At 34.6% G+C, this 72089-nt stretch overlaps 5 protein-coding genes and 2 long non-coding RNA genes across 10 annotated transcripts; 3 read left to right on the top strand and 4 right to left on the bottom strand.

Moving 5' to 3' along the window:
* Positions 1–2943: 2943 nt before the first annotated feature.
* Positions 2944–5310, bottom strand: LOC142524753 (WRKY transcription factor 72A-like). Of its 2 annotated transcripts, none has more exons than XM_075628843.1 (4): positions 5170–5310; positions 4536–5078; positions 4309–4422; positions 2944–3928 (listed from the first exon to the last, which is right to left on the bottom strand). In XM_075628843.1, exons 1-4 carry the CDS (start codon positions 5251–5253, stop codon positions 3134–3136), a joined length of 1536 nt encoding a protein of 511 aa, XP_075484958.1. In that variant the 5' UTR covers positions 5254–5310; the 3' UTR covers positions 2944–3133. The 2 variants fall into 2 exon arrangements, with proteins under 2 accessions (XP_075484958.1, XP_075484959.1); XM_075628844.1 differs by having other exon boundaries at positions 4536–5081; positions 5176–5310.
* A 14551-nt stretch (positions 5311–19861) lies between these two features.
* Positions 19862–23861, bottom strand: LOC142524263 (uncharacterized). Of its 2 annotated transcripts, XR_012814861.1 has the most exons (3): positions 23722–23861; positions 21329–23351; positions 19862–20957 (listed from the first exon to the last, which is right to left on the bottom strand). It is a non-coding gene; the product is annotated as an uncharacterized LOC142524263 (long non-coding RNA). The 2 variants fall into 2 exon arrangements; XR_012814860.1 differs by lacking the exon at positions 19862–20957 and having other exon boundaries at positions 21127–23351.
* Positions 23862–24111: 250 nt separating this feature from the next.
* Positions 24112–27883, top strand: LOC142524262 (uncharacterized). Its single transcript, XM_075628157.1, has 8 exons — positions 24112–24323; positions 24467–24522; positions 25186–25348; positions 25447–25535; positions 25844–25976; positions 26578–26670; positions 27044–27146; positions 27259–27883. The coding sequence occupies exons 1-8, from the start codon at positions 24153–24155 to the stop codon at positions 27591–27593; spliced, it is 1143 nt and encodes a 380-aa protein (XP_075484272.1). The 5' UTR covers positions 24112–24152; the 3' UTR covers positions 27594–27883.
* Positions 27884–31684: 3801 nt separating this feature from the next.
* LOC142525623 (ATP-dependent DNA helicase pfh1-like) lies at positions 31685–34309 on the bottom strand. The gene is made up of 2 exons (XM_075629953.1): positions 33755–34309; positions 31685–33653 (listed from the first exon to the last, which is right to left on the bottom strand). Exons 1-2 carry the CDS (start codon positions 33773–33775, stop codon positions 32757–32759), a joined length of 918 nt encoding a protein of 305 aa, XP_075486068.1. The 5' UTR covers positions 33776–34309; the 3' UTR covers positions 31685–32756.
* Positions 34310–34426: 117 nt separating this feature from the next.
* On the bottom strand, positions 34427–37225 carry LOC142525622 (uncharacterized). Of its 2 annotated transcripts, XM_075629952.1 has the most exons (5): positions 37143–37224; positions 36985–37040; positions 36322–36369; positions 35278–36156; positions 34427–35173 (listed from the first exon to the last, which is right to left on the bottom strand). In XM_075629952.1, exons 1-5 carry the CDS (start codon positions 37184–37186, stop codon positions 34800–34802), a joined length of 1401 nt encoding a protein of 466 aa, XP_075486067.1. In that variant the 5' UTR covers positions 37187–37224; the 3' UTR covers positions 34427–34799. The 2 variants fall into 2 exon arrangements, with proteins under 2 accessions (XP_075486067.1, XP_075486066.1); XM_075629951.1 differs by having other exon boundaries at positions 36985–37225.
* Positions 37226–38091: 866 nt separating this feature from the next.
* On the top strand, positions 38092–40961 carry LOC142524844 (uncharacterized). Its single transcript, XR_012814974.1, has 2 exons — positions 38092–39809; positions 39903–40961. It is a non-coding gene; the product is annotated as an uncharacterized LOC142524844 (long non-coding RNA).
* A 3100-nt stretch (positions 40962–44061) lies between these two features.
* LOC142524914 (subtilisin-like protease SBT4.3) lies at positions 44062–47028 on the top strand. The gene is made up of 9 exons (XM_075629071.1): positions 44062–44286; positions 44388–44479; positions 44600–44846; positions 44918–45419; positions 45500–45594; positions 45679–45897; positions 45976–46087; positions 46170–46383; positions 46476–47028. Exons 1-9 carry the CDS (start codon positions 44096–44098, stop codon positions 47012–47014), a joined length of 2211 nt encoding a protein of 736 aa, XP_075485186.1. The 5' UTR covers positions 44062–44095; the 3' UTR covers positions 47015–47028.
* The last annotated feature ends 25061 nt before the right edge of the window (positions 47029–72089 follow it).

Genomic DNA, 72089 nt, shown 5'->3' with positions numbered 1-72089 from the left:
TCTATGAAAATATTGGATACATATAAATTTTTATATATTTCTTAAAAGTAAGTTTGAATACCACTAGAATTTTTAAGACTCCAAAAAAAATCTAATTTGGATACCATTAAATTTTTATAGAGTTTATAAAAGTCTATGTTCAGTACCTCTAGACTTTTAAACTCTACAAAAGTCAATAAAAGTAATTAAATTTTCAAGATTGAATACACACCCCTTAAAAACCGTTATCTTTGATAAGAAAAAAAGATAAGAAAAAAATACGCAAAGACAATTATTTTCATTGAAATCGTTGTTTAAAAAAGACAACAATTTCTTGTAAAAACGTTGTCTTTGGAGTGTAGTTGAATGTAAATTTTCTTGTAGTGAATAACGAAATAGAATTACGGAAGCATTACCACCTAATTAAAAACTGGAATAACATAACTAGTTTAAGTTCTTAAATTGGCATTGTTGTTGAAAGTGCGTTCAACGACAACGGTTTAATGCGACGGTTTTTGAAATCATAAATCGTTGCTAAAATTAGCGACGATTTTTGACGAAGTTGTCATTAATTGTCAAAAACCGTCGCTTTAAGTTATACAGTCGCTAAAATTAGCGATATTTTAGCGACGGTTTTTGACTAAGCCGTCGCTAATTTTTGACTAAACTGTCGCTAATTAGACCGTTGTCGTTGAACGCACTAAACTGCCGCTAATTAGCGATGGTTTTTGACTAAACTGCCGCTCACCAAAGACCGCCGCTAATTTTTTAAGTAAAATAAAAAAATTACTTTTATAATTTAATAAATCTAACAAAAAAACTTACAATCTTTATAAGCTAATAATATTCATGATCTTAACTAACACTTAGAAATTTACTAAGAATTGAAACTGAAAAAACTTACCCTAAATCGAAACTAAAATCGTACAATAGATAAAAATTTATCGTGGATGTGGAAGGTGTGGAGGAAAATAGACCGAAAATGCGAGTATTTAGAGACAATTTGCGGCGGTCATTGGTGAGCGACGATTGTTTATTCATAGCGACGGTTAAGCAAAAACTGTCGATATTAGCGACGGTTGTTTATTAAATTGTCGCTATTAGAGACGGTTAAGCAAAAACCGTCGCTATTGAAGACGGTTTTTGTTTAAATCGTCGCTATTTTAAAATTGCGACGTTTTTAATAAAACCGTCGTAAATTTTAAAATAGCGACGGTTTTTGTTTAAATCATCACTACTTTAAAAATTGCGACAGATTAATAAAATCGTCGCAGTTTTAAATTAGAGACGGTTTTTTTAAACCGTCGATATTTTAACAACGGTTCACTAAAATCATTGTTGTTTCTCTAAAAACATGCTAATCCACAATGATTCACTAATACCGTTGTCGTTTCTCAAAAAAAAAAAAACACGCTAATCCACAACGGTTTTTAAAATTTTTGTCGTTTCTCCAAAAAACACACTAATCCACAACGGTTTTAAAAAAAACCGTTGTGGTTAGTCCAAAAAACACGCTAATCCACAACGATTTTTGTTAAAACCATTGTTAAAAGTAAAAACACAACGGTTTTCTAATAAAACCGTTGTCTTTTGAGTGTTTGTTAAGGCATATTTTCTTGTAATGAATGGGTGAATGTTTGGAGAAACACTCAGAAAATGAGGACCAATCGAGCACATATAACAAATGCATAGATATTTTTTAAATTATGTGCATATATTGACAAAAACATAGCATAACATATCATAAACGTGAAGCACTGAAATTCAAGGTTAGAATCTCACCGTATAAGGGAGTCCTACGATGTTACAATACCATTGTATAATAATCATATCTTATCATAGTTCTGAAATCTTTTTTCATATCAAGTCGATCATAACAGTACTTGAAACACATTATTTTTAAACATGGCATGAATGAAGGAATCATGCAGGAACGAAATTTTTTGAAAACAGAATCGTAGGACGAAGATCTCATACGTGAATATATTTATTTTGAAACATAATCTCACTTACCTTATTTCTTTAGCTTAATAACGTGAAGGGCAAGGGTATTACTCCAAAATCTTCTTCCTTTTGCTCCAAAATCTTCTTCCTTTTGAGAGTGTTTCTATAGCGCTTCGCCTCGTATCCTCCTCTAGCATTGCTCTAGAGTATATTTTTTTGTGTGGCTTTGTCTGATGGTCTATCTATAGGTGTCGAGAAGGATGTCGAGATAAACTTGATAACTTTAAAATCTCGAATTTTAAAGGAATCTAAGCTGAAGATTTGATTCCTGATAAGTTGCCTATGACTATCCCAAGATCACCTATCTTGATAATCTAGGGTATTTATCTCGAAGATTCATTGTCACTTGATATCTTTATCTCCAAAATCCTTTATCTTGATATATCAATATTGTTTTATCTTGCCAAAATTCAAAAGAAATCTTGATCCTCAAATCAGGATTTTTCAAAATTAAAGTTAGTCACTTGTCGAAAATTCTAGTATAAATTTTCGAGTTTTCACATGTCACTCATACTCTTCTGTATAGCAAAAATTAAGCCAAAATTACAAATATTAAAATTCATTTACGAAAAAATGATGTGGAAAAATAAAGCGCAACGACACTTGGTATTTCAAAATGGGTAGAAAAAACTTGTCGTTTTCTTTTATTTGCTCATATGATATTACTATGTGTAACATAAACTTTATTTTTGTCATATAAGCTATATAGAAGATTATTAAGCTATATAAAAGATTATCATGACCAAATAAGCAATATTTGATGTGTTTACCACTTTCAAGAAAAATGGCCCAAACAAAAAAAATCAAGCTACTCATAAAAACCAAACTTTAACTGTATACATGATTAAATTCCAAAATATGTATCTTACAATATCAAAATTGTAATTTCCAAAAGTCCCCTACCAAAAGTTAGTACAAATTAAGTTGTAGCAGGACATAAGAGAGTCAGTTAATCACATTTCTGTTGCTGTTCGCCGGTCTCACATACATCAAATACATCATTTACACAACCAAGCACCTAACATTACTAAAAAACATTGTGAAACATGAGAATAATTTGATCTTAGAACCATGATTAAATGCACAAAATAACAATTTTCTTGTCCTTATTCATGATCCCAATCTTGAAGATAAAGGAAAAGATGCCAATTTATTTCTGCTGTGGATTCAGTGATTCGAGATATTTGCTCAAGTAACTAGTGGCACACGCAGTAACACCATTTCTTGACGATGGCTGTGAAAAACTCAGACCAAAATTCTCACCCAATCTCAGGTTCTGTCCTGAATTTGATTCTTGAACATTATTGACACCACCTCCATTTCCAAGAAGCGATGCGACTGCAGTAGCTAATGCTGTTTGGAACTTGGGATCACGAGCCATAGCCTTAGCCGCGGCACCGATTCCATCAACGCTCAAAACGTCTTCTTGGATATTCTTGTTATAAACACTAGGCTGAGAATAAGACGATGCATGGATTTCGGTATGAAACAAGGTCTTATAAATGCCTAAAGAGCCAGAATCCGAATGGGGTACTGATGAAAAGTTGAGACAAGTTGAAGAAGATCCTGGCGTGGAAGAAAACAAGCTTGAAGAATGACTGTATTTGTTGTATGGAATCGAGGTGTGACTTTGTGGGGTGAGGTCTAGGATAACAGTAGGGTGTGATTGGGAAGTGGCGATGGATGCTCTTGGGAAAGTGTAGGGTGATGTGAGGGTATTATTTGATGAAGAAAAGTTAAACGCGTTGAAATTGGAGGCGGTGGCAGAGGAGGTGGAGAAGACTCCTATGCTTGGCGGAGATGACGTGGAGGAGCCACAGTTCAGCATGGTGGCGGCTGAGGTGGTGGCAGATGCCATGGTGGTGGCAGATGGCGGAAGAGGGTGGTTGTGTGTTCCTTCATAGGTAGTGATTAGAATGGCCATGTTATCTGCACATCTTTGCACCTGGAAATGGGCAGTATAATGGTAATGTAGCAAATTAAATTTATAAAACCGATTTTAATTTAAATAATACAACAATTTTCCAAAGTAACATTTAACTGAAACTAGATTACACTATCTAAAGATTATCTATAATTACTCAAGATATATATGTATCTAATTAAATTATAAACTCAGATCCTTAATTCCCTCTATGAAAGTCAAAACAAATTGTTTTGCACAGAGTACATAAATATTGCTATCAATATTCCTCTATGTGACCTGTGCATGTAATAGAACAAATTAGGGTTTCTTCTATGATTATAACTAATTTCACTATTATGTTGCCAGATACATGAAATAACAACTCACTTTATTGATAAGTGTTTGAAGAATTCACATACCTGTTTTCTTACAGGGCATGATGGCGAGGCTGTGCAGCGATAGTAAGCTCGAGGGCATGGGTTTCCTTTCGCTACCTTCTGTCCATATTTTCGCCATTGACATCCATCATTCATCTGAACAAATAGAAATTCAATCTTTTCAGGATTAAACGCAGCTACCCTTTTGACTCGAATATCATAAAATCAACAAAGATCAACAATCCGAAGCACATGAATCGATAACTAACCGTTTGAGTGTCACACACAGCTCTCACAGAAACCCTAGTCTTCTTGATCACATGATTAGGCTCCAAGATTTCATCACTTGTAGCACTTCTTGCACTTTTCAAACTTTTAATAGATCCTTTAGCCTCGATTTCTTCTTCCTGTGATTCATCTAAGCTGTTATTCTCCGAGCTCAGATTCTTTGTTGCATCACCAGAATCACATAAATGGAATCTGTGGTCCAATCCCAGTTCAAGTCCATCAGATTTAACAAGCTCCTTCAGGTGCTTGTTATCTTGATTAATTTTCTTCTCTTGTTTCTTGCCATCTTCACCTGAAATACTCCCCAGGCTTAGACGACAAACGAGCTCGGACTTTTCTTCTGATTCATCAGGCCTGGGAAATGAACCTTTAAATATAATGGGATGATCATCTTGTGTGAATATGCCATCAAAACTCATTTTCAAAGATTGGTAATTTTTCATCATCTGCGACAAAGTCAACTTCAGTTTCTTATTTTCTTCTGCAACTTCATCCATCTTCGCTTTAGCCGATTTCAGATGATCCTCCTGCAACATCACCAAATTACATTAAACATATGTCAACCTTCAAATCAGTAAAAATATTTCTTATATTGAATATTTTCAAAAAAATAACAATTACCTCCTGAATTCCTTCTGTGAATGTTTCTTGAACAGCCTGCCCCGAAAAGATTACCGTATCTTCTTCCTTAACAATCATTTTTCAGACTATATGACGACGTAAACTTAGCTTCTGTTCTTGTTCTGCTTTGGTGTTGATTTTGCATGTTATGTATGAAAAATGCATGCCATTTTATAATATACAAGTCCAGATTTTTTACTTTAATAACCCATTAAATAAATGGATAAAGTTTTTGTGAAAAGTCAGACCCGAAAGCTTACCTTCGCATGTTACGTACACACAAAAAACGAAAATGTCAACTTTCAAGAGTGTCAACTCTTTTAATGTTTGTTTTTTTATTAGATTACAATGGCCAACTCTTCTATATATATTTACAATAAATAACTAATTGTCGAGTTGAAATATATAATATTATTATATTTCATAATTAATGAAGTTTTCGTAGACCGACTCATCAAAATCCCACCATAAAATTAAATAAATCATCTCAATTTGCATATAAAAAAATTTAACTTCCTATCATTCTAAGTCGTTAATTTTTGCTTGTATCAGTCAGCGATTTAAATTACGCCTTCTCTTCGTCGAGATTTCAAATCGATAATTGCATTTCATAGTTAATTTTACATTTCAAAAACGGAAAATTTCAACTCAAAAATTTAAATCGAGACGGAAGAAAGTCCATATGTCGAGCTTGACAATTAAGCTTGTAGTGTTTTACGTACAAATTCAACAGGTCATAGTTGACGATTCGTACACAAAAAATGGCTCAATCAATTTGTACTACAAGAACCGGCGTTTGGCCAGGAACATTTATTTGACTATTGAAGTCATGTAAATTTATATTGTCCGAAAATATTAATTAAATGGAGTTTACATGCATGCTGGACAAGAATTCAATGTTCAAAAACTTGAAGCGCCAATTAATAAATAAATAATCTGCAATAAACACTATTTTTGTGTCCACGTACAAAAGAACCGCTCAAATCAACTGTAATGTAGGACCGATGCTTATCGCTTTACCAAAAGCTATAGCTGGTGGTAACGGTGCAACTCAAATCTTTTAAACCACACATCAGCTCAAGCACCACCGTTCGATCGCTCCACCAAGCAGGGACAATTATTGCACTCCTTGCAGTCAATAAGAATCGAACCTGTGACCTTGACTCTGATACCAATTGTAGGACCGAGTGCTTACCGCTTTACCAAAAGCTATAGCTGGTGGTAATGGTGCAACTCAAATATTTTAAACCGCACAGCAGCTCAAGCACCACCGTTCGATCGCTCCACCAAGCAGGGACAATTATTGCACCCAACATGTAACGATCATACGTCTATAATACATTGTATGTCTCATGATAGATCTCATTCTTCTACCCTTTCCTGGAAGTCAATGATTATTCAAAGCTATTACCTTGACACCAAAGAATACTTCCATCCAACGCTTTAGTTCTATTCTAGTTGATCTTGATTCGACATTAGAAATATTGATTTTTCCCCAATACTAGTCGCATTTTTTCTGCAGTGTGCCTTATTTAACGTGAGAGTTGTCAAAAAGGAGTTGTTGCACCGTATCAGAACGTGGTACTTATAAGATCATGAATCCATTTCACCTCGCATTGGTCATTTTCGTTTTAAAATATAATAGTTTGTTCATGGATCAAATAATTCACACTTAAAAAAGAAGGAAAAAAATAAAATAATTCACAACCATTCAAGTAATTATGTCCTAATTTCCTAAGACTTAAGATGAGAAGTGACGTTCAAATCCAACCAAAAGTTTGAAATATAATTAATAATAGGGGATCTTTCTAATGCTTTGGATCAACCATAATTTATTCATCTATATTACATATTAGAGTAGGTCTCTTGTGAGACGGTCTCACGAATCTTTATTTGTGAGACGTGTCAACCCTACCGATATTCACAATAAAAAGTAATACTCCTAACATAAAAATTAATACTTTTTTCATGGATGACACAAATAGAGACATGTCTCACAAAATACGACCCGTAAGACCGTCTCACACAAGTTTTTGTCTACATATTAAGATTAATAAGCCATATTTATGTAGTGATTAATTGCTTAGGCCATGCATGATCATCAATTATACTGACTTCTGATTGAAAGACCATATCCAACAACTAAACAGAGTAATAATTTCATTTGAAAAGAACAAAATTTAAGTTTTTCTCTTAATATATATGCAATATCTACTCATCTCTAATATTATTGGAGCATAAATCAACTTTTTTACATTAATTCAAAATCTGTCTATTAGTTCAAATAGGAAAAAATCGTCTCGTGTTATGTCAGCATTTTAATAAAAAGATTAAAAAGTGCGAAAGAAACCAAATTATTACATCAAATTATATTTGTGACTAATTAGACAAACAAAATCCAATTTAGACCAACTTATTCTACAAAAATTACATTTACTTTCTCGTTTTCAAATTTCTATATATCCATTTTACAAATAATTTTTTTCTTGTCCTAGATTTTTCTATGCTTCAACACATGACGCAAGTCCAAGATTTAATACAAAGAAAGAGAACACATGAATGAAGCCTTTGGTTCGATGCCCTTTTTTATTGGGACTATGTAATATAAAAATTGAAGGTAAATTGTCTTTACAAAGCGTCAAGTACTGGACAAAAAATTTTTCCTGAATCTAATCATTTCAACCAACGTGGTTGGACTTTGGAAACTTTATTTTTTAATAATTAATAATGCTTTTTTAATGATGTCTTTTAATGGCATTGCAATAAAAGTTGTCACGTCCCGAGAGCGGCGTTAGTCGATATCGACGTTGTTCAACAATAACATAATCGCCAAACAACAAGCCTCGTAGTTCAGTATAAACCAAAACCAGTCCGTTTCATAATTAACTCAAAATAATCTTGTCTTACAGCAATAAATTCAAAAATGAAATAAAATATGCGGAAGCGTTGTACAACTTGAATCAAAACTTAGGAAGAACATAAGCGAGAAATCTTCATATCCCGAAACTTCATCACCAACCAAAGCATGTCTTATTCATCATCGTCTACTTGTTCTTCGTTCTTATCTAGGGAGAGATGTAAGGGGTGAGTGTTTTGGGAAACACTCAGCAAGTGGGGGTCGATCGATTACCACAAGTACATATAAATATAATTTTAAACCCATATTGCAAACTGATTTTCAAAACGTAGTATATCTTATCACATCAGAATCAGAATCGAAATGTGAAACAGAGATTATCAGACAATTCAGAACAGAACAAATCAGAACAAACGAAAACATTGTTATTCATCTCTTTTTTCCATGGTCAAATTGTCTCCCATATGTTAGTCCTCTAAGGGATGAGGCCAAAACACAGTTTTATACCCACTGATAGGGCCAGAACACAGTTTTATACCCACTGATGGGGGCCATAGTAGAATTTACAATCGTCGTTCCATATCCCACTCGAATCATAACAGTGCAACACAGAATCAGATGTATCAAGCAGCACTTATCGGAATTTTTGAATGAATTCAGCGGAATCCAAGAACATCGGAAATAGAAGGAACATGTCGTTCATCGATCGAGATTTTATGAAATATATAATAGCATTTTCGAAAATTTTGTGACACACATACAAGCATGTCATGAAATACTTATACAAAGTTTAAGTTACAAAGAAATACATAGCAAAATCACACTTACACTTGGTTCAAATGTACGATTCGAACATTAACCGATACTTGTGTAAAACTTGGGTCGAACACGGGCAGCACCTCGGTAACGATTTGGGCATCACATTGACAGCAATACAATGGCCAATGTAGCCTCTTCTCTTTGCTTGAAGTAGTCGAGACTTATGAGCGATTTGGGAGGATTTTTGGTGTAATTTTACACTAAACCAGAGCATCTATATAGAGGCCTCCAAGGATAAGGTGAAGGTTCACTCCATTCAATGTCATTTATCTCACCTTAAATGTCATTATTCATGGTCATTAACCTCCTCTTAATAACACCTATTCATTACCATTAACCTCATATTTAAAACACCTATTCATGGTCATTAACCTTCTATTAATTATCATTATTTTGCTCTTAATATAGATGGTTTAATGGTTGATTTATTGTGGTTTAAATTAGTAATTAAAATGGTGATAAATGGTCAATAATGAGAGAAAATGATTATTCAACTTTCCAAGATTATGGTTGCATGGAACTCGAAAACGTTGTGCCAATATGATCTGAAATTTTCTATGATATATACCGGTCTTCCCGTTGCAAGATTTCGGGTCTTTACATCCCTACCTTCTTATTAGAAATTTCGTCCTCGATACTTGAGTTAACTCGGTGTAGATATGAAATGATTGTTGATAAATTCAAAACTTAAATCCATGTTGAATGATCCATGGCTCGAGTTCAATGGATTCAAGAAAAACTTAAACTTGAATCCTATAATACGAATACGGTAGATTTCCAAACAAAAGTATTGAGATGTAAAAAAAAATTATGGACGAGAGTGTCCTTATTCCAAAAGACATATGAGAGCTTAATCTACTCAGTAACGTTTCTGTCTCCTATCTCCTCGTTAGCCTCTTCTCCTTGTGTATTTAGTGGTTGTTGCATATGCTCGAGTGCAATTTGTTGGTTGGCGATTTCTGCACTCAAGTTTTGGTTGCTGAGCTCAAGTTGTTGCACATAGTTTCCCATTTCATGACAACATGCATTGAACTCCAGTTCAAGTTGGTCACAAAACCATTTCTTAGCGTGATAGTGGTTGTACCAAGCTTCGGAGGTGGCAACCATTTGTTGACCATACTTTCGTGACTCTTGCAACTCTTCTTCGTAATCTTTGAGTTGCTTTTAATTTCCGCAAATTTCTTGTCGAAAGTGAGTTGCCCCACTTCTACTTGAAGTTGATCCCTAGCTTTTTTCAACTCCTCTTTGTCGTGAAGTAAACTCGTAATGGTATCCCTAAGTTGCTCGATTTCGTGCTCGAGGTTGCTAAAGGTCTTGGCTTAGTTCATCATTTTCGATCACGAAGTTTGAGCAATCTTTTTTCAAGACTAGCTTGAGGGATAACTCGAAAATATGAGATGATTGTGAGTCTTGGTGTGACTTTCTTCATTTATGATAAGGTGTTTATATAGATACTTTAGAAAAGATATATGGTAACCTTTTTAAGGCATTAATTCAATTTTTAATTGTTATAATTAGTACTTAATTGAGTGCTAAATTTTGGGTCAACGAGTATTTTTACATTTCTAAAATAAGAAGCATTTAATCACATGCCAATCATGAGATGAAATTTTCGAAAATATGGCTAAGATGGAATTTTTTTTTTTTTGTGAATTTGAAGGCTAAATTATAGTGTTTAAGGTAGCTTTCAAAAAATTGACGTTACAAAGATTGAAGGTAGGTAAATGATGATGCTTGATTAAAATAGGCATCATTGAATGAAGAATTTTCGAACAATATATGAACATTCTAAAATATGAGTAGAATTGTATAGGAACAAGTAGATGAATATATAATACACCCAAGAAATCTATTATATATTTAGTTCTTAATAGATAATTGGCAGCTTACAAATTATGACATAAAAAAAAAATTGTGATGTTAATTGTTCATTTGTTCAAGAAGAATTAAATTAGATATTGAAGACACAAAGATGAAATGGTCCAATCAATTGCATTAATATTTATTATGTTGTTATAAATTCTATCAAACAAAGTTTAATAATAGTTTAAGATAAATTTTAAACAAATGAAAATGTTGTTATTTTAAAAATAGAATTGAGAATGATGTTTCAAATCAAGAACATATATTTTCAAGTTAATAATATATATTTATATGTGTACATATATTTGGTTAAAATCCTAAATATAATTTGTTAACTCTATTAAAAATTTAGTCATGAGTATCACCTTATCACTTAATTGTCTATCTAACTTAAAACCGAAAATTCAGGACTTAAAACTTTCTATTGATGATTTAATATAGATATTAGTCCCAAAATTAATCTAACTTAAATCCGAAAAATAAAAATCTCAAATTTTCTATTGGCCATTTAATATAAAGACTAGTCTCAAAATCGATTTCTTATAAATCAAATAAAATTTATCTAAATTTTTTTTCCGACCATGTGATTTAAACACTAGTTGTCAATCATTATCATTATCATTATTATTATTATTATTATTATTATTATTATTTTGTATTCGGACCCTTGCACTAATATAAAGTTCTTAAAAGTCAAACTACGACCCAATATTTTCGAATTTACTTAAATATCAATAATAATATCCTATAAGGTTGAAATTCCAATCGTTCGATTCACATTAACACTAATTCCCAAAATTTTTTATTTCTCAAACTAAATCCTACTTCCCCATCAAATACTATGAGATTTTTTTTAACATACTTATGTATATGGATAACAAATTTCAGTGCAGAATCAATGGAATATTCAAAAAGAAAATTCAAAATATTTTCATATGAATTAAAAATAATTCATCAGGATCAAAGAACAATTGACATAATTGGATTTCGATTTGCTACGCGGAGTTATAAGTTCTACGAGAATTTCCAAAAATTGCAAAAGTTGAGCCTGGTTATGAGGGACGTATGAAGCCATTTCCTGAAAAACAATGAAGGCTTACAAAATGATAAGGTCGTGAATAAACATCAAACGGTAAATTTTTGAGTAATCTCATTTGAGATTTGATTCAGAAGGGTTCAAAGATGGAAATTCGAGAACTGACGTATGGTTTGAAGATTATACATCGAGAGCAGTCCAGAATAATTAATGGAATCGAATTCTTGAGTTTCCTATGGTAAGTCACAATTTTCAAATCAAAGATTGGGGTGGATATGAATGACTAAGTTTTTGCCAAAATATAATTTCGTCAATTTTTGTCTATCGAAATCTCCAGCCGGATTATGAACCTGGCGGCTCTGATACCACTTAAATGTCACGCCTCGAGATCTGGGTTAGTCGACATCGGCGTTGTACAACAATCACAGAATCTCCAAACAACAAGCCTCGTAGTTCAGTATAAACCAAAACAAATTTATTTCATAATTAACTCAAAATAATCTTGTCTTACAGCGATAAATTCCAAAATGAAATAAAATGTAGCGAAGCGTTGTACAACTTGAATCAAAACTTAGGAAGAACATATGCGAGAAATCTTCATATCCCGAAACTTCATCACCAACCAAAGCATGTCTTATTCATCATCGTCTACTTGTTCTTCGTTCTTATCTAGGGAGAGATGTAAGAGGTGAGTGTTTTGAAAATACTCAGCAAGTGGGGGTCGATCGATTACCACAAGTACATATAAATATCATTTTAAACCCATATTACAAACTGATTTTCAAAACGTAGTATATCATATCATATTAGAATCAGAATCAAATCGAAATGCGAAACAGAGATTATCAGACAATTCAGAACAGAACAAATCAGAACAAACAAAAACATTGTTATTCATCTCGTTTTCCATGGTCAAATTGTCCCCCATTTGTTAGTCCTCTAAGTTGTGAGGCCAAAACACAGTTTTATACCTACTAATGGGAGCCAGACAGAATACAGTTTTATGCCCACTGATGAAGGCCAGAACACAGTTTTATACCCACTGATGAGAGCCATATATAATTTACAATCGTCGTTCCATATCTCACTCGAATCATAATAGTGCAACACAGAATCAGATGTATCAAACAACACTTATCGGAATTTTTGAATGACTTCAGCGGAATCCAATAATATCGGAAATAGAAGGAACATATCGTTCATCGATCGAGATTTTATGAAATATATAATAGCATTTTCGAAAATGGTTTGACACACATACAAACATGTCATGAAATACTTATACAAAGTTTAAGTTACAAAGAAATACATAGCAAAAGTCCACTTACGCTTGGTTCAAATGTACGATTCGAACTTAACCGATACTTGTGTAAAACTTGGGTCGAACACTGGCAGCACCTCGGTAAAGATTTGGGCAGCACATTGACAGCAATACAATGGCCCAATGTAGCCTCTTCTCTTTGCTTGAAGTAGTCGAGACTTATGAGCGATTTGGGAGGATTTTTGGTGTAATTTTACACTAAACCAGAGCATCTATATAGAGGCCTCCAAGGGATAAGGTGAAGGTTCACTCCATTCAATGTCATTTATCTCACCTTAAATGTCATTATTCATGATCATTAACCTCCTCTTAATAACACCTATTCATGACCATTAACCTCAAATTTAAAACACCTGTTCATGGTAATTAACCTTCTATTAATTATCATTATTTTGCTCTTAATATAGGTGATTTAATGGATGATTTATTGTGATTTAAATTAGTAAATAAAATTGTGATAAATGGTCAATAATGAGGGAAAATGATTATTCAAGTTTCCAAGATTATAGTTGCATGGAACTCGAAAACGTTGTGTCAAAATGAGCTGAAACTTTCTATGACATATACTGGTCTTCCCGTTGCAAGATTTCGGGTCTTTACTAAAAGTGATATATGTTAGAGTGTGCAAGATATGAACTGGAAATCTTATTCTGTATTTGCACTAACTATTTACAAAGAACAAGCAAGCTACTATTTATAGTAGTTGGTCAAACAAAGAAACGTAAAACACCTAAAACACGCTTATTGGAATACCCAAATATACTAGCTAACACACCCCCTTCAAGCTTGGTACAAATTATAAAGACCAGGCTTGGACAGTAAAAAATGATGGTGATCTTTGCTCAAACTTTTCGTGAAAACATCAGCAAGTTGATGAGCCGTAGAGATATGAGCTGTTTGAATAATTCCCAACTTGAGCGTTTCTCGGATCAAATGACAATCAATTTCAATATGCTTAGTGCGTTCATGATACATGGGGTTGGCAGCAATGTGAAGAGCAGCTTTGTTGTCGCAAAACAAACGTGCTGGACTAGGTAGAGCAAGACCCATGTCAGTGAGGATACCACGAATCCATACAATCTCACAAGTTGTAGCCACCATAGCACGATATTCAGCTTCGGTTGAGGAACGTGAGATGGTATTTTGTTTCTTGGTGCGCCAGGAAATCAAGGAGGTGCCAAGTTGAATGCAAAAACCAGTCAATGATCGTCGAGACATGGGGCACGAAGCCCAGTCAGAATCACAATAGGCAGAGAGTGTGAAGGAGTTCTGTGAAGACAATAAAATCCCCAAGCCAGGAGAACCTTTCAAATACTTTACCACACGAATAGCAGCATCCATCTGAGACTTCTTTGGAGAATGCATGAACTGACTTAGGGTGCTGCACAACATAACAAATATCTGGACGTGTAATGGTAAGATATATCAAGCGTCCTACCAACCTTTGATAGACATCACGATCAGGAAGAAGGGGATCAGTAGTTGATGTAGTAGAAGAGTTATTGATGATGGAGTCTAATTCCACATTGGTCAATTTGATGTGTTGCTCCATTGGAGTATCAAAGGGTTTGCTGCCAGAAACACCCGTATCCTCAATAAGTTCTAATGCATATTTGTGTTGATTAAGAAATAGACCAGCTGGGGAATGAGCTACCTCAATGCCTTAAAAAATATTTCAATCGACCGAGATCCCGGATTTGTAGCTGAGAATGCAAAAAACGCTTCAAATCATTGATCATATCCTCATTACTCCCTGTAATCACGATGTCATCAACGTATACAACAAGAAGCACAATATGTTCGGAACTCTTTTTAACAAACAATGAATGATCATGCTGAGATTGTATGTATCCTGCAGCAGTCATAATTCCAGCAAACTTGAGATTCCATTGTCTAGACGCTTGCTTAAGTCCATATAAAGATTTGCGGAGACGACACACCTTATGTTTATTTTGAATATGATAACCAAGCGGCAATGACATGAGAATCTCTTCATCTAGATCACCTTGAATAAATGCAATGGCCACATCCATTTGTGTAAGAGGCCAGTGAAAAGCAGCTGCCAAGCTTAATAAGCACCGAATGGTGACAATTTTGGCGGTAGGCGAGAAAGTATCATGAAAATCTACTCCTGGTTGCTGAGTGTAACCCTTCGCAACAAGACGAGCTTTGAACTTGGCTACTGACCCATCAGAGTTGTGTTTAACCTTGTAAACCCAACGACATCCAATAGGTTTAACATTTAATGGAAGATCAACAATGTCCCAAGTATGATTCGATTCCAAAGCAGCAAGTTCCAAGTCCATGGCTGATTTCCATCTAGGATCCTGAACTGGCCTCATGATAAGAATGAGGTTCACGGATAGAAGAAAGAGCAGCCACAAAATGCTGGTAAGGAGGCGAAATTTTGGAATAGGATGATTGGATAAAGGGTACACACATTGAGAAGCATGACTCTGAGGAAATGTAGAACAAGAGTAATCTTTGGTCCAACTAGGGACGACTCGTGTCCTAGATGAACGCCGTAAAGTCGGAAAAACATTCGGATCATGTGTCTGTAAAGGAGAAGACTTAGGGACAGGTTGAAAAAAGTCAGAAAACTCTGGACTAGGAACATGATGTGAAAAAGGAGGAACAACAGATGGTTGGCTAGCAAAAGGAAATATGGCCTCATGAAAAACAACATCTCTGGAAGTAGTGACCTTCCTATTTTCAAGATTCATGACCTTATATCCTTTTTGTACATTTGAATATCCTAGGAAAACACATGCTGTCGCACGAGCAGAAAATTTGTGATCAATATGTGATGATGTGACATAACAAAGACAACCGAATGTTCGTAAATGGTTGTAAGAAGGAGCTTTATGAAACAAAGACTCAAAAGGAGTTTTATTGGACAGTAATGGGGTAGGTGTTCTGTTGATAAGATAAACAGCAGCTAAAACACAATCTCCAAAAAAACAAAGAGGTAAAGAAGCTTGAAATCGCAAAGCTCTTGCTATGTCAAGAATATGTCTGTGTTTGCGTTCTACTACCCCATTTTGTTGAGGTGTATATGGGCAAGAGCTGAAATGAATCACACCAAGAGATGAGAAAAACTCTCGGCATTCGGTTTTGAAGAAATCAGCAGCATTATCACTTCGAATAGATTGAACTTTAGTTGAAAATTGGCGTGTGACGAGAGCAAAAAAATTCTTGAGTAGACGAAGGACATCAAGTTTTGACTGCATAAGAAATGCCCAAGTACCCCGGGAAAAATCATCAACAATAGTTAGGAAATATCTCTCCCCATTATATGTAGGTGTTTGAAAAGGATCCCATATGTCAATGTGTATAAGCTGAAAAGGATGCAAAGATTTTGAAACACTCATTTTGGGAAACACCAACTTTGTTTGTTTAGATTGTGGGCAGATTGTCCAATGTCCCAAGGACAATTTATTGGTTAAAAAAGGTAACAAAGACATTCGAGAAACTGACATATGACCTAATCTCTTATGCCAAACATCACAATCAATAGAACTCTTGGGAACAACAAGACTACCCTGAACATGTAAAGTATTACAACGAGAATTGAAAAATGAAGGTGGATACTCAGTAGGTTCTGTATTTGTTGGCTGAAGCAGATGATTCGTGAGGTGATATAACCCATTTCTCTCTTTACCAATCCCAATTATCTTCCCATTCGTTAGGTCCTGAAATATACAAAATCGTGGAAAAAATATGACGAAGCAATTATGAGTTTTGGTGAACTTAGAGACAGATAAAAGATTGAAATGAAAATGAGGAATGTAAAGCACATGAGAAAGGGTAAGAGTTGGTGATATCCTAACTGAACCAACATGGCTAATAACGAGTTTGCTACCATTTGGCAGTCGGACAGAACTAGAGGAGTCTGCCATGGACTTAGCACATTGCAAAATAGAAGAACAACCTGTCATGTGTTCATTTGCACCAGTGTCAATGATCCAATCATCACAATACTTCAGCATATTACCTGCCATGTTAGCAACCGGAGCATCAAGATGATGAATGGTATTAGCCCCCAATAACTTCATGATTTTCTCATACTGGGCTGAAGTAAACACTGAAGCAATGGGCTTAGTATTGGATGACTCGTCAGTATTAGATGGAGAATCCTCTGCTAAATTGGCAGTCATAGCTGGTTTCCTTGATTTCCCATATCCTCTGAAATTTTTCTTATTATCAGAACGAGAATTTTGCTCATAAAGACGATGCCAAGGAGGATAGCCAACTAATTTATAACAGGTAGCTTTAGTATGCCCTGTCCAGTTGCAATGCTCACAATAATTGGAATTGGAATGCAGAATCTTAGACTTCTTAGGTGCCTCAGATTTATGTTGTGAAGAATAAAAGACAGAAGCTGGCTGAACATCTATGGGAACCAAAGACCGATGTGATTCCTCTTGTGATAAAATGGAAAAAGCTTGTCCAACACTCGGTAGAGGATCCATCATAAGGATTTGGCTACGAATGGACATGTAGCTCTCATTCAATCCTATAAGAAATTGCAGTAACTTTTGCTGTTGGTCATGCTTCAAATACTGCCTAGCAGTGTCACATTCACAAGACGGGAGAGTGACTAAGGAGGAATACTCATCCCAAAGATGCTTTAGTTTCGAATAATACACAGATATAGTATTACTTCCTTGAACCAAGCGACTAATATCCCGATGAATGGAGAAAATCCGAGAATCGTTTACCTTGTCAAATTGCTCTTTCAAATCCGACCACACCACGGAAGCATCAATGGAATAAACAATACCGCTAAAAATCTCTTTGGACACAGCATTCATGATCCATGATAAAACCAGAGCATTACAGCGCTCCCACTGATTCAAAGTCGCATGGCCAGATTCAGGTCGTGGATATGATCCATCGATAAACTGATTTTGTTTTTAGCTCGTAAAGCAATTATCATAGCTCGACTCCAGATGCCGTAATTCTCAACGCCCAGAAGTTGCTCATTCACCAAATTCATCCCTGGCATGTCCGAAGGATGCAGAAACAACGGATCATTGAAAGCGGTAATGGTTGCCATTACAGAGAAATTGAATCAATTGCAATCAGCTACAAATGTAAGAACTCAATCAAGCACGGATTTGCTGAAAAAAAATCCAATCGCGAGCTAGATCTCGATTTTACTTCAAAGGAAAAAGGATTGCAGTTAACACTACAAGAATTGCAGCAAGCTGAGCTAGATATTGTCTGCATTTCAATTGATAATCTGCAATCTTTCATCAGAAGTGATCGATCACATGCTCTGATACCATGTTAGAGTGTGCAAGATATGAACCGGAAATCTTATTCTGTATTTGCACTAACTATTTACAAAGAACAAGCAAGCTACTATTTATAGTAGTTGGTCAAACAAAGAAACGTAAAACACCTAAAACACGCTTATTGGAATACCCAAATATACTAGCTAACATATATAAAAGAAGTATACTAATATATAAAAATTGTAGTTTAAATGGAATTTATGACATCATCTAATCTTATTAATTTATTTTTCAGTGGAATGCATTTTTTTCCCACAGCAAATAATTTGGTATAATTGGAAGTTTATTGTAGATGTCGATCTAATTGAAAATGTGTATCATTATCCTAACGACTATTAATCAAAAAATCAAGCACTTTTAAACAATTAAATCTTTTTTTTAATAAAAATTAAGGGCGGTGCTTAAATTTACTGTCAGATTAATTAAATTATAGCGAGTAAGATTATTAGGAACCTTTTAATATTCCATAATTTAATGGCAAGTGGTATTCTGTTTTGACAATTAATTTGTCATTATTAGATATTAATGTTGAATATGATTTTTAGGATTTAATATATTTATGCTGATAATAAATATCCACAAAACTTTTCCAACTCGGTAAATTTCATGAAAAAATATTATTTTTAATATTAAAATTATTGTTTTTCATGATACCTGTCTCACAAACATAAATAAATATAATTTTCATATCGATTATCAAAATATGACATCATGAGAAATTAAAAATTCTATAAATCCACAATAATTATACTACCACCCCCTAACACTGTTCCAAGCATAATTATTGTTTTCGCATAGAGAACTGAAATTAATTAAAGCTATAAATCTTTACAACTTGCAGAATAGAATGCACTTAGACTGTATTGTAAACAAAACCAAGTTAAATAAGTAAACAAGTGCTGATATAAAAACAAGAATTGACTATTTTGCATGTAACGACGACTTCTTATATATATGACAAAAATTTATGTGAGACGATCTCACGAGTCGTATTTGTGAGACTAATCTCTTATTTGGGTCATCCATGAAAAAAATATTACTTTTTATGCTAATAGTATTACTTTTTATTGTAAATATCGGTAAGGTTTGCCCGTCTCACAGATAAAGATTCGTGAGACCGTCTTGCAAGAAGAGACCTACTTTATATATATATATATGGATAACCCTTTAACAAGTCTATTAATATATTCATACACGAAATATGACGAGCTGTATAAGTCAATAAATATACCTAATTGAGGTTAATGTAACTAAGATATGTCAAGGGATTGAGTCCAAAATAATTAAAAAAGGGTGATTATTTTATGTCATGAAAGTGATCATATACCCAAGGTTTCCCTGTCTCACAAGTTTCCTAGTATTCACCTCTTCTTTTGTTATTTAGAAGCTTAGGTCTGAAAAAACTTGGTATCTGTTGGCAGATAAATTGAATAATGTACATTGTTAAGATGGCTAATGTGCTTACAGACGGCGAATAAACTCTTTTTTTAATTTTTTTAACAGTCTTATAGTGTTAGCTATACAAGATAGTTTTCTCAATTCCAAAGAAACGGTTAGACAAACAAAAAATTGTGAAAGAACAGTCCGATGATTCCTTTGATTACTATATACCTAAATGTAGATAGTCAACGAAATGAATAAGCGGTAGAGTAAATGATACAAAATATATCGAAATTTGAAGGTAAAATCCTTCTACATCTTCTCTTCTTCCACATAAGAAGGAATTCACTAGAAGACTTTGGTTTTACAAATCTTTTGTAACACTCCGCTTTAATCTTAGATCTTATCCACTGGTTAAGTTGAAAATCTTACTAACTATTTCAATGTTTGAGACTTTCAGTCAATTAACCAAAACACCATAGATATAAAAAAGAATTAATCCTAGAATTCAATATGTTTGCAACTCATCGAACTGTTTCTGACAGGAAATGATTGAGTAGTTTTTTTCAAGCTCTGAGTGATCCTTGTAGATTTGATAATATCTTGAAGAAGGAGCTGGTGAGTAGTATATGATATATGTGAGTTGTGCTCATAAATTTTTTAAGTGTGCAAGCCTTCCTTGTTTTGAAATTGTTGCTTCGAATATATCTCTGTTTATAGAATTCTTGTTTGCATTCTCTATATATGGCACCAGAGTCTTTTTTGTTTTCGTTCAACGACTCTTTGTATTGTAATCCAACAATATGGACACATCACTATTACGTGAGTGATTACGTGATGTAGCTTTCATTAAATGTTCTTTAATGTTTTTCCTGCTTTTGTGCTTTTAAAAGTCCTATTCGTACAAAAGCTGTCAGACGACGGACTGATGAAGTATCTTATGTCAGATGAGAGTTAGTAGGATATGTACAATATTTCTATTATAAGCTATCGATTGGTTTGTTGACTTTCACAAATATCTTTACCTATTCAGGTAGAGTGTTACTTTAGCATAGCTCTGAACGGTCCAGTCAAGTGACAGATTATTCTAGTGCAACTAATTGAGTAGTATTACCGGTAGAGAGACTAAATAGCTTGTGAACATTTACCCATCTTATGAATACCGGTAGTGTGTTACTCTTTGTTTTTTACAGAACAATCGAGTACCTAAATACACGAATAGTGGCAACTTGTTCTAATGCAATGAATTATAGTTTGATATCACCAAAACCAAAGAATTTAACATAAATTTTTCGTGTGTTTGTGCGTGTATGGCATGTTCATAATGGTCGAAACATAGACAAAGGCATAGGAAGTCACTACAGGTAAACCAAGATTAAGATTGCCAACTTGGTTATAACTATACTACCCAGTGCATATTAAAGAAATTCAATACAAAGTTGTTCAACTTCAGTATAATAATTCAAGTTATACTGATACTTAGGTGGGGAAGATCACGCCAAAAGATCGAAATCCTTGGTAGATACACATTGAGGCCAATCAAGAATCAGATTGCAGATTGAAATCCGAATTTTTACCTGTCAATTCCACAGTTTTGTAAAATAAAATAAGTAAAACATAACCCAAAAAAAACTGAATTCTTCCTTGAGAGTATCCCATTCGTGCGATAACGGGCCGTTCTCTACATGATACTTAGTTCAACGATATTTCTCCCAGAACTTCGATAAATTTACTCAAGACCTATTTGTTTTATTTTCTTGCGTACATAGTTGAGGCCGGATTCGAAAACTAAATTCATTTCTTTTTTAGTGAGTCAAAATCTGGTAACAATGGTAAAATCACCTTCACTGTGGCCAACCTATGTAGCTAACACCATTAACAAAAACAATCCATAACATGAAACATTTTCAAAACATTGGCCAAACGTTACAGTCTACTGAAAAAGGTAAACAGATTAGTATAGTACATCATGGCTGGCTGCAATTCTCAACTTGATAATTTGAACTATAGCTACTGATACCAGTCAACAGGAAATGACGTGGTATATGATTACTTTGAAATTTTAAAATTCAGTAAAAAAGTAATTTCCAAAAATCAAGCTTGAAAAAACCATAGCAACTTATTGCACAAAAGCCAGCCTGAATTCCTATTGCCTATCAAAAACATAAAGGAAATTTATACAGCCTGGTCCCATTACTAACAAAGAGGTAAGACACTTTTCCTATAGGTTTTCCCATTATCCTAAGGGATGAAAAAAATATGTTTATTGGTTGTTTCTGCAAAGCCATTTAAAGTTGGATATCCTCACAACGAAGAAAATTAATCTTGAAGGGTTCTGTTAAGGGCTTAAAGCTTATCACAAATCATTTACACACTAGATGGAACAAAAAATCGGGCGCACGTGTGTGAAGGAGATTAAAAGAAGGGTGAGCTCCAAAGTACCAGATTAAGCCGCATGAATTTCTGGCTGTTCCTCTGCTTCCCTCTGCTCCTTTGCCTCCTCCAAATCTTCAGCCAAAACAGTCACCCACATCGATTTATATGCACATTTGTGGAGAACGTGTAATGGCTCTGCACATCTAAAATAGAGTCCCTTCTCCCTACGACTCAAGAACTCATGATGAGGGTAAATTTTCCCTTCTTGGTGCCTATGGATGGTTGTTGCAGAAACAGGGTTGGCCGAAACTTACGTCGAACAATAGCTTGTCAACAAAATAACTCTGTATTTGTGAAGGTGACATATATGGTCTCATCCACATTTATGAGTTTGTTCTGAACACCTTTAATCATCAAATCTTAACAAACTATTAATGAAAATTCATAACAAGTGTCAAATTATACAACAATAATTGAAGAGAAATAAAGGATTACTGAGATTGAAGAAGTGGATAGAACCATCAAGGGCTTGAAAAATGTCGAAAGCCAAAATACGAATAATTCTACCAGGAGTAACGCTCGCCCCTCCTTCCACACCCTGTTTTAAGGAATCAAGGGCCATGACCACACTATATTGGGTAAAAAACACCATGTATATCATATATTGTACCACAGAACTCATGTACAGAGAATAATGGATAGCAAACCGAAAAATGGAGAAATTCCTGATTTATCACAAAGATCAGGTAGTGACTCCACAAGGCGACATGAATTTACATTTTTATTTTGAAAGGGTCATGAAAAGATACACAAGACATGAAATAGAACAAATCTAACAGACTAACAAAATCTTACGATGGAAATATCGAGCCCATGCTCAATGACATGAAATACTGGTACCACTCAACAATCGATGTGCATGAATTTGGGAATCTATTCCATTTTTGTCAGCTCAATGAGTAGGCAGAAGGCCTTCATTCAGATGATTTCATGATTACTCTTCTTTTGGCTTCTCAACACTTACGGGAAAGAATCAAAACAAGCTTCAGCCGGCTAACACATTGCTACACCTGGACACCAAGACACGGTACACTTTCCCCATCCAATGGGGGTATGCATGCACCGGGAGGCGCAACATAGCCAAATGCAGCTTCAGCCACACAAAGTTCAAGCAAAATTACCAATAACAACCTCAAACAACAGTCCCCAAATTGGTTGCATGGCCTATGAAAAAGCACATGAATGTGAAATGACTGATGTCTATATAATGAAATCTCATAGAAAAATTAGCAACACTAAACGTCTAAACCAGAACGATCCACCTGCATAACATTCTGATGCTAAAACACACCCAATCAAATCTAAAGGATATGTGTAGAAAATTACCCCCCAAAAAAAAAAGAACGAAAGCAAGTAAAGACAAAAAACCAAATTAGAATCAGATGTTATAGACACGCAAAAATGAATCTCCAAATAAAACAAAAGAGACTTGAAAGAGGTGAAAGAAGCTGCCCCACCAAAACCCACAAGCCAAAATCAAATCTTTATCGTTAAACAAGAACATAAACCCAGAAAATTAAACAATAATATTTACCAGGAAAACCTCTCTCGCTGTTGACGTTGTTATTTAGAATCTTTACCGACAAAGAGGCGTTTTTCCTTTCTTCTGGTGAACATAATTTGGGGTGGATCACGGATGTGGTGGTGGATTTATAAGAGGACGATTCATTTGGGTTTTCGATCGAGATTCTTCCCGAATTAAATCATGTTTATTCAATAATATATATAGACATATGTATCATATGAAAATAGTTATACCCTTATATGGGTTTTTTATATTTCGCCACGTAAATTTCGCTTTATCCATTCTCGATTTAAGGGCCCCGCATTTCATCTTCAAATGCAGGTCTCTTCTGCGCCACACAAAAATTCATCACCCCTGTCAGTTACCTTTGAGCAATCTAATCCATCCATGGAAGTCGAGTAATCTTCTTTAGCTCTACTCTTTACTCGAATGTCACAAAAATGTCTTCTTTATGGTCCTCATCGCTCCGGCTTATAGTCTCTCAATGGAGGCCAAACCGCGCAAATCGCCGCTACTGGATTTTGCCACATTCCAGGAGACTCTCGACTTTTATTTCTTCCCATGTTTCATCCAGCCATGATGATAATTCTTCTTCCCCTGAAAAAGCACACGTAAATACTTACACCCGTAAAACAAGCATGATGGCTTTCAGAAAAAAAATCTTGCAACTCGTGTTCTTGCAGTGCATGTGTTCTTTTGTTTGTATTTTCTCTTGTTTTTTTTGTTATAATGATTTGTGGTTATGTTGTTACAGTTGGGCTATGATCCTTCCGAAGAATTGTTTGGATTGTCTTCTGATTTGCTATCAAGGTTTTGCCAAATTCTTGGTGTTTTATTTCCTCTTTCTCAATCTTGGTCGTTCTTGATTTTGCATTTTCTACATGTATTTTCTTATCATTGTACAAGATAATTTTTTTTTTTAATCGAAAAGAACGCTTGTTATCTTAAGGTATCGGGTGAGTGAGATTTTTGAATTACTGTAATTATATTTCTTGTTGGGCATTGTTTAGTAAAATTTATGTATTTTGTAAGCAAGGAGAATATCGCCATGGAATATTTCTTGTGTTATTTTCGGAGTTCGTTCCGAATTATGGCATGTTCGTTCTCTGTTGTTATCTAATCACGCATGGAGCCTAAAGGTATAATAAGAAAATTTTGGAACTGTAAATTTTCATGGGATGCTTGTAACTGTAGTTGATGCTTTGCTTATGCAATACACATTCATGGTGTTTATAACATTAGATTTGTTTGAAAATGAAATAGATTTCATTTAAATAAATCAATATAGTTATTTTCTAATTTGGCAGATAGGAATTTGTAATCCATGAACGGATCAAGGCCCTCAAGGCAAGAATTTGTTATACCAAGAGATTTAAATCCCGAACCTTTGGCATCGAATGTTAATGGAGTTCATGGGGACGTCACTTCCACCTTCGTGATTATATCATAGTGTTTTTATTATTTCTGATGTAGGAAGGTTACTTCTGTTACATCCAAACCAAGGTCATGGTTTGGTCCAAATGGACAATATATTCGAGAATTACCTTGCCCGATTTGCCGGGGAAGAGGTTATACTCCATGTACCGAATGTGGAGTAGAAAGGTCACGATCAGATTGTTTGAAATGTAATGGGAAGGTAAATGATTTTTTTTATTTACTCACATATGTTACAAACGTTAGCAATCCCCAGCACAAATTATTTATGTGGTCAACTGTATTGTCAATTTGTAACAGGGTATAGTCACTTGCCATCAGTGCCTTGGTGATTGTGTTATCTGGGAAGAGTACATTGATGAAAAACCTTGGGAGAAAGCCCGCTTAATGTATGTGACTACTATTTTTTACTATCCTCCACCAATTACGTGTACTTGGCCATTGTTTATGTACAGATGATTGATGAATCATGCATGATTCAATTCAATCTGAAACACAATATGCTTGTGCTCGACTTGATCAAGTGAAATTAGAATTTAACCCATTTTCGGAAGATTGATTCCTCTTGCTTATGTTAGTCACTTGATGATTTCTGTTGCCATGGTTTTTTGATTTGCTTGTACTCTTTAAGAAGTTAGAATTCACATTTTCAAATTTTTGTTCTAAGTAGTTCTAGTTAATGTGAATGCATTTCCAGTTCTCCGCTAAAAGTTAAGGAAGACGATGAAGTTGACAACTTGGATATAAAGCTAGATGTAAGAAGGAAAACAAAGAGAGTTTATCTCCCGACTCCTCCCGAAGTCAGTTTGAAGATCAGTAAAACCTTAAAAGTTAGTTGACCTTTTTCTTGGACCTCTGTACAGTATATTTTCATCCTCTTTGTTGCATTCTTCCATATGAGATATTCAATGTTCGATTTTCTTGTTATAATATCTTCATTTCAATTCTTAGAATGCCTGGTTTTGTATTTTATTGTTATTTTTATTTGAAACGGTTTAGAATGTGTTAGAAGCTACTAATCTAGCTCAAGAAAACATAACTAATCTAATCTTTGAGGTGGCATATGGATTTCAGCATAAAACTAGTCTCCTTAACTCCAAGCATTTCTCTCATACAATCACTACGAAAATATTCACTTCTCTCATTGTCAATTGCGCTCTCTGTAATTGAATGTCGTGCTTTGACTGCCAAAGTTGTACGGTTTCTATCATTTTATCACTTTTATAAAACACCAGTCGCTCATACCCATATTCTCATACCTATACTCTTTTTCCCTTTCTGTTATTTTCCATTTTAAACAAATTTTGTTGATGTTTAGTTCTTTGTGTCCTTATGGTTGCGTAAGTATTTGATCACAGATCAATACACGATTTTTCTAATAAAGTTTGCCAGATCGTAAGTTTAATCTTTATGTTTAGTTGATGCTTGCAGAGCCTAAACGCGAAAACTGGTATATTTAGTAACAGGATGAAGCTAATTCACGGTGATCCTATGCTACGTGCCCAACGAGCGGCGTCTATCAAGGTTTCTGCTGAAATTCTTACTAAATTTACATTTTTTTTTTTGAAATAACTAATGTTGCCTACTTTCTCCATTCTCTCTCCCAAACCTGATATTTCAAAATTCGTGCATATCATGGATCATGGCAAGTTCATCCTGCATAACATTTACCCTCTTGTCATCTTTTTGCTCCATGCTGATTTTTCCTCTAAAGAACCTAACTTCGAACTGTAAACTACTTTCGTTCGAATAAATTATTTTAGTTTATGTAACTACTTACGTGAACAACTTGAACCCTTTTTTGCTGTGAATAACTCTGCGAATGATTTTATTCCCATTTAATATTTGCTTTAATCTATTATTATTTCTAAAGGAACATCTTTATTTACTTGTGCAGAAAACCAAGGGGACTGGTGCTGCAAGAAAGCGAGCTTCTGAATCTATGAAAAACTACTTTCGTGATCCAGAGAATCGGCACAAGAGAAGCATTGCAATGAAAGGTCGGCTCTATTTCTTTCTTTGTTTTTTTTCCTTCTATCAACTTTCACCGAATTCAATTCAGCTCATAGTTCTATGTTTCTTTTTTATGATCAATAAATATTCTTTTTGCAGGGGTAAAATTTTACTGCCATAATTGTGGATCTGAGGGTCACAGGAGAAACTATTGTCCGCAGGCTACGGTCAAAGTTGCACTTAGACAGTTCAGATGCCGTTTGTGTGGCGAGAAGGGACATAACAGAAGAACGTGTCGAAGATCTAAAACAAGTGACCAACAAATCCTAGCACAAAAGATTCACCATTGCAAGATTTGTGGTCAAAGTGGTCATAACAGGAGAACTTGCCCACATCTGACTGAAGTAGAATCGACTGTTACTGTGAATGAAGATTCTTCCTCTCTAAAAGGGCTAGTACATGCTATCTCTTTGGAGAAAAAGGGCACAACATAAGTATTTGTTCATATAGAAAACGACCACTCCAGGACTAGTATGGCAGGGCATCAGTGAAAATCATGAAGCATTACACGAGGTTATTCTTGCCTTTTCACATTTTAGTCGTCGAGGTCTTTGAATTTGACCAAGATTTTGCTCCAAGAACATGAACGTCCATTGGTTGGTGTCATCTATTGATTGAATTCGATTTATGATTGTGTTTATGTGATACATAAAGGCTCTGCATACTAGTGCTGAACTTTTGACTTCATTTACCGACCATGTGAGGGTCATCATGTAACGAGATTGCGTGCATTTTTTGACATATGCAGGAGCCGATGCTTTATAGTCAAGGATTCACTTTCACAAACCGGTGTTGATATCCTATATGATTTGATGAGTTATAGAGCAAAAATCTCTGGACAAAGTATGAGTTATGCTTTTAGGGAAAAATATTTATCTAGTTGCAAACAATGCCATTATGATTAGTCTACATCACATCGTTATCGAATTCATATACAACTCTCAATAAACCAATGATTGTAAATTCGATCGGGATATATCAGTTGAAGTGACCACATTGTACGCTAACTATAACCTACTTGTTCTTGCACGTACTATCGATGAAACCTAAGGAATCATGAGGCGATGTTATTAAACACTCTTACCATGATTCAATTGGTGCAGTCAGAACTAAGTTCGATGTTCTAGTGATCAAGGGGTTGAAACACAAAACGAGGCAAATAAAATAAGCTCGTATAAAAGATAAATGTTGTCTCAAAATCATATAATTTGTGAACTCACAATTAATTATATTATTCAACCATTAAAGGTAACACAAATATTATATTTTGTGTTCTTCTTGAGATTGTCAAATTCAAGGATTTGAATTTGATAGTTTAGTTCGATAGAGATCAAACATATGGTTTATAAAGACATTTTAAGTTGATGTCATATTTAGAAGTTATTAGATTTAGCATGCCTGCTAATTTTTTTAGGATAGTGAAACTGCCATAATTTTGAGGAGTTCAAAAATAAAAAATTGTCAAAAACGAATCAGTGAAAATATTGATTTTCAAATTTTTTACTTTGCAGCATAATAACGAGTTTTGTAACTTCTTTACATCAGCGATGCCTGATCGTTGATCGAGATTACGAAGAACCGCAATCTTAGATTGTTTGATTGATAAACTTAGATTTTCATAGTCAAACATTGATTAATGGATTTTCTAATAGGTCAAATCACCCAAGGAAAATTCTAGAAGGTTTTAGAATCTAATGGATAGATAAGAGCTTATCTAACCCCATAAAATCTTACTCAAAAGTTGATAAGATAAACGTGGGAGATTTGTGTGGGGGTCGTGCTCCTGATTAGCGTTTGATATCGAAACAACAAGAATTCATTAACGTAAACAGTGAAAAGGATTTAAAAAATTATTTTGGGCAAATAGAAATTTCGGCATAACCTCTCCATAAGTAGGACATCCTAAAAATTTCCAAACAACACAAACAACATTTATATACTTGAAATAAATTCATGTCATCAATCCACAAAACTATAGTCACATTGGCTAGGACTAAACATATACAAAGTCGGCAAGGTCCGGTCACACAAATGTCAATCCAAAACATTGTAAAAATATCAGTACAGCCACTCGTGGCATCTCCCCGGCAAACATATGACTCGATATTATAATATATATCTGGGAACTCTCTACGACAACTCAACTATTGAGCACCACTACTTGACGCAATACCAGAAGCATCAACATAAAAACAAAAAAGAGGGGTCGGACCTATTATGACGAAGCAGTAAAATTATGACAATTATAACTGTCATAAAAAAAATCAAGTTAAATTCAATAAAACGCAATGAAATTCAATGCAATACGTGTAAGGTAACGACGAAATAATGTTACCAAACGGAGTCCAAATGAATCACATCAACAACAGGAAGAGTGGCCACCCGTGCCAAGAACGCAGCAATGCAACATCAAGTCGTCGTTCATCCATGCACATAGTGTCGAGGGTCCGGGAGCGATTCGGTCAGTCCTCATTCAGTAATCAGGATAATATGATTAATATTTTAACTCGAAATGCAATGCACTATAATTAATATGATCAGTCGATGAATATACCAATTATTCTTTCCAAAAATAAAAAGCTTTTCTATTTTATTTACGAAGGATACAAACAAGGATAAACTCTCAACTTAGCATTTTAACTCAGCAAAAATGTGTGATGCAATCACATCATTCACATAAAACACATAAGTCACGCCACAACTCATTACAAAATACTCAATGCCATTCAACATCATTATAGACGTTGTAATGAAAACGGTTCATGCGTACCTCAACTGAAACTTATTTTTTCACTGAAAATAGCCTAAGGATTTCTCGAAGAATCCGAACTTGTGGCAGGTAATTCATTTTACATCAGCTATTTTTTTCAAGATTCAACAATATAGCTTAAAATTCCAAATCATAAATTTAGTCATTAAAAATCTAAAAACATGTGACTTTCAACTCAAATTCCAACTCCAATTGTTTAGGCACCTTCATTTTAAAAAATTTCAATGTTCGATTTAATTATCTAAAATAAATCATTTCTATTTTAATTCGTCGTAAAATATTATTTTTAGCTTTAACTAATGCTATACTAATGTTCAAGCGACAAATTTTCCAAAATTTGCATTTTATTTTAAAAGATCACAGTATTCGAATTTCATTATTTTATTAACTCGAATTCTTGCGATAAACTACAATAATTATCAAACTATCATAATTTTCTCAAATTATCGTATTATTAATTCAACGATATTGAATTATAAGCTCGTCGGGTTATACCTCCAAATCGCCAAATTTTGGAATCTACAACAACAATGATCCAATAATTAATCAATATTGGTGCAACATTTGAGCTTAAATTTAATTGGGTGAAACTTCTCACCGAGGCAGCCTACTATTTCGAACACCAAGTTGAAAATCCTCACCGAGGCAGCCTACTATTTCGATCCCATTATATTGTAGCTAAAAGAATTTTTATTAAATATCCTGAAAGACTCTAGCTTTAATTTAATTGGTTATTCATGTGCAGATTATGCAGAATACAAAATTGACAGAAAAAATATTAGTGGATCAAGTAAATTCTTGGCGATCAACTGATATCATAGTTTATCAAGAAGTAGACCTCTATTTCTTACAACCGAAGCTGAATATAGTCATGGGTAGTAATTGTGCTTAAGTACTCTGAATTCAACAAAAGCTTAGAGATTATGGCATCAAGCCTTCTGAGTATCCAATATTCGGTGACAACACAACCGTATTGTCATTACATACAACTCTATGTTGCATTCTCAGACCAATCATATTAACATCAGACATCCTTTCATCTTAAATCATGTGATGAAGAAATATATTCGGTTAGAATACTTCTTAACATATCAACAAGCTACTGATATCTTCACTAATCTCCTACCAGATGCTATGTTTTCATATTTTGGCAATATTCTTGGTTTAGTGAATTTAAATTAAATGCATAAATTTAGGAGAAATAAAATTCAAGCTGATAAGATGTCAAGTCTAAGCTGATACACAACTCGGGCCGCTCAAACTAGAGTTTATGGAAGCTTGACCTTACCCTATGCTCTGGCCAATAATCTCTTCCAAATTATTTCAATGTTTAGAACGGTCCAATATTTTAAAAGTTTAAATTTTGTATTTTTTTCAATTCCCATATTTATTGTATACTAGTAGAATACACGTGCGTCACGTGGACAACAAAGCATTTGGAAATGATTGTAATATTCCAAATATTAAAGTAAATATTGGTGAATAAGCTGAAGAAAGCATGCTTATAAATATAAGAACTTTATATCATAATATCCTCCCACAAAAAAACTACTAATATGAAAATAATTTACTAATATGAAAATAATTCGTCCACAGCTAACTAAGCATAGATGTTTAATCTCCGCAAATGAAAATAAATATATACAAAAGTGGATACTCGAAATGAGACGAAAATAATTTGGTTTAAAATTTGTCAACGTAACTATTAAACTACAATAGGATCTCATATTATATGAAATATAGTGAGAGGAAAATGGTTAATGGAACGACATTGAAGAATTCCGTAGTATAAATGAGATCATTTACATTCTATTCAAGATATTAAACTTTGGACTATCTTCAATAAAAATTTAACATATTATTGAGAAAATATTCACACATAGTACTCACGAACTATACCTGGCAGAATGTCTTCTATAGTGACGAGGGAGAGTTGTCTAGAACTTCTTTGTACACCACATTTTTTGTTTACGAGTCACCAACATTTTTAAGTATATCTGGTTTAATCATCACTTTTGTATTCATCATAGACGTGCCTCTTGACAGTGCAACATATAATTGACCATGGGAGAAGACGGGCTCCGATAAATAGATACCGACGATTGGAATAGTTTGTCCTTGAGATTTGTTAATCTTCATAGCAAAACAAAGTCGAATAGGAAATTGCTTCATTCTAAACTGGAAAGGGTAACCTTCATTTTCAGCAGGTGATAATGGTATTCGAGGGATAAAAACTTGTTTTCCAGAATGCTGTCCTACGATTATCTCAGCATGTATAACATTAGCCTGAAATCCTTTACAAATCATTCGCGTTCCATTACAGAGTCCATCAGATGGATCAAGATTTCGCAACAACATAACCGGACAATTTTTTTTCAATGATAAACGGTGAGGAGGCAAACCTGTAGGAGATAAAATATTTAAAAATTCCTCCGGTTAAAAATTTTGGGTGTCGTCGATTGCTTCATCAAAGCTTAGAAATGTCCTCAATTCTCCGGGGAACAATGACAATACTTTGTCATTCAACTTATGTACATAAGCATTTTTTGTTGCAAGAATTGCTCGATTTGTCATATATGTTGGCAAGTGGTTGTTCTCAGCAAGGTCCGGAAAGATTGCATCAATCAATTTTTGCTCTGATGAGTCAATATCATCATCACAAAAACTAATAATCATTTTATCGGGAATTTCGATATTTCCCGTATCATCAATATCTTCTATTCCTTTGCCAACTCTGAGCAGAAATTCGCTAATACAGGGTCAGATCTTGCTCTCATGTTTTCATATAACACTAATTGTTGCATACGTGGGTACAAGTAAGACCGTACTAAGCTTCCATTGATGGTCTCCTGAACTGTGGCTTTGGAATCACAGGCAATACTTGCATAAAGTCACCACCCAAAACAACCAATTTTCCTCCAAATGGTTGTGATATGCCCACAAGATCTTGCAATGTTCGATCAACTGCTTCAATTGCAAATCGTTTTGCCATAGGTGCCTCGTCCCGTATAATAAGCCGAGTTTCTCTTAACAATTCAGCCAACCCACTCTGCTTTGAAATACTGCAGAAGCTTTTTTCATGTACATCAATCGGAATCTTAAAGCGAGAGTGTGCTGTCCTACCACCAGGCAATATAGAAGCTGCCACTCCCGAAGTTGCAGTTGCTAAAGCAATCAAGTTTCTTTTCCTGACAGTCGCAAGCAAAGCTCGATATAAGAACGTTTTACCTGTACCACCTGGTCCATTAACGAAAAACAATCCACTTCTCACAGAATCCAAGCATTCAATAATCTTATCATATGCATTATGTTGTTCTTTATTTAACTTGAACCGGGCATCATCATCATCAGCCGATACTGGAATTGACATTTCATCCATAATCTCTCTGGAGACATCTTTCCGTGTGCTATATTTTTGAAGAGGTTTTTTTGGCAAATCATAAAATTCTATTTTTTTTCCCATACTCTGTAAGAAAAAATCAACAGAATGTAGTGTCTCAAACAAAACATCCAAATCATCATTCGTTGCATGCCTTGTGAAATCTTCAGACAAATGTTTGTAAAATGAGTCCCACAAATTTCCAACATTGGCGGGTTGACAATAAGTCAAGATGGTTGCAAATAATCTTCTCAATGCATAAGGCATTTGGAAGGTCGTTGCCTCATTCAGACATTCAAAATTACTTCGATCACATTCAAGTAATCCTCTGGACTGTGAAGCTTCCTTGAAAGTGAAGTAAATTTGATTGTTAAATGTTAATAAATAGTTAAAGGAAGTAGGACCTCTAACATGAAGGAGTAACAAGCGTAAATAATATCTTTCACCTTCAACAGGATTTGCAGCATTGACACGTCCAATTACCTTTCGTTGTTTTCTTTCGATCCAAATCTTACCCTATTTATCCCAAACATAATGCCCAGGGATTTCAGAATACAAATATGCTCTTGCTTTGGAAGTAGTAGAACATAGATGAAAGAATTCAGTCAACATAGTTTTTGACGTTTGTTCAAGATTCAAAACGTTTCTCAAGTTTTGATTTTTCCAAAACATCACACAATGTTTGTTTGGTAAATGGAGTGGTAAATTAATCACAGCGGGCGACATTTCATTTAAATCAAATTCGTAAATTCGCCACATGGATTCTTGTGCCGAAACCCAACGTGCGTCTTGGAATTTTTTTATTTCATCTACCAATTCCTGTGATTCATGTAACAAAAGATTCACACCTACTTTGTCATGACCCTTGTAGATGTACTTGTAAAGGTACTTGACAGCAGTCATTCCAGAGCACACTTCAACATTGATATGGCAATCGTATCTATAAAGCAAATAAGGATTATAAGGTACAACCCACTGTGAACTTAATGCAGCATTTCGAACATTAATAGTTCGACCATCATCCCTCCTTCGATATATTGGATAACTATCTAAACCTTGAACAGAATACTCAAGAGAATTGTCGAGGATAATGACTTTTACATCGACCACCACCAATCATACATGAATTATTTCTGTTTAAATCACCACATCGTCCATGCATCATGTGTTTTATAACCAAACCAAACAAACGTGGGTGAGAATCCTTGTTCGGAATTTCAGCTGAAACGAAGCCATCAAACATATCAACACAATTAATCTTATAATCATTTTGTAGAATTACGAGCATGTGGGCATGAGGAAGACCTCGTTTCTGGAATTCTACTACATACACATAAGCTGCAACTGTTCCAAATATACACTTTTTAATTATCTGATCCTTTAGATCTTGTAATTTGGCACGGAAGACTCTCGATGTCAAATCCGGACGGTCTTGAGGGAGTTGTCCTTCAAACAAATTATTCTTTATTTCATGCCAATCGGGATTACATATCATAGTGATAAACAAATCTGGTTACCAAAAGTTCTTACCAATGCGATGGCATCAAGGTACCGCCGACGCATATCCCTTGGTCCACCAATAAATGATGCCGAAAGTACAATATGTTTGCCAACCTCGCTACCTCTAGCTTCTCCTCTCACAACACTATCAACAATACCTTGGTATAACTCAGATCGCATCTCCGCTTGATTCAACCGATAATAATCAAGTCTTGTTGTTTCAAGTTTTACATACATGTCAACAATAAATTGTTGCAACAATCTTCCACCATATAATAGAATCGATGAATCATTATCTCGAATTTGTAGCTTATAAGAATAATATTCACGACATGATACCATTCTATTGTTGCTTCCACGAACACCTATTCCATAGACAACATTACATATTAGAATATAATTCGTTGTCATAACTGTAGAAGAAATTAAACACATATCTTATACATAATATGTCAAGTAGCATACTCACCACTGCTCTCTCGAGATAAGATATCATCAATTGAAGGAAAATTGGTTGGAACCAGCGCATTTGATGCAGTACAATCATCATGTGCACCAGGCTTAACTTTCGGAATATTTTGATGCCAACCATTTTCACCGTTGGGGAAAAACAATGGATATTGCAGTGGGTCATAACATCTAGAATAATGTTTTATTTGATGACTCCTACCATCACAACTGCATACAATTATATCTCTGTCATAAGGAATATTTGGATTATTACCTTCTACCCAAATAGCGGCCACCTGGTCAGCAGTCGGTGTATTATAACGACGTTGATCGACAGGAGCATTTTTGTAAATATGCAATCTAAGGTCTTGAATACAAGGGTATTGATTTAATCTTCGCAACAATTCTACATAAGGGTTACCCTTCATGACATCCATTAACACTTCCATAGTGTTTTCATCAAGTGCAGCATCACCGACTACATTCATCCTATTATGCAATTCATTTTCGTTATCCCAAAAATAAAGTTGGAAGTATGTTGGTCCATCTTCGTTGGGAATAAGAGGAGGCAAAGTATGAAATATTTGTCCCGAAACACGGAGCGTGTATATTCCACGGCTTGAAGCAGCAAGCTGTTTATCAATTTTAACTCCAAAAGACGTAAATGAGAAAATACTGTTATACAAGCGGATCTTCCGACGAAATGAAATGGTAGCAGAAAATTCCTGATCCGTAAATAAAGACTTCAAATTAATCGGGACTGCTGGATTGGACAAACTAATTTTACCATTGTCACAACAAAAAGATGGAGGCTCTGAATGAAACTTCTTCGCGGCACAGAAGGGACACGAGAGAAGAAGCGGCAAAACATGCAACTGAGCAAAATCGCACTCGGAAACTAAACGCCATTATCAAAGGAAAGAGAAGAACGAAAATTATCACGAGGACAACCATGACTAAAGTAAATAATTATCTCCAAATTTACAGAACACGATCAGAAACTCTAACAAATAGCAACATTAATGATTTAAAAAATAAATAAATAAAGCAAATAGTATCTCACAATTAATGGTGTAAGCAACACGGAAGGAAGTAGAATTCAGCCCTCGTCCTGGAAAATACAATTAAATAATCAATAATTTGTTATAAAAAATTTATAGTATTTAAAAAAAACTGAGTTACTCTTGTCTTGAAAAGTGAAAACAATTGCTCTAATTTTCTCGCACAATCTGCAACATAACATATAAATAAAAATGACTTTTTATATCCAATTGTAATGTTAACAAAACCAATTATCTGACAAGGATGCAGAAGGTACGAAAAAATGAACAAGTTGCTTAACTATATCATTTAAGAAATAGTAACCCGTTCAAGAAATTAATTACATTTACCGTTGTATTATTACATAAGTTATGTAAAGAAACAACCGATTATTGTGTTAATTTCAACATATTACTTTTGACAGTAATGATGATGTTAATGTAAAATTATTCGTTATCATTTTCCCTTGATAATAATAATAATTAATAAATTAAACAATAACAATATACATCAGATATTGCAGCAAGAAATTTAGAATAGAAAATTAATGATAGCACGAACACTTGATCAGCGTAATTTATCAGTAAAACGAGCATACTATTTATTTTCTAAAAATATGCAATAATGTTGTATTGGAATGATAAATGATACAGTAATTTGAAAAAAAAAAAACCCAAAACTACACCTCGGAGAACATTAGGTTCAATCGCACCGCGCGATTCTTGATTTTCGACAATACCACTAAAAAAATAGTACATGTCGTTAGCAAAAGGATAAAATACATCATGAAGAAAAAAGTAGAAAAACGAGAAATTACCAAAGTAAGGAGTAAGAGTAAAGTACCAATAAACCAAACCAGACGTTGCGCCTCTCTTTCTACCTCCCATGTCCACCACCAAAGTAGAAGAGAAGAAGGTGAGAGTCCCAAAAATGGAAAGAGGAATGTTAAAAAATAAACTTGATGAACGTAGATTAGAAGACTCTATCACAGTGAGACCAAAAGGGAAACCATGAGAAAGAGAAACTGCATGAACTAAATAATAGATATTAATAATAATAATTATTATTATAATTATTACCGACTTTCATTGCTATCTTTATTCGTGGTCCATTTCTATATTGTGTAAAGAAAATATGTTCGGAGACAATGTGAAACATGTAATCTGAAACAAGTCATATATTCGCAAATGAAGAGATTTTTTTTCATTTTTCCAGTAGGTGGATGGATCAATGACAGGTTCGGACGAAAAATGTCGATTTTTATATCCGATGTTCTGTTCTTTTTCGGTGCAATCATCATATATGTTTCTCCTGGACCATGGATGACCATCATCGGTAGAATTTTCATGGGGAAACAGTGAAAGGCAGAAGAAGAGTTAAAAGGAAGGTAGAGGAGGAGACGGAGGGAGGAAGAATACAATAAACTAAATGCCAGTCAACATTTATTTAATGATGATAATGATGGAAGAAAAATTTAATGGGGAAACTCATATTTTAAAGGGGATGTAACAATTTTGTAAAGGGTAAAAAAGTAAATCAACAATGGAAACTCACACTTTTATAAGGATAGTAGATAGTAGATAGATTCGGTTATTATTTGCATTTAAATTCTTTATTTCATGCAAATAAATATGAACCTCCAAAATTCATTATCCGACTTTTCAAATTTTCCAAGAGAACCACATACATGCAGACACATGGACTCAAATGTTTGTCCCACTGGACTGTACATATTCTAAATATTAAGCTAGCTTATATTCTTTCTTTTGAACACTTGGATATTTATCGCATATTGCCATCTTGCTCTAGTGTTTTCTAACCTTCTGCATATTAACTCACAATCTCTTCACTTTCAAAATGACAAGCTACTCAATCAACACTATGATCGTGGATTTTTACTCTGTCCTGGCTATGAAAGATGAGGCCATGGTGGGCCTGGCCATGTTCAAGATGTTGGAGGCCACCAGGCTAGGTAAATTTTTGGGATGCAGCACAAAGGTGTTTGAGCTAGTTCTTAAGGAGTTCTTTTCTTCTGCTAAGGTAGAGCATAGCGTAGTTCTCAGCACGGTTCAAGGAGTAAACTTCAATATCCAGCCGCTGGTTTGGTTTCCTGTTCAACCCTTTCAAAGTGTAATTAAGCTAATTGGAGGACAAAGTTCTCCTAATCTGGTTTCCCACTATCTTCCACTTGCTACAAGAAAGATTTGAAGGTGGAGTTCCGACTACTAGCCGATCTGCTGGGAAAATCCTTGCTCGGCAAGGCTAGTGGTTTCGACAAGATAACCGTGGAGAATTTCATGTTGACGGTGTCTACTACATGAGGCATGAACGTGAATTGCTCATACATCTTGTTTTCTATTTTCAATGTAATGGTGAAGGGAGGTCCCCAATCCTATATATTTTTTGTTCGTATTTGCCATATGCTTGAGTATCACAAGGTGAAATTAATTGATGTCCAGAAACTCAACTCTATCAAACTGATGAATGCTTCTCATGTTCAGATGTTCAAGAAGAAGAATCTGCCAACTAGAGTTGAATTTTTGGCAATAAAGAAATAAAAAGATGAAGGGCAATAGCCTGCAAAGAAGCAACTCAAGCGGGTCAAGACACCGGCTAGTTATAAAAAGAGAAATTTTGTTTTTTTCCTCAGGGTTTGATTCTGACGAGGATAGGGAGAAGGTTCCCATGGCACAAGTCTTTGGTGAGCCTAAGAAATCTGGCAAACAAAAGAATGAGGAAAAAATTCTCAAGGTGAAGAAAATCAAGATGATATAAATCTTGAGTTTGAATTGCTTCGCCCAACACTCATTCCAGTCGTCTCAATCTCTAGCTTATTGATTGGAGTTAAGATTGTTGAGTCAGAAGTGGATACTCGATTTGGATTTCCCACAATCGACCCCAAGTACAAGGGGCAAATCCAAGGTGGTAGAAGTGTCTACCAAAATCTCAAATTCCCGAGCTACCATTGATGTAGCCATTCAACGAGCAGACGAGATTGTTCAGAGTTGGATGAGATTATTTGACAAGTGGGTTGACTATCGGACCACCGTCCAATAATCCATAATCAAGAAAAAAAGAATCTCGCCGTTGTGGATAATCTTGAAGATCAAATCTTGGGTTGGGCAAAGACCAAACTTGTTTCCCAAGCTTTGCAACGCAGAGAGTTTATTAGATTGAAGCTACATGAAAGTATTTTGAGTAGATCATGAGACAAAAGATAGAAAATTTCAATCCACAACCCTCGGGTTCAAGATGACTTGGCAATCATTCAGCAGCTCGAAATGAATGCATTGTCCATATCCATGATGGTGAAGCTCAAAAGATAAGAATATGAGCTTCCCATTGGAGACGATGAAGTAGAAGAGGCTGTGGAAGATCCTGTTTCAAATATGGCGAGAGACCAACCCATGAATGAGGTTGTAACTCCCACTGTGGAAACTCCAGCTGATGGTCTTCCCACTATCAATGTTGAGGATCCATCAGACGTTGAGCTCCCGTAAGATCGTGCTGGTAACAAGCCAACCGCTCAAGCTATTGATTCTACAAGTGAAGCTGGTTGTCATGATTCCCTACCTGATTCATCAATTCTTTCTTTTTTTGTAGATATTTTGTGTACACCAATCCATCTCCCCTTCTCCTCGTGTTTTAGAAGAATTTGTTGCTTCTTCTCTTCCATCTCCTTCGTCCACTTCATCAAATCCAATGAGAACCTTGCCAGAGATTCCACTGATGTCTGTGGATGACGTGGTCAATTATTTTTCGGAGTTCAACTTTTATCAATCCAAGCCTCCCTCTCCTCCTCCTAATGCCTACAGACTCTGTGATGAATGATGAGGAAAGTGTAAGAGAAATGGCTGAATCACAGTCTATATCTCCAAAGGAAAATCATGCTTCTCCAGTTCTTCTCATATATCCACTCCAACCGGTGACAAGACAAATGATATGGATGAAGATATCTCTCCTAAAATTCTACTGGTGGAGAGATGGTGATTCAGACTGCTCCTCTTATATCTGCACCCCAGCCAAAATATCTTCAAATGATTCCAGCTGGCTCTTCTTAATGATGATAATCTTTCTGAGTCCGATGACCTTCCTCCAGAAGAAACACCTCTTCAATAGCTTCTGTCTCAGATGAAATTCATTTCAAAGTCAATGATATGGAAATCGAGCTGTTTGCCCACACTATTTCATTTGACAATTTCAAGTCTCGAGCCCTCAAAGATCTTGGCTCTATTGAGAGACATTTTAAGATGAAGAACTCCGATCAAATCACAATGAATAATTAAGCTTTCAAAACTTCAGTGCAAATTACTAGGGCTAAAACTCATATGGATGGAAGGCTTTATCATCTACAATATACCTTTGGCAGCCATCTGCACGAAATTATGGATTATATATGGTGAGATGATATCAAAAAGGGGGAAGATTATAAAAATATTGAAGAGCAGAAGATGAAAGCGAATAAAGCTAAGTTTGAAAAATTCAAGAGAGTTGAGGATGCAAAAAGAAGGAAACATGATGAAGAAGCAAGAAGAAGTGGTTTAAGTTATAGGAGATAGTTTTTATTTGTAGGTGTAATAGGTTGTACATTTTCTATATACTTGTAAAAATGTCATTTTATTAACTCAGTGAAATAAATTATTCTATGTTTGTGTTTGGATATTTAAACTTCTTCAAATGTATCAAATCAATTTAGTCTTGCAACTTAGTTTTGTCATCACAAAAAGAAAAAATTATTAGTTTGAATTTCCAAGTTTTAATGATATAAACAACATCGAGGTATATCAAGGTCTAACTGCTATTTGCGTGTATTTATAGGTTTCTAGCGAGATACTATGAAGTCAAGCTGAACAATGTTTTCTTCAAGGTTCAAGTTGAACTACACTAGTCTATATATATCTCTATGTTATATAGTTCAAGTTAGCATTCAATACTTTAACCAGACCGCATCAGAAGCTCGAGCTCCAGATAGTTTGTAGTTGGTATTTCTCGCGCAATCAAGTCTATATGTCTATATATCAGCTCAAATTTATAATTACTTCTGACGAATCAATTCACATTACTAGAGATCTTCAACTAGCAATAATGTCTCCTAAAAAAAGATATCGACTCATTCTCTTTCATAAATAAACTTTTCAGAAAACGTTGGTTGTCATATTTGAATACATGCCTAGATACATTAATTCTAATATACTATATAGATAAAAGAGAGAGAAAACAAATAGCTTTCATGTCTGACGCCAATACATATGATCGTTGATGATCTTTTTACCGTTGAATTATTTTTGATATAAATAGAAAGATTTAAGATTGAAGAAATTTAACTAATTTCACTGATTTTATAAAAACAACTACTATCTGATAGATTTCAAGCACTCTAAATCTCTCAATATCAAGTGTCCCACTTTAGCACATGTTCAACTCCATGTCAGATCATCAAAAATCAATCAGTGTTACATTTCTGTCTCTAGCAGTTCAAGAAAAATGCATTAACAACTAACAATTGTTAATGTTGACTCAAGTCTAAAAATAAAATTTTAAAGTGTTTATTAATCTCTTCTAAACACAATTGTGATCTTAGATAATTTCTTACTTCATTTAATAATTTATCCTCACACTGAAAACTTTCATATGACTCCATCTTCATTCCATATTTTTAATTAATTTCATGTTTTATATCAGCAATTAATTTATTTCTTAATCCGATTCCGTTTTTTATCAGTTTGTTCAATTCACTTTTTCAAAACTCACTTCATTCTAATAGTAAAATATAAAATTAAACCTAATTTATAATTATTACTGATAATATTTATTTATGACATTATAATTTTAAATTATCTTGTTTTAAATAATATTTAATGAATAGTTGGTCTAGTAATACAATTTTTATTAAAATTAATAATTAAAGCGGGAGTTATAAGAAAGATTATTCCCAGTCAAATCCAAATTTAACGATACATTAGTAACCACATTTTTATTAATATTATTAAATTATAATTATTATAGTATATTATCTATATATATAGTTAACAATGCTCACCTTTGTGTCCATCAATGGGTTGATACTCACATATTGAATATATAATTTTAATATGATTTATCATAATCAATATGTGAGTGTCACCTCATTGATAAGTATAAATGAAAGCACTGTTGATTGGACAACATAACAAAATTATATGTGTATATATGTATTATATATAGATGTATAGATATATGGGATATATATAGATAAATAGATCTGATGGAACAAAAAATGTCAAGGGAAGAATGGTACTGCTCGTACCCTAAAAAGAGACCAGATGACACAAAAAAGGCTTCGAAGGTGTAGAGTGGGGATTTGGATTCTCTGCTGTAGTTGAAACACAGCACCTAATGCTATGAACTTTTTATACGAGATAATAAGTTGATCATCTGATGGACCTCACACAGTATCAGATAAATTTGAAAAATTGTCAGACGAAATGAGCTAATCAGTTGATCATCTCGTGTAAAAAAAACATAGCACTCGATACTGTGTTTTTAGCCACAGCAGAGGATCCAAATCCGTTGAGTGGCGGCAAGATTTGAAGAAAATTGTGCAGAGATTATTGTTGTCTGGGTTTCTATCTTCTTGGGATTAAAGTGGGCGATGAATGCTATTAAAAATCACGTCATACCCATTTTAACTCCTACATCCTTAAATCGCTAAAAAATATCGAGTACCCGATCGGGTATTTCGGGTAGTATTTTTGGGCCTCGAACCGACCAAATTTAAATTAGTGGCGTTTTGGTTTGCCTAACTACTACCAAATTGGTTTAGGGTCTGGACCCAAACTACCCGACCCGTTTGCCCATTTCTAGGTTTAACTTGAATTTTGAAATGACTAATAAGTGGAAGGAATGAAATCTAAACATCAAATATGAGATTGAGACAAAATTGGAAAAACAATTTGATGGAACTTAAATTAATTTATCTATGATTAAAAGATAATAGGATGTCAATTGTCCACAGCAATATAGAGAAACATAGAAACATATTCGATTATAATTTAATTATTACTTTAAAAAAATAAACACATTTATTTGAACTATCAATCAGTTACTCATTCTAACTCTTAAAAAAAAACTAAAAATAAAATAAAATAACATAAATATGGCATCATATTTTTAATTCTAAATTCGTTAATTTGTGTCACAGTTGATTAATATTTACTGTGTTTAATGTGTGTTACAGACAATCCTAGTCCATTTCCCCATTGACAAAATCAACAAAATCAAGCACGCATCTGTTATGAGTTCGATTATTCTTAACAATACTTTATCGGTTAAATTTCTCGCACAGGTCTTGAGTAGTTCGGATTACGCGACTGACATAATTTACAGATTACTTTGTTAAGCTCAAAGGTTTATGCAGTGTTAACCTATAATGTAGTGATTACGGGTACCGTCACAAAAAATAAAAATGAAACAAAATCAAAGCACAGTTTTTGGCAACACAGTAACGACCATGAAATTTGAATTGGAAAAAAGTTCAAAATTTAGTCAAGCCCGCATAATATCAAGCAAATTAACCTAAAAATCAGCAGTTTGATTTGCTGGAAAAAAAAATTCAAAATTTTAAGAATATATGGGATGCGAAACTAGGATACACTTATGTCAATGCTGAAAACCTTAATCAATTAGTAGAATCAATCCCTTGAAATCAGCTAAATTTATTCTGAGATGAAATTTAATTCTATTTAAGGATGTCGAAAAGCTAACACACAGACAGATTCATAATCACAGAACTCGGCCTTTGTTTCAATCCTTAAACAATGGCCGGGCTGCAATGTCTCAAACTTTCCTTAGTTTTATTTGTTCTTTATGTTTTAGGTCGGATGATAGGTTGTCATGCTTCGGATCAAGAAAGGAAGATTTACATAGTGTACATGGGAAATCTTCGGGAGAACGAAGAATCATCTTCGACGTACCACTCGAACATGCTTCAGGATGTTGTTGACAGCAGGTATCGTAAATTTGTGTGAGGTTTTCCATAAACTAAAGATACGGGATTGCATGAACAAAGATTAAAGTTTCGGTTTTTTTATCGTTCATGTTTTCTTGAAGGTTTCGAGGTCAATCATTAATCAGAAGTTACAGTCGGAGTTTCAACGGTTTTGCTGCTTACCTCACACATGAAGAGCAGGAAAAGTTGGCAGGTAAGCTTCCGTTCTCTCAATTTTCACATATTTTGCTTTCTTATTCCTAATGTCTTGCATCATAAAAAGAGAATGGATCTGTAAAATGAAAGCGCATGTAATGTTTCAAAGTGAATCCAGGTAAGGAAGAAGTGGTATCAATTTTTCCTAGTATAGTTCTTCAACCACAAACAACAAGATCGTGGGATTTCACGGGACTCCGTGAAAATGCTCATCGAAATCCAACCGTAGAGAGCAACACAATTGTTGGGGTCATAGACACCGGAATATGGCCTGAAACAAAGAGTTTCAATGATAAAGGCTTCAGCCCTCCTCCCAAGAAATGGAAAGGAGCGTGTAAAGGAGGACTAAATTTCACCTGCAACAAGTAAAATCCCTTTTCTCACTGTCATGTCTTTCATATTCTTGAAAATTTAACATTGCATTTTGTGCGAGCAGCAAAATTATCGGAGCCCGGTACTACAACTCCTTTATGCAGCCGGAAAATGCTTCGGCTAGGGACACAGAAGGACACGGATCCCATACAGCATCAATAGCAGCTGGAAACATGGTTAAACATGCCAATTTTTATGGCATTGCTAATGGCACTGCAAGAGGAGGGGTACCGTCAGCCAGAATCGCCGCATATAAAGTTTGTTACCCTGATTTTGGGTGCGAGTCTGCAGATATATTAGCAGCATTCGATGACGCTATAGCTGATGGAGTTGATATCATAACTGTCTCTCTTGGAAACCCTACGCCAGTTGTGTTGGAGAACGATGTGATTGCCATTGGATCACTTCATGCTTTACAAAAGGGTATTTTAGTTGTACAATCAGCAGGGAATTCGGGGCCAGATCTGGTTGCAAGCACTGTTCCATGGATTTTCACGATTGCAGCTAGCACTACTGATAGTGGTATCATCAGCAAAGTGGTTTTTGGGAATGGAACTACAATTGAGGTACACATGTTTCTAAAAATATAATGATCATTTCTAAATTCTAACTTCCCATTTTGACCGAATTTTTCCTAATCTTACAGGGAAAAGCCGTCAATCCTTTCGACTTGAAGGGGAACAGTTTTCCCTTAGCATATGGAAAAGAAGTATCGAGCACATGCGTCGACCAAGCTGCTAGGTTATTTAATTTAGTTATTAAAATTTTTACAATTGTTGCACCAAAACATAGACATAATTTTAATTTCCTGTTTGGAAATTTTAGGAACTGTGTTGCAGGGTGTCTAGATAAGAGAAGAGTAAATGGCAAGGTCGTGCTTTGCAGCCAATACAATGGCATAGAAGAAGCTTTCAGAGCTGGAGCAATTGGTTCTGTTGTACCGTCGACAAAGGCACCTGATGTTTCTTTTGTCGTTCCCTTTCCAGTTTCTGTTTTAAGTATGCCAGACTTCGGTGACTTACAAGGCTACTTCAACTCCACAAAGTACATCCTGTCACGTCTCATTCAAAATTTGAATATATCGGGTATGACTATATTTTTATTAATCAAAATTTGATGCAGAAATCATACGGTGGACATACTCAAGAGCGAAGTTGTGAAAAATCTTGATGCTCCTTCCGTTGCTTCCTTTTCTTCAAGAGGCCCAAATATCTTTTTTCCGAATATTTTAAAGGTACATAGCAAATAATTACAGACATTACAGTGTTTAAAGTATATATCTCTATGGTAACACATGAATGGTATTGTACATGCAGCCAGATGTGACAGCCCCTGGAGTTGAAATATTAGCAGCATATTCACCTTTGAATTCACCTTCACAATATCCCCAAGACAAGCGATCCGTGAGATATAGTATATTATCCGGGACATCGATGTCTTGCCCTCATGTCACTGGCGCGGCTGCTTATGTAAAATCATTTCACCCCAATTGGTCACCTTCTGCGATCAAATCAGCTCTCATGACAACCGGTAATCAACTTGTTCCACCGAGTGAAATTTAAAGATTCTAGTCTCATCATTGTGTTGTATGCTAACTGCTGTTTTTCCCTTTCGTCTCATAGCATGGAGAATGAATGCCACCAAGGATCCAAAGGCAGAATTTTCATACGGAGCAGGCCATATAGATCCTGTCAAAGCTGCTCACCCCGGTCTTGTTTATGAGATTTTACATGAGGATTATATCAAATTTCTTTGCAACTCCGGCTATGATTCGTCAAGGCTTAGCAGAATATTCGGAATAAGTATCCGCTGTCCAGATGAGAAAACATCCAACGACTTGAATTACCCCGCAATGACCTTCCGTTTCATTCGTACAACAAGTAACAAGAGTGCAACATTCTCGGCAAGGTTCAACAGAACAGTAACAAATGTAGGATCCGCAAATTCGACATATAAGGCAACTACCAGCAGTAGTTTGGATTATAACATCACCGTGAATCCCAGCATTCTTAAATTTAAAGGTCTTAATAAAAAACAATCATTTGTAGTGACTATCAGAGGGAAGATGAGTTCCAAGACAAAGTTAACATCTGCATCATTGGAGTGGTCTGATGGTGTTCATAGTGTCAAGAGTCCAATTGTGGTATATACAGACGACTAATTATTATAGTTCAATTTGTATCCAACCAATAATTAATGTTTTATTACATGAATAAGACAAAAGTATGTATTTTTTTCATCCTATAATTTTCTTTGAATTCTTACATTTGTGGGCCTGAATGCTTGTCTTTCCATACTGTATGAACTTATGATAGATAGTTGATACCTAGTTAAGGAACAAAGCTGGATAATCTTATTTTGCTTTTTCCAAATACATTTCCACTAACTAGCAAAAGGTAGGTGCGTGTTTGAACAAGCATTTTAAAAATATTTTTAGTATTTTATATTTAAAAAAAATTAAAATGTGTTCCAACAAAATTTTGTATAATGTTTGTGAAAATATATTTTTAAATAAAATGTTCTTCAAATTTAGTTTAAAGAATAGTTGGAATAGAGAAAGTTGTTAAAAAAAACACGTTTAATTGTAAAAATATTTTTATAGAATAATAGTGAGTTATTCATGCGCGTTACATTTTTTAAAAATTTTGTAAATAATAATTTAATAAAAATATTTTATAAATATTTATCCAAATAGTGTGTCACGAACAGGAGAGGGGACCTATATATATACCTATAGTCGGTGAAGATTATCAATTTATTTGTTGAATACTTAATTGGAAATGTGAGATAGGGAGTCGATACAATTTAGTAGCTATATAATAATCACTAAATAATTCATTTAACCATTTCTTATAATTTAAATAATTATTGGCATAATCATTTAAGTCATTTCAAAATAAACATTTGAAATGAATAAATCAAATAAGAATTTACTATCTACGGTATGAGTATAGTCAGATTTTATATAAAAAGTCAAATAAGATAGCCAAATAAAAATTCGTAAGAGATTTTTTTGTCCATGAAATTGTCTAATTTTGAGTTTTGATTCATTAAATTAATTTTTTTTTTACTATATATACTTACTTTTAATTTTTGGTTATTTTGGTCAGATTGTTGAAATGATGTCAATTCAGGATCTTTCGACGTCATGTCAGCATTTTTCGATGTAATATTATCACTCCGATATAATAAGACTAACATGATGGAAAGGAAAAAAAGTCAAGTTAGTACCTTAAAACAAACTCTGTAAAATTTAAAATAGAAAAATGTAATATATTTTTTTAATTTTTCCTTAAAAACAAATAAGAAATCACAAGTAAACTAAAATTTAAAACTCAGATATTATGTTAAGTATTTAAAAGTTTTGGTGATATATCTTCCTCTAAACACTTACATCGAACCTAATAAGCGGTTTCCGAATTTCTCGACCTCTGAACCTATCAACATCTATGGCATCATTCACCAAGATTCATATATTCTCCAAAGATGAGTTTGATGATTGAAATATCAAGATCCATGCTCATTTAATTGCACAATACGATGGTATGTTGTGCGTCATTACGAACGGGCCTATCAAGATTGTGAAAGCCAACACTGCAATTGCAATTTCTGGTGGAGCACCACAGATAATTGAGAAATATATAGATCATATTGAACTTCTGATTATAAGAATTAAGTAAATATGGAAAATGTGCCAAAATACATCTTGTACAAAACTCTAGAAAATAATGCTTTTCATAAGATCAAGATATGTTCAATTACAATGAAAATTTATGATAAATTGATTCAATTTTGTGAAGGTAAAGATCAGACAAAGGGAACAAGCTTATTGTTGCAATGAAAGTTCGAGAACAAGAAAATGAAGACCGAAGAATCTTTGAATGATTTTGATGAAAGATTCAGTTGCATCATCATTGAGTTGATAAATCTTGGAAAAGAATAAACCATAAGAGAAGTTGCCTGAAGGTTATGAGAGTCCTCATAAGGAAATGAGATGTTAAAACAATAGCAATAAGAGAATCAAAGATTTGAACAATTTAGAGTTGCATGACTTCTTTCCTGATCTAAAAGCATGCACTTTTGACCTTGAGACCAGAAACGAAGAGGAATCCACATCTAATCATCCGACCAAAGCTCTTACTGCTACTGCTATTATTGAGCTCATTCAGGAGAGAACCGCTGAACAATCAACAATGAAGCGATGTCATTGTTTTCCAAGAATTGCTCATGATTAATGAAAAGAATCATAGAACCTTTTAGAATTAGAACCGAAATTACAAAAAGAGTCTTTGCTTACTGTCTCAAGCCCAAGAAAGGTGATCATAAGAAGAAGGGATACAAGAAGAAATATGAATGATAATAAGTTTCGCAAAGATCAGAAGGCCATGGTTGCTAAAGAGAGCAAGAGAAAGTGGTCAGAATCTAGGTATGAGTCCTCTTAGTAGAGAGTCAATCCAGTGACAGAGATGCTAAAAAATTTCAATAATGATGGTTGATGTTGATCTGGAAACAACCACTGATGAGGTATTTGATTTAGAATCTGAAGAATTTACACGAACTGATCTTGTTAAAACATTACATGACATGGTTAAACAGTACTCGAAGCTCTCTCTATCATTCGAGGAAGTAAAAGATGAAAAGAAAAGATCAAATCAATAAAAAAATATTGGTGATTAATCATTTCATATATCAAAGTACAATGGTCGAACTACACCGACAAAGAAGCTATCTGGGAGTTAAAAGAAAAAATGTGAGAACTATACCTATACGTCTTCAAAAAACAAGCCAACTCAAGTTCCGAAGATAAAAATTTCAATAAGGCTCGATCGTGAGGGAAGGGTGTGGCTGGTGGTGCAAGGGTCGATCCAAGGCTTAGATCAGACCATGTGGGGTCTAAGTCATGGCTAGGTAAGGCTCGAACGCTGCTGGAGCCACCCTTGAAGTCGCTCGATCGGGATCTAGGAGACTTGGCCGCGGGTTGTATTCCTTGGAGACGAGCGGATGATAGTTATTTTCCAGCGTGCATGGAGCTGGTTCCATGGGTATGGTAGGTCCCTTAGGGTCTGGTCTAGGTCCCAGGTGGCTTGGTTCGTGGCTGATGCAAGCTTGGTGGAGCCTAGGGATGCTAGTTTTCGAGTTGGTGCATTGAGAGTTGATAGGGGGAAAAGCTAAATTTTTCTAGCAACTTTAGGGCTGGTTCTCGTGAGCTTAGGTGGTCTGGAATTAATGGTTTAGGAGTTGGTCTAGTAAATTTAAGACATGGTTGGAGTTGGGAAAATTTTGGTAATGTTTCGGGTTGATTCATATTAAAACCGGGATTCCGGTCCAAGTTTTGAAACGAATCGATTAAGTTTTGAAACGGGCTCGAGTTTATGCCTAAGAAATACTTTTAAAATTTTTTGGGATGTTTTAAGGAGTTTGGTAAGCTTCGGGTCAATTTTTAGAGGTCCAGGGGTAAAACGATCATTTTTGGGTTTCCAGGGGCAAAATGATCGTTTTGCACCCAGTGTGAGATTTTTGTCCTGGAAGCGCCCTGAGCACATTTTATCATGTTTTAAATGTTTATGCATCAAGTTTATGATTTTTATGAAATTATGATAAATACGGTGCATGCTTGGTTTTAAGGAAAAAGTTACGTATATGCATGTTTTTATTAATTGGTGAATATGATGATGTTTTTGAAGGATGTGAATTAGGTTGTGACTGACGATGTATATGTATGCAATGACATGAGATATGATGAGCTGAGGTCAAGGCTCAGTGGATGTGTAATGTTGTCGCTGATGTCTACGCCGCCCTGGTACTGTGGTTATACATAGACGTATCCATTGAATAGAGCTGATATGATAGAGATGATATGAAAGTGACAGCTAGTGAACTGAATTCAATTGAAAAGAAAATTTATATGTTTATGATGATGATGAGACATGCTTTGACACGTTTGAGTTTATACGACACGTTTATGTCCATGCTTTTAAGTTCACGAAATATATGTTGATTATGATATTTTTCACTGTTGTGTGCCATGTATATGTATTTGTTATTTCTGGTACAGGTGTGTTAAGTCTTTAGATTCACTAGACGTGTGTGATGCAGGTGAGCATGATATTTAGGGGACTGCAGGTGCTGAACTCTGAGTAGACAGACCTGGTGAACGACTCGACTCGAGGACTACATGTTTTCCGCACATTTATATTTTTAGGAGATTGAGAGGATATGAACATTTTTATACGCTGGTTTTGATACGCTGATGATTTTAGAATTTTTACTCATTTATGTTTACGTATGTTTCTGGATGAGTTTGTCCATTTTAAACTGCACTATTTTTACTGTCAAATACTTGCGATTATTTTTTAATGTTTTATTTTTCAGTAGAACGCATGCGTGCCAAACATGTAAATGTTATTTCTAAAATGTGAGCTTTTTAAAATAAATAAATAAATAAAATATTTCCTCACTTTTAAATAAGTAGACGTTTCAGTTGGTATCAGAGCAAGGGTCATGTATATGGTTGTGCCACCGCCTACTTCTGTCGCTCAGTCTTCAAGCCTCAAGTCTATAAGCTTTTGTGTTTTAAATGTTTTGTATGATTTACTGTTATCACCTGCATGTTAACATGATTTACGCTCTAAGATGATTTACTGTACATGCTTAACTGCTTTTTTAAGGATTTATTATTTTAAAAACTAGATTAATTGCATGATGGGTTACGTTTATAAATTAGACTGTATTCAGATATGCTTCCCAGACGTGTGCCCAGTACAGATAGGCAGGATGAGATTCCTTGAGGAGGCAGAGGACCTCCACCACCACTGCCGAAGGACCCAGCTACCCGAGTACTTGAGGGGATAGCGAGGCTCATGGAGCAGGCCCAGCTGGACCAGCAGGCACCCCATCAGCAGACAAATGTTTTTGAGCAGTTCTGTCGGCTTAACACGAAGGAGTTCGGGGAGTACCACCAATCCATTCATGGCAGAGGGAATGATTAGGTCTCTGAAGTTGTATTTTGAGTACCTTAATATGAGGGATGAAGACCGGGCCAGGTGCACTATTTATATGCTGAGAATGACGCGTACCTTTGGTGGGAGGGAGCTGCACATGCAGTGGACTGTGGCTACTCTCACTTGGGCCAGGTTTAGGGAGATGTTCTTCGGAAAGTATTTCTCAGCGGATGTCAGCGGCCGCCTGACGAGGGAGTTCATGAGCCTCCGGCAGGGGGACTTATCTGTGGCGGAGTTTATCCGCAAGTTTGACAGGTGCTACCATTTTGTGCTCATCATAGCGGGAGATGCCGCCAAGAAGCTGAGGCATTTCTTAGATAGACTTGAGACCCACCCTTCGCCGGGACGTCATGCTGATGAGGTCGGCAGGTTATGATGAAGCCACCCTTGCGCTTTTCAGGCGGAGCAGGCTCTGCGGGACATAGACTATGAGATGCAGAGGAAGCGGCATCAGACACAGTCCAGTTCCCAGCAGCAGAAAAAGCAATTTACTCGGCCGCCGAGGCAGCAGGAGCAGCAGAAGCCCCAAGGGCAATTTAGGAGGCCACAGCAGCAGCATAGACCTCCTCAGGCACCAAGGGCACCTAAACCAGATGACAGGCAGCCATGCCCACAGTGCAGTAGGTTCCATTTCGGCGAGTACAGGTGGGGAACCTTTAAATGCTTTGTTTGCGGACATGAGGGCCATAAATCAGCGGATTGCCCTAGGAGCAATGGCCCCACTAGTGGCTGAACTTATGTGATGCATGCCGAGGAGGCTGAGGCAGAGCCAGACTCGACATTGATTACTGGTAACCCTTTTGTTTATGATTTTAATTATCGCACGATTTCATGGATTTAATGCTTGCTTGGGGATTTATTTATTGGGATTGATAACTTAAGAGGAATTAGGATGTATGCTCTACCTAGTTGGGACATATACCAACTAGGTAGAGCATATTTTATCAACTAATGATTTTTATGGGGTCATATTACAACTTTCGAACTTTGAGGGGCTAAGTTGCAATTTTTTATTTTTCTGAGGATTAATTTCAAATTTAGGAATGATGTTTGGGTTAATTCAATGATTTTTGAGGATTTTGGGTTAATTGCTGGTAAGAAATTCCTTAAGTTCAACACTATTAGATTTGATGATATGTTTTGTCGCATGGAGGATATATATTGCATGTGTAGCCATGCATGCATTGCTAGATTCAGGGGCTGCGCATTCGTTTATATCTGAATCCTTCGTCAAGCGACTAGGAATCATACCAGTAGCGATGGATTCAGGGTTTAGAGTATCGATTCCATCCGGGGATCAGATGTTCACTTTTCAGATTGTGAAGAGATTGGAGCTTCGGTTACAGAAGTATACGGTGCACACAGATTTGATAGTGCTACCATTACCAGAGTTCGACATCATCTTGGAGATGGACTGGCTATATTCTCATGGTGCAGTCATAGATTTTCGAGAAAGGTCGGTGTCTGTCAGACCGCCCAGTGGGAAGCCATTTGTTTTTTAGGCAGCTAGACATCAGCAGATGCCGCATGTCATTTCCTGCTTGTGTGCGAGGAAGCTTATGAGGAGAGGCTGCCAGGCATTTTTGGCCAGCATCTTGTCGGTGTCTGATCCAGTCGAGCAGAGGCTAGAGGACATTGATGTGGCCAGGGAGTTCTCCGGTGTTTTCCCTGACGATGTTTCAAGCATCCCATCAAACAGAGAGGTGAACTTTTCGATTGAGCTTATGCCAGGCACATTGCCGATATCTAAAGCACCCTTCCGGTTAACGCATGCAGAGATGAAGGAGCTCAAAGATCAGATTCAGGATCTGTTAGATAAGGGTTTCATTCGCCCTAGTTTTTCTCCTTGAGGCGCACCAATTATCTTTTTCAAGAAGAAGGATGGCAGCATGCGACTATGTATTGACTACAGAGAGCTGAACAAAGTCACAATCAAGAACAAGTATCTGCTGCCAAGGATCGTGGACTTGATCCGGATACCACCAGCTGAAAGTGATGGAGTCTGATGTGCATAAGACATCCTTCCAGACGCGTTACGGTCACTATAAGTTTATGGTGATGCCCTTCGGCCTGACGAACGCGCCAGCGATCTTCAGGATCTTATGAATCGCGTGTTTTAGCCATACTTGGATCAGTTCGTCGTATTTTTCATTGACGATATTCTAATCTATTCGAAGAGCAGGGAAGAGCACAGTCATCACCTGAGGACAGTACTGCAGACTCTACAGGACAGGCTGTTGTATGCCAAGTTCAGTAACTGTGAGTTCTGGCTTGACAGAGTGGCATTCTTGGGCCACATTGTATCTCAGGATGGCATAGAGGTCGACCCCAGTAAGATAGAGGCAGTCAGAGATTGGCCAGTGCCCAAGAGCGTGACAGAGATCCGTAGTTTCTTGGGATTAGCTGGTTACTACAGGAAGTTCATTCAGGGCTTCTCTTATATTGCGGTGCCTATGATCGCCTTAACGAAGAAGAATTCCAAGTTTATTTGGGTATCTGCGTGTCAGGAGAGCTTTGACAGATTAAAGCTAGCGTTGACCACTGCACTTGTACTAGCTATGCCATCAGTGCAGGGAGAGTTTGTGGTTTATACAGATGCATCGAAGCTCGGTTTGGGCGCGGTTCTGATGCAGCATGACTAGAGTGATAGCCTACGTGTACAGACTGCTGAAGGTCCATGAGAAAAATTATCCGACTCATTACCTCGAGCTAGCATCAGTGGTATTTGCCTTGAAGATCTGGAGACACTATCTGTATGGGGAGAAGTGCAGGATTTTTACTGACCATAAGAGCCTGAAGTACTTTTTCACATAGAAAGAGCTGAATATGCGACAAAGGAGATGGCTTGAGCTGGTGAAGGACTATGATTGTGACATTAGCTACCATCCTGGTAAGCCTAATGTGGTTACGGACGCTTTGAGCAGGAAGCGCGCAGTGATTGCTCATTTGTCAGTGCAGAGACCGCTACAGGCTGAGATTTAGATATTTGAGCTTACAGTTTATGCCAGGGACGAGGCCCTGAATCTTGTTACTCTGACAGTACAGCCGATTCTGAGAGAAAGAATTCGAGCAGGGCAGACTTCTGACGAGCAGTTACAGAAGTGGAGACGGAGGGACAAGGCTAAGCGCCAGAGACTATACACAGTTTTGGATGGCATAGTCAGATATAGGGACCACCTACGGGTTCCTGACAGTGATTCCCTTCGATCAGATATCTTGAGCGAGGCCCACAGCACCCTGTACTCCATTCATCCAGGGAGTATGAAGATGTATAAGGATCTACAGACTCTTTAGTGGTGGCCGGGCATGAAGCGAGATATTTTGCGATTCATCTCCGAGTGTTTGACTTGTCAGCAGGTCAAGGTAGAACATCATAAACTTGCAGGGAAGCTGAGACCACTCCCTATTCCCGAGTGGAAATGTGAGAATATCTCCATGGATTTCGTGACAGGCTTCCGAGGAATACCGGAGGATTCAATGCCATTTGGGTGATTGTTGATCGGCTCACTAAATCAGCTCATTTCTTACCGATCAGGAAGACATTCACATGACTCAGTACGCAGAGCTGTACATCATAGAGATAGTCAGACTGCACGGGATTCCACTATCCATCGTGTCAGACAGGGATCCGATATTCACGTCTGCATTCTGGAAGATTCTCCATCAGGCGTTGGGTACGAAGCTATTGTTCGGTATTGCTTTTCATCCTCAGACAGACGGTCAGTCAGAGAGGGTGATCCAGATTCCGGAGGACCTACTCCGAGCTTGCATGATCGACTTCCAAGGCAGATGGGAGCCGAAGTTACCTCTTGTGGATTTCATAGTTACCAGGCATCGATAGGTATGGCTCCATACGAGTCAATTTACGGGAGAAAGTGTAGGTCGTCAGTTTATTGGAATGAGGTGGGAGAGCGAGCAGATTTGGGTCCAGACATTGTCAGGCATACAGCAGAGTTAGTGGGCAGGATTCGAGACAGGATGAAGACCGCTCAGAGCCGTCAGAAGAGTTATGCAGATCATAGGCGGTGAGATCTTGAGTTCGAAGTAGGGGATCATGTTTTTGTGAAAGTCGCACCAATGAAAAGTGTGATGAGGTTCGAGAAGAAGGGCAAGCTCAGCCCTAGATTCATCGGGCCATTCGAGATCCTAGAGAGAGTTGGGACACTTGCATACAGAGTTGCATTACCGTCGAATCTGGCGAGAGTTCATAATGTGTTCCACGTCTCCATGTTGCAGAAGTACATGTCCAATCCTTCGTATGTGCATGAACTATGAGCCACTTCAACTAACATCGCACCTGTCATTTGGAGTCTCTACCCACACAGATACTGGACAGAGAGGAGAAGAGGCTCCGGAACAAGGTGATCCAAATGGACAAGGTCAAGTGGCTGAATCATTACGAAGAAGGGGCTACTTGGGAGGTCGAGACCAAGATGAGGAGTCGCTACCCAGAGTTATTCGGTATGTTCTAAATTTCGAGGACGAAATTTTATTTAAGGGGGGAGAGTTGTAAGGTCCAGGAATTTAATTCATGTAACCTGAATGCATGCAATCTAGGAATTTATTTAATTATGTGTTTAATTATTTTTATGCATAATTATTGCATGATAGGATTTATTTCATGAAATTTTAAAAGTTTATACACTATGATTTTTAAGTTGCATTTCACGCCCGAACGAGGAACGGACACCGGGGAATTACCAGGAAAATAATTTTAATTACATGGTTAATTTTTATTTATTAATATAAGGTGTTTTAAATGTATTTTTCAAGAAATAGGCTTTGTTAGGTATTTTTACCCATCAAAACATATTTTTCAGCGGTACACAAATTTTATAGAAGCAGGAGACGTTTTGAGGGTTCGGCTAATATTTTCAAAAATGTACCAAAACGAAATATTTTTTGAGAGTGTGTTTAGATTTAATGGAACTACTTTTAAGCTTGTTGGGCTAGGAACCTCTTTTAAAAATTACTAGGGCCCATTAATGCATACTTATTATTTTTAATTACCCCTTAATCACACCCTAAACCTAATATCCTTCTGCACCAGCCGACACCCCCTCCATTCAGCTCATACCCTCTCGTTTTCAGCACCTCCCTCAGCAGCAAGCTTTGGCCAAGCCTTTTCCTTCAAGAAAAAGTTCTCTGGTGCTTTCTCGATTTTCGTTCTTCGACGTTCATGTGTTGAATTCATCAAGGCACGCTTTGTATAACTTCTTTACTCATCACTCACGTTTTATATGCTGATGAATGTGTATATGTATGAAAAACTTTTGATTCAGCCTTGAGCATGAGAGATTTTCAGTTTTACATATGTTTCTTGCATTTCCATGATCGTTACTCACGTTTCTTGTTATGTTGTACAAGGGGCTGCGGCTTTTGGTTGTTAAGGGGCTGAACATGGTGGCACGATATTTTTTGGGGATTAGAATCATTGATGGTGGCTGTAGGCTGAAGGGCCGAGAAGGTGGTGCTTGCATTTGGTGTGGGTTTAGGGAAGATCGTGCGGGAAGGGTGGGACTAGCGGTGCAAGGGTCGATCCAAAGCTTAGACCGGACCATGTGGGGTCTGAGTCATGGCTGGGGAAGGCTCGAACGCTGCTGGAACCACCCTTGAAGTCGCTCGATCGGTATCTAGGAGACTTGGCCGCGGGTTGTATTCCTTGGAGACGAGCGGGTGATGCGATTTTCCAGAGTGCATGGGGCTGGGTCCATGTGTGTGGTAGGTCCCTTAGGGTCTGGTCTAGGTCCCAGGTGGCTTGGTTTGTGGCTGGTACGAGCTGGTGGAGCCTAGGGGTGCTAGTTTTCGAGTTGGTGCATGGAGAGTTGATAGGGGGAAAGCTAAATTTTTCCAGAAACTTTAGGGCTATTTCTCTAGAGCTTAGGTGGTCTGGAATTAATGGTTTAGGAGCTGGTATAGTAAATTTAAGACATGGTTTGAGTTGGGAAAATTTTGGTAAGGTTTCGGGTTGATTCGGATTAAAAGCGGGACTCCGGTCCAATTTTAAAACGAATCGATTAAGTTTGAAACGGGCTCGAGTTTATGCCTAAGAAATAATTTAAAATCTTTTGGGATGTTTTAAGTAGTTTGGTAAGCTTCGGTCAAATTTTAGAGGTCCAGGGATAAAACGGTCATTTTGGGTTTCCGGTGAGAATTTTGTCCTGGCAGCACCCTGAGCACATTTTATCATGTTTAAATGTTTATGCATCACATTTATGATTTTTATGAAATTATGATAAATACGGTGCATGCTTGGTTTTAAGGAAAAAGTTACGTATATGCATGTTTTTATTAAGTGGTGATATGATGATGTTTTTGAAGGATGATGATTGGTTGTGACTAACGATGTATATTTATACGATGACATGAGATATGATGAGCTGAGGCCAAGGTTCAGTGGATGGGTAATGATATCGCTGATATCCCCGCCGTCCGGTACCGTGGTTATACGTAGATGGATTCATCGAATAGAGTTGATACGAAAGTCACAACTAATGAATTGAATTCAATTGAAAATAAAATGTATACATTTATAATGATGATGAGACATGCTTTGACATGTTTGAGTTTATACGACACGTTTATGTCCATGCTTTTAAGTTCACGAAATATATGTTTATTATGATATTTTCAATGTTGTGTGCCATGTATATGTACTTGTTATTTCTGGTACAAGCGTGTTGAGTCTTTAGACTCACTAGGCGTGTGTGATGCAGGTGAGCATGATATTGAAGGGACTGGAGGTGCCGAACTCTGAGTAAGCAGACATGGTGGGGCGACACGACCCGAGGACCACATGTTTTCCGCACATTTATGTTTTTATGAGATAGAGAGGATATGAACATTTTTATACACTGATTTTGATACGCTGATGATTTTAGAATTTTTACTCATTTATGTTTACGTAAGTTTCTAGATGAGTTTGGCCATTTTAAACTGAACTATTTTTACTGTCAAATACTTACGAGTATTTATACTTACTATATATACATATATATATATACATACATATATATATATATATATTTTCGTACTTTTAAATAAGTAGGTGTTTCAATATTTTATTTGGGACATATACGTAATGTCCTCATGTCACTGGTGCATCTGCTTATGTGAAATCATTTCACCCCGATTGGTCACTTTCTGTGATCAAATCAGATTTTATGACAACAGGTAATTTGAATTTTATCATGTATAATTTTAATTATAGTTGCATCATAGCTATGTATGTTAAATGATTTATTTTTCTCATCTCATAGCATAGAGAATGAATGCCACAAGGGATCTAAAGGCTGAATTTTCTTACGGAACATGCCACATTGATCCTGTCAAAGCTACTGTTCTTGGCCTCATATATGAGAATTCGCCTGACGATTATATCAAATTTCTTTGCAACACCAGATACAATGCATCAATTCTTTGTAAAATATATCGACAAAGTATCCACTATCCAGAGGACAAAACAAAATCCAACGATCTGAACTACGACTACCCAGCAATGACTTTTAAAGTTACAACTAGTGGCAGTAAAGAGAGTAAATTTGTCACGCCCTGAAACCGGGGTTAGCTGACACTGAAATTGTTTCACAAAAACGAATTATTAACTTTACTTGATCTCGAACGGGTACTTCATCAACAGCCCCAAAACATGGCTTGCTTATTCTCATCTACTTGCTCTTTATCCTAATCTGGGAAGAGAGAGTAAGGGGTGAGTATTTGGAGAAACACTCAGCAAATGAGAGTCGATCGTGCATAATAAATAAAAAAGATACACATACCTATACAGAATCAAAATTTTCAATTATGAGCATGTTGAATATAATACGAACAAAATAAAAATATACTACTGAAAATAATCTCATGTTTCCATTCCCTACTGTTCAGTCCCCTATATGTTGCTCCTCTAAGGGGCGAGGCCAAATAAATTGTTTTTATATCTCACCGCATCAGGGCCATATCAAATCAAACATCGGAATTTTCATTGTCGTTTCTAACTCGAATTTTCATTGTCGTTTCTAACTCGAATTCATTACAAACCGGTCGCCGGTTTGTCGCCGTATGTCGTCAAAATTTAGAAATAAATACATATTCGAAAAAATCTCGTCATAATCGTTCTATTGATACCGATATTGAGGGGTATTTCGCAACTTTGTCGACGACTGTTCTTCTGCCGATCGTTCTTCCGCCGTCATCCACCGGACCGGACCTCCGCCGTTGCTTGGACTTGACTTTTCAAGGCATTTGGAGTTCGAAATCTTGCCCTAGCTCGAGTTTCATAAGCTGCCGGTGAGTGAGTTTTTAACCTCTCAATTTAGCTCGACTTTTGGTACCAATTGTTGAGGGGGTTATTTCAATTTTCTTGATGTTAGTCACCCTGTTTCTGTGCAAAAATTCCTGGAAAGACCGACGGTTGAATTTGTTTCTCTCTGTTTTTCAGTGGAGGAGAAAAAAAGCATACAATTTGGGGTAGAAATGTTGTGCAGTACAAAATTTGTGCAATTTTTCAAAAGCTAGCTAAAGTTTCACATTTCAAAATTTTCTTCGATCATTTTGCATATGGAATAATATATTTTTTCATCATGGTATGTATATATATAATTGGAATTTTCTTTTCTACCTAAACCCAAACATTTTATTTTTATCATACTAATCTATGCCATAATACTGATGAAAAATAATTTATACATTCAATATTTTATTGATCGCAAAAATTAAATGTAATTTTACTTTGACACAATACTGATATTGAAGTCTATGCAGTTATTACAGCTCCGGGTTTTCATTGTTTTGTTGACTGATTTTGAGCAATTACTACATGCTTCGTACCATGGATTCGCCTTATTTTCTACCTCATATATGTATGCCTTGAAGCAATAGAATTTGTTCTGTATTTGTTAATAAGTGAGATACATAACGTCAAATTAAATATCAATTTTTGATTCCCTATCTAATATTTTTTTTAAATGTCATTAATAAAATATTTGCTCCATTGAATAAATATTCAAAAAAATAATTGTGAAGTAATAAAAATAAATTGAATAATAAATGATACGTAATCTTTGGTAGAATATTAATCTGATCGAGAATTTGCCTCAAAGTAATTTCTTCAGCATCTTTAATTTGATGTGTCATCCATAATTCTTCAAGACTTCTTTCTTTGAAGTTGTTACCTAACATGTAGTAGGATGATTAACATAAAGATATTTACAAACTTGAATAGTAAAATGAAATAATATCAATATTATAGTTTTGTTAAAAACAATCGAAAATAATAATATCATATATTTATTGTTTCTTTTTCTATGCAAGATGGATTTGTGAACGTTGTTGTTGTTGATTTGAACTGAAACTTTCCTATTATCAGTCATAAGAAGAAGTAGTGAGTAATGCTAATGAATAATTTTTGTAAATATTGATTATAAAATTTTTAAAAAATTTACCTTCAAATATATGTTTTTTCAAGTTACAGAAAGCTATAACCGGTTTATCCATCTCTAACTCTTGTAAAAATAGTCCTTCGTTAATAGCAAGATCATCCCATAAAGTAATTGTTATAGTATCTAGCCTTTAAGAAGAGGGAAAAATAGTTAAAATCAGTAAAAATATATTTATTCAATCATATATCGTAAAATTTTAATACTAAAATAAGGCTTCGAAAAATATTAGTTTTCTTTTTCTTTTTTATGAAGACATAGAGATAGAATAAATACTCCCCAAGGATTTATAAGTAATATCTCTCTTCTATATCCGATGATGTTCATATCTTTTTTGTGAAATTTATTAAGCTGTCGAACTTCCTTCAGAACACCAATTATATCTGCAAAATTTTTACAACATGTGATAATTTCATTACATAAATCTAGAAAGTTTTTATTGTTCGCATAAATCGATACCTATATCTTCATTAGTATGTGATTCTCTGCTTGCATCATCGAACATTGTAAATTCAGAAGTCACATTGGAACAAGTGAATTGAGTTTGTAGTTCGTCAATTGTCGGCTTCGTTTGGAAAATCAATTCTATCCGTTTGTTGACATTTGGATAGTTGTTGTTGACTTCTTGAATAATTGGATCGGAGATGATGTAAGTTTTGTTTATCTTCAACTGATCTTGAAAAAAATATAATGTGTTCGAAAACATTATTCCAATTATATTTCAATCACAATGTGGTAAGACCAATATCTATAAATTTCTATTATTTCCAATATACTTATTATTTATTTAAATTATTTTTGTTTAATATATTTCATTCTCAAAATTTTTTGTGTCATGCCAATTAAAGAGTACAAAATCATATAGTTCGAATGGACACCTTGCACATATGTCCTATCATCTCGTTGCAACCAAGTCAAAACAATGCTTCCATAAAGGTTAAAGTAATACGACAGGGAAGCCAAATACCCGCCAAATCAAATTCGAAGCCTATAAGAAAACTGATCTTTGTGGACGAAGAGGTACTTTCTTCTTATCCATATTCATCTATATTTAAATTGTTGTTATAATAATTAAATAAACATATTCCGTTTTCATTGAAGGGAACAAAAATACATGGAATAATGTTTTCGAACACAATAGATTTTTTTCAAGATCAGTTGAAGATAAACAAAACTTACATCATCTCCGATCCAATTATTCAAGAAGTCAACAACTATCCAAATGTCAACAAACGGATAGAATTGATTTTCCAAACGAAGACGACAATTGACGAACTACAAACTCAATTCACTTGTTCCAATGTGACTTGTGAATTTACAATGTTCAATGATGCAAGCAGAGAATCACATACTAATGAAGATATAGGTATCGATTTATGCGAACAATAAAAACTTTCTAGATTTATGTAATGAAATTATCACATGTTGTAAAAATTTTGCAGATATAATTGGTGTTCTGAAGGAAGTTCGACAGCTTAATAAATTTCACAAAAAAGATATGAACATTATCGGATATAGAAGAGAGATAGTACTTATAAATCCTTCGTGAGTATTTATTCTATATTTATGTCTTCATAAAAAAGAAAAAGCAAACTAATATTTTTCAAAGCCTTATTTTAATATTAAAATTTTACGATATATGATTGGATAAATATATTTTTACTGATTTTAACTATTTTTCCCTCTTCTTAAAGGCTAGATACTATAACAATTACTTTATGGGATGATCTTGCTATTAACGAAGGACTATTTTTACAAGAGATAGAGATGGATAAACCGGTTATAGCTTTTCGTAACTTGAAAAGACATATATTTGAAGGTAAATTTTTTAAAAATTTTATAATCAATATTTACAAAAATTATTCATTAGCATTACTCACTACTTCTTCTTATGACTGATAATAGGAAAGTTTCAGTTCAAATCAACAACAACAACAAAAATGTTCACAAATTCATCTTGCATAGAAAAAGAAACAATAAATATATGGTATTTTTATTTTCGATTGTTTTTAACAAAACTATAATATTGATATTATTTCTATTTACTATTCAAGTTTGTAAATATCTTTATGTTAATCATTCTACTACAGGTTAGGTAACAACTTCAAAGAAAGAAGTCTAGAAGAATTATGGATGACACATCAAATTAAAGATGCTGAAGAAATTACTTTGAGGCAAATTCTCGATCAGATTAATATTCTACCAAAGGTTACGTATAATTTATTATTCAATTTATTTTTATTACTTCACAATTATTTTTTCGAATATTTATTCAATGGAGCAAATATTTTATTAATGACATTTTAATAAAAAAAATTAGATAGGGAATCAAAAATTGATATTTAATTTGACATTATGTATCTCACTTATTGACAAATACAGAACAAATTCTATTGCTTCAAGGCATACATATATGAGGTAGAAATAAGGCGAATCCATGGTACGAAGCATGTAGTAATTGCTCAAAATCAGTCAACAAAACAATGAAAACCCGGAGCTGTAATAACTGCATAGACTTCAATATCAGTATTGTGTCAAGGTAAAATTACATTTAAACATTATATTTATAAGTTTACATGAGTTGATAATAATGTCTTACATTAAATTGTTATTGTAGATATAGAATAACGATGAGCGTAAATGATGGCACTGCCACTGCAAGTGTTACATTGTTCGGAAATGTCGCAAATGTTTTTATTGGCTGCAGCAGTTGAAGATTATATCGATTCCATCACTAAGGTATACAAATAATGATTTTTTTTCCCAAAGAATATATATAATTATCATTTACTAATAATAATATTCTTTTTCTACAGGATGACAACACTTCAATATACTACAGGACATTTAGAGACACCAAATAGAGAAGAATATACATTTCTTCTTAAAATGGACAAGTCGGTTGAAATAAAAGACGGAACATTAGCATTTGTAATTGAAGGCATTCAAAATCCAAGCACAAATTTCAACAACAAAAACGTTGCAAGCAAAAAGAGATCTATAGATTTCGAACAAGAAGATATTAAAAAGAAAAGAGGATCTCCAACAAATATTATTAACGATATTGGCATACAAATAATAGAAGACCACGACAATACAAATACGGAGATTAAGGATGATGAAATTATAGCTTCTCCTGCAAGGAAAGATTTTCAGCATAAAAAAATACAAAAAAAGAGAGGTCGTCCAAGAAAAGAATCATCAAAGAATAAAGATATGAAAATGCAAATGATTGATGGCGATAACACCACAAGAATAGTTATTGAAGATGATGATAATATTGCTTCTTTCATGAAGAAGAAAGGGCGAATGAAAAAGGAAAAACTCGTGAAAGATAGAAAATTCCAAAATATAAAAGAAGAAAATGTTGACACAATTATTTGATTTAAGTTTTAGAATGCATTATCTACGTTATATTTTTATTTGTATTGAATTAAATAAATAATAGTAAAATAATGTGATCAACACTATAGATTATATTTTTTCTTTATCTCATATTTATTTTAATACTTTTTTTAAATTATATTACATTGAATTTTACTGTTTGACTAAATAAAATAGATGAAAATCATTAATTATTTGCAAACTTATAATCTCTTCTTAACTCATTTCTTTAACAACATTTATCAACAATAGAAATGTGTTTCCATGTGCAACGCAGGTGTCTTTTTCTAGTACCTATAAAAGTGTGGATAGTAGAAAAGTTTTCTCATTGTGAACGGACATTATTACCCTTCACATGTTTATTTATTTTCATTATTAGGTAACATATGTGGTAATTTCACATTTAGTCCATTAATTAATAATTAATACTAATTAACCATATTTTATGGTTATTATTTTGTGCTTTTGACTTTCTTCTCCATGTTTTTAAATGTTTGAGCTAATTTTAAATAAACATACTATTAAATTTACTTAATATTAATATCAATTATTTTTTTCATTTTAATAATTTTCGTTCTAAATTTAATATTGATAAATGAAAAAACAAAAAAAATTAAAATAATCATTATTATTTTTAAACTAAATAAAACGAATTGAATTGAAAATAAAATTATATTTAATCAAAATTTTAAATTTATTTTGTCAAACTATTAATTTCTAAATGCATGAACAAATATAATATTTTATAAAACTAAATTTAATTGTGAATTTAAATAATATTAATCAAAAAAGTTAATAAATTTGAATCAGAAGTACATATAAAAGTGTGGACGAAGAATCGTTCATCCACATACATGTTGTACAGTTGCTAAAACGAGAAAGAAATATGTAGAATATCAATCAATTCTTTCATTAGTTTTTTTTATTGTTTTTAATTAACAAAAAAGAGGAAAAATTTGAAAAAGTTAGGTACAATATAAATCTAATGTATTGATAACCTTTTAATAATAATCAATTGAATTGGAAAATATTATTATACTTAAGTAATTATATTTTATTATAATTCAAATTTAGTAACTTTTTAATGTCCAATATATATATAATTAATCAGTAATGTACATGATTTTATTTTTCAGACGATAATAAGAAAAAAAAACTTAAAATATAAATATATAGTGAAAACGAATTCAAATTTTCTGTTAATAGCTTCTTTTCCAATTGTGAAAGGACATAATTATCATTTGCATGCTTACTTATTTTCATTATTAAGTAAGATATGTGGTAGTTTCACATTTAGTCTATTAATTAATAATTAATACTAATTAACCACATTTTATGGTTATGATTTTGTGATTTTGACTTTTTTCCCTTATCTTTCTTTCATTCTAATAATATTTAATTAAGTCATATTTCATTTAAAAAATTTATTTCATTATATATATACATATAAATGTGTGGATGATAGAAAATTTTTCTAATTGTTGTAAATAAAGAGTTATATTCATATTTTAATTTATATGTAGCAAATAAGCCATCTCCATGTTTTTAAATGTTTGAGCTATTTTTTAAAAAATCATACTATTAAATTTACTTAATATTAATATCAATTATTTTTTTCATTTTAATAAATTTCTTGGACTTTCATTAAATTCTAAATAAATTAATTATGTTATTTATTGTTCTATTTCACTATCATTTGAATTCATTCAATGAATTATTAAAAATAAATTTTAATATAATTAGATTTAAAAAAAACTTCAAAAAATTATATATATGAAGGATTGATGATAAAGTATCTGAGTGCTTTGAACGAAGAGTCATTCAAATAAATTCCAAATTAAATATTGACAAATGAAAAAATAAAAAATTAAAATAATCATTATTACTTTTAAATTAAATAAAACAATTTGAATTGAAAATAAAATTATATTTAATCAAAATTTTAAATTTATTTTGTCAAACTATTAATTTCTAAATGCATGAACAAATATAATATATTGTAAATCTAAATTTAATTGTGAATTTGAATAATATTAATAAAAAAATTAATAAATTTGAATAAGAAGTACCTATAAAAGTGTGAACAAATGAATCGTTCATCCACATACATGATACATCGGATGATATGATACTAGAAAAATATTGTTGTACAATTGCTAAAATGAGAAAGAAATATGTAGAAAATCAATCAATTTTTTCATTAGTTTTTTCCCACTAATTTTGATAATAATTAAAATTAATTGAATGATTAATTGTTTTAATTACTCTCATAGATTCTATTTTATTTAAATCTCCTCATATTTATATATTATCAAATAGTACTCAATCATAACAATAATGCCATGACATTTTATTTGTATTTGTAGAGTTATTTACATACAAGTATATAATGAGAATTATATTGACAAAAAGGTAAGCACACATTAAGTAAAAAAAATCAATAAACACTTAATTTGAAAAAAAAATAAAAATTGAGCTTATTCACAAATGTTATCACAATTGATACGTTTTCAGCTTATTTTTCTAAAAAAAAAAAAAATCAATGACGGCATCTATTATATGTATAAAAAAGTAGAGTCAAATGGTACATAGATAAAATTATTATGAAATTGTTTTAAAATGACACAAATGAGTAAAAAAAGAGTAAGAGCAAGATATTCCTACAAATAATTATTAGTATAATGTTAACATAACTAAATTGGAAGTTATGTTGGTGTAGAGTAAGTCTCTTGTGAGAAGGTCTCACGAATTTTTATATGTGAGACCAGTCGACCTTACCGTTATTCACAATAAAAAGTAATACTCTTGTAATAAAACTTAAAATGAAAAATTGTTGTCACATGTTCTTAATTATTCCAAATTATAAGTAAGTATTATTTTAAATTTTCAAGATGTAATTTTTACATTTTAGGAACATATTTATCAATTAATTGATGTAATGAGTAGATAAATATCAACATCATATACTAAAATATTTTCTTCCACTCTTATATTGCTTAATTAATTAAAATATATTCATATAATTCTATTTACACTCTTATATTACTTAATCAATTCAAATCATTTCACATCATTGTATTTGTATTGTTATTTTAGTTCAATTTAGTACTTAATCTGATAGATCATTATTCCAAATTCTTATAATTTGTTTTGATCTATCTTTTTCCGAACGAAATGTTGTTTGATCAATTTGATCACGTTATGCAAAGATTAAAAATATTTTTACTATTAATTTATTTTTTAGTTATTTAAAATATGAGTTCACGTGCGGATGCACGTGCTTTTTTGCTAGTTTCTTGAAATATGTGGATATACACTACAACAAAAATAGCTTTTCGCAGTGTACTATTAACAGCGCACAATAAAGGCACGCCGTTAATAGTATTATTAACAGCGTGCATGTTTATGTGTGCTGTTAATAGTAAAAAAAATTTAAAAATCGTGTCTAGACATTAATAGCGTACGTTATAAATGCTTGCTCATATTATATCAAGATTAAAAATTTCATAATTGGCAACATGATCAATCCATGAATAGGACTTTGCCTCTCTCTAGGAGTTAATGTGTATTGGCCGTAATTTGGGGTATCTTACACAGAGCTTAAGTGGTTTTGGTGGTCTTCTAGTAGCAACGAAGCTTCACTATCTGTTTTTCTATATTATGGGAATGGAAGTGCATTATCTGTTATTTGAAATCCCTTCTCTGTTTTATCATGTTTGCTCATAAATTTTTTTTTTGTTGAAAGAAATTCAAGGATGTCCACCTGAATCTCAAAACACAACTAACATTGTTGATGATGCAATTAGCCTTGTGTTTGGCAAGGAAGCTCAAGGTAGAGTACGCGGAATGGGCTTCGGAGTTACATCATCGAAAGTTGGAGCTTCTGTGAAACAAAATGGAACTGTTCAACAACTTCAAACTATGGTATAAAGCCTTCAACAACAAATGCAACAAAATCATCTAGAAACGCAAGAAATGAGGTCCATGTTTTTACAAATTATGAATCAACAAAATCAGCAAGAACATGTTAGTAAGTAAACAACATATAAAAAAATATGTTTGATATATATACACACCTTTTGAATTATCATGATTACATTGCTTGACACGATTTGATTGTAAAATTAGGTTGCTAGTGGTAGGCATTGGTAGCGGTATTGGGAATGAAGTTGGTAGTAATTGTGATATTGATATTGGTGCCAAGAAAAGAGCTAATTGTGATCATGTTTCTCAGGTAATTATCTTTAAATTATGTATTTTTGAACCGCAAAATTGTTACAAAAATAGACATGGTTGAATCAATAACTTTTCATTGTTTATTTACAGTCAAATTTGAGGAATGTGAGTCTTGGAGATATCCGTGCTAATACTAAATGTAAGCTAATTCATTGGTGTGCTGATGAATTAGTTGTTCCAGAAGGTCGAATTGCATCAATAGATACAAACACAAAAGTGCATCGCGTTGTTCTTGGTAGATCTTGTTGGAAAGTTTGGGTTGATAAGGTTTTGGTGGAGAAGCTGGACCTAATTCGACCAAATGATGAAATGCAGTTTCTCGAGGACGCGATAGGAAGCACGGTAGCATGGTTATCTAAATTTATAGTATTGTGTGATTAATAAATATTCTACTGATATGCGTGTATTGAAAGTTTAATCATTGTTATATATATACCATCTAGTTGTTACAGATTCCATATCTTGCTTTGGATTTTCAGACTTTCTGTTTTTATATACTGAAAAACAATGACTTTTATCAATTTTGTGTTAATTAAACTTAAAGTTACACTAAATTTTTTGTAAAATTTTGGTTTATCGTTTTTGTCCATTCGATTGATTTTTTTAACGAATTTGATTTTATCGGATTGCAAACGAACGATGTAAAATTTGTTTGCATGTTTCGGATATGAATATTAATAGCGTACATTGCACGCTGTAGATAATATTATCCGCAACATGCGTGCACGCGCTATCGATAATAGTATTTGCGGCGTGCATGTACGCACCGCGGATAATAGTATTAACGGCGTGCGCATGTACGCCATGGATAACATGCGCGCCGCGGATAATCTTGAATTTTCAACAGCTTGCAGTTGTGCAGCGTGCAATGTGCGCCACAGAAAGGGAATTTGCGCGCTGCGAAAGCCATTTTTGTTGTAGTGATAATACAATCTGCAAATTATTGATTAAAATATTTGGTCTTCACATCCCTCCGTCCTTATGGGAAGTTTCGTCATCAAAATTTGTGTTGACTCAATTCTCGAAGAGGTAGGGGTATTTTTTTCACATTTTCTCTTCAATTTCCCATGTAGCTTCTTTTTCAGAATGGTTAGAATATTGAACTTTGACATATTGAATGATTTGTCGCCTAAATACTTGGTCCTTGTGTCCAAAATTCAAATAAGAGTTTCTTCGTACTTTAATTTTTCATTTAAATTTCCTTCGATAAGAAGTGCTCTCGCTTCAAGAATATGACTTGGATCTGGAATATATCTTCTTAGTTGCGAAACATGGAAGACATTGTGAAATCTTGGCATAACGGGTAGAAGTGCTAATCTATAACCAAGGGTCCTCACTTTCTCAAGAATTTCAAAAGGTCTGACATGTCTAGTATTCTATTTCCCAGCCTTATTGAATCGGATCATACTTTTCATGGGTGAAACCTTCTCATATGCTTTCTCGCCTACTTCAAATTCCACTTGTCTTCTATACATATCAGCCCAGCTTTTATGTCAATCTTGTGCAATCTTTAATCTCTCGTTGATCATGGTAATTTTATCCACTATTTCTTGGATCGGTTCGAGTCCAGTTATGGCTTTTTCTCCTACTTCATCCCAATATAATTTAGATCAACATTTTTGCCCATACAGAGCTTCGTATGGTGCCATTCCAATGTTCTTGTGTTAACTGTTATTATAAGGGAACTCAATCAAGGGTAGATGTTCACTTCAATTACACTGATGTCTGGAGAAAATTCCCTCAGCATATCCTCAAAAGTTTGTATTGTCCTATCAGTTTGACCATCATTTTGAGGGTGATATGTCGTACTAAGTGTAACTTTAGTCCCCATAGCTTGTTGAAAGCTCTTCCAAAAACGAGACGAATCTTGGATCTCAATATGATAAAATGCTTAATGGAACTCCATGCAATCTCACAATATTTTTCATCTACAAGGTAGCCAATTTATCCAGAATGTAATTCATACGAACATGTAAGAAATGTGAATATTTCGTTAATCTATCCACAATTATACATATAACATCAAGATTTTGTCTAGAATTTGGTAAACTGATTGCAAAATCCATTAAAATATGTTCTCATTTTCATTGCAAGATTTCTAATGGTTGAAGAAGTCCCTTGAGTCTTTGGTGATCAGCTTTGACTTGTTGGCACACGTGACACTTGGAGACAAACATTGCAATGTCCTTCTTCATTCCACTCCACCAGAAGTTTTTCTTCAAGTCTCTATACATCTTGGTACTATAGGGGTGGATTGAAAATTGTGACTTATATGCTTTAGACATTACTTATTTTCGAAAGTTATCGACATTTGGTACACATAATCTCCCCTTAATCCATAGGACTCCTTTGTCATCTGCTTGGAGAACCGATGATTTCCCTTCTTTGGCTTGATCTTTCAGTTTCATCACAGTGGGATCTCAATCCTGACTTATCTTTATCATCTCTCGAAGGCATAGCTGTGCAGAAAGTGAAGCTATGATCACTTTCCCATGTTTTTCCGACTCAAAGCATCAGCTACCTTGTTTACTTTGACCAGATGGTAGCTTATCGTCAAGTTGTACTCCTTCAAGAGTTCGATTCACCGTCTCTGCTTCATGTTTGACTCCTTTTTTTAACAAATATTTGAGACTTTGAAAAGACCAAAGCTCTTTTGAGTTGGTAAAACATGTCATATATCCTTGGAAGTGGCTACTTATTCTTGATTGTGATCTTATTCAGTTCCCTGTAATCAATACAAAATCTTATGTTTCAGTCCTTGTTCTTTAAAAATAGGACAGGAGCTCCCCACCGAGATGCACTTGGCCGGATTTGCTTCTTATCCAACAATTCTTAGAGTTCTTCCCTTAATTCTTTCATTCTGCTGGAGCCATTCGGTATGGTGCTTTTGAGATCGGTGCAGCTCCGGTTATGAATTTTAATTCACTGTTGGGAATTGTGCTAGGGAATTCTTTAGGAAAAACATCCAGAAACTCTTGTACTATCAAAATCTCCTCTAATGCAAGTGTAGTTTGTTCCTATACCTCGCTTATCATAACTAGGTAAACTTATTCTCCGCTCATCATGGCTTTCAATTTCTGGGGCAGATAGAAGGGATTTATGTTCCTTGAATTTGCCTTGATAAGCAACTTCCACCTGGCTTGGAGCCCGTAGTTTGATGTTCATCATATGACAATCTACT

Source organism: Primulina tabacum, chromosome 14 (genome assembly GCF_025594145.1).
Source record: "Primulina tabacum isolate GXHZ01 chromosome 14, ASM2559414v2, whole genome shotgun sequence".
In the NCBI taxonomy this organism is placed as follows: Eukaryota; Viridiplantae; Streptophyta; class Magnoliopsida; order Lamiales; family Gesneriaceae; genus Primulina; species Primulina tabacum.
This window is presented reverse-complemented; position numbering and strand designations above follow the sequence as displayed.

Bases quoted from the DNA above. Each gene is read 5' to 3' on its own strand.
- LOC142525622 (XM_075629951.1), bottom strand. From the start codon at position 37,186: ATGGGAGGTAGAAAGAGAGGCGCAACGTCTGGTTTGGTTTATTGGTAC. The intron at 36,370-36,984 runs GTGTAGTTTTGG...TGTATTTTCCAG, and splicing joins TGAACCTAATGTTCTCCGAG to GACGAGGGCTGAATTCTACT. The intron at 36,157-36,321 runs GTGAGATACTAT...AATGGCGTTTAG, and splicing joins TGTTGCTTACACCATTAATT to TTTCCGAGTGCGATTTTGCT.
- LOC142524914 (XM_075629071.1), top strand. From the start codon at position 44,096: ATGGCCGGGCTGCAATGTCTCAAACTTTCCTTAGTTTTATTTGTTCTT. The intron at 44,847-44,917 runs GTAAAATCCCTT...TTGTGCGAGCAG, and splicing joins CTAAATTTCACCTGCAACAA to CAAAATTATCGGAGCCCGGT. The intron at 46,384-46,475 runs GTAATCAACTTG...TTCGTCTCATAG, and splicing joins ATCAGCTCTCATGACAACCG to CATGGAGAATGAATGCCACC.
- LOC142524753 (XM_075628843.1), bottom strand. From the start codon at position 5,253: ATGATTGTTAAGGAAGAAGATACGGTAATCTTTTCGGGGCAGGCTGTT. The intron at 5,079-5,169 runs GTTATTTTTTTG...ATGTTGCAGGAG, and splicing joins AAGGAATTCAGGAGGTAATT to GATCATCTGAAATCGGCTAA. The intron at 4,423-4,535 runs GTTAGTTATCGA...CTATTTGTTCAG, and splicing joins CTGTGTGTGACACTCAAACG to ATGAATGATGGATGTCAATG.
- LOC142525623 (XM_075629953.1), bottom strand. From the start codon at position 33,775: ATGCTGCAAATCCTGTTGAAG. The intron at 33,654-33,754 runs GTGAAAGATATT...TTCACTTTCAAG, and splicing joins TGCTGCAAATCCTGTTGAAG to GAAGCTTCACAGTCCAGAGG.
- LOC142524262 (XM_075628157.1), top strand. From the start codon at position 24,153: ATGTCTTCTTTATGGTCCTCATCGCTCCGGCTTATAGTCTCTCAATGG. The intron at 24,324-24,466 runs GTAAATACTTAC...ATGTTGTTACAG, and splicing joins CTTCCCCTGAAAAAGCACAC to TTGGGCTATGATCCTTCCGA. The intron at 25,977-26,577 runs GTTAGTTGACCT...TGATGCTTGCAG, and splicing joins AGATCAGTAAAACCTTAAAA to AGCCTAAACGCGAAAACTGG.